The sequence below is a fragment of the Pogona vitticeps genome, chromosome 5 (genome assembly GCF_051106095.1).
Source record: "Pogona vitticeps strain Pit_001003342236 chromosome 5, PviZW2.1, whole genome shotgun sequence".
NCBI classification, from domain to species: Eukaryota; Metazoa; Chordata; class Lepidosauria; order Squamata; family Agamidae; genus Pogona; species Pogona vitticeps.
This window is the reverse complement of record NC_135787.1, coordinates 33806135-33878223: the sequence shown is the minus strand read 5'-3', so window position 1 is coordinate 33878223 and position 72089 is coordinate 33806135. Positions and strand designations below refer to the sequence as shown.

Below are 72089 nucleotides of genomic sequence, written 5' to 3'. Positions count from 1 at the left end.
GGGCTGAAACCCAAATGATCTCTCTGGCAGATCTTTAAATATTATCTGCTAGCCCATGAGCAGGGAGACAACCAGCAGTGACTTTCCAATCTCTGTATAGTTGGAAAATAAGGGCTGTCCCTTCTTTATTTGAATGCTTGAGCTGAAATGTATAATTGATACAGTAGCTCAGGTCACATACTGTACAGACCTGTGTCTGTCTGTGATCCTTGTGGACCCTCCCAGCTCTAACATGCTATAATTCAAAACAGCAGACATAAATATTCAGGCTCTGGGTGTTTCCAGCTGAGGCTTCTATCATGCCACCACACTGCCTGATGTGCAGAACTTTGAACACCATGAACTTTAATCTACAACTCTCTCAAGTTGTTCCACCTTCCATTTCTTATCACAGAAAACCAGAAGAAAAACAGAATAGCTGAATAACGCCTTTTGGTTAGAAATGTTAGCAACCGTCCATCTAGAAACAACCTGGCATGTTAATAACATTTTTGTTTATATATTTCTTGGGTTTATAGCAACCACTAAAGCTGTAGACAGAAGAGAAACGTAGGAACTTAAATTGAAACTTTATTTCTAGAAATCTATTGTGAATCCTACTGGCTTGGGCAGGGTCAGTGGCTGCTCCTTCCTCCATTGCTTGCTCCATAAAAGACACTGGTGACTGCAGCACAACGTGTTTCATAAAAAGGTTTGGGGAGAACCTCCTAACCAACAGTAACAAGTGTTGGACTAATTTCCTTTACTGCCCCCAGTACAGAGTCAAAGTCCACACAGTTCTCACTCTCTTTTCCTCTGGTTTCCTTCACCACAGAAAGAGATGCCCCAGGATTTTTCGCTTGCACCAGCCTGGTGGGCTTGATATTTGGGGCTCATAGGAGGGATGAATGATACACCCATGCTGAAGGCAGTGGCAGCTGCACTCTCTCCCTGGTCTCATCTCAGTTTGTTACTTCCTGGCTTTGGTGAGCCCAGTGGCACTGCCTCTGCCAGTGTCACAGCTGGGTTGCTGATGGGTCCCCCAGAGTAGACTATTCCTTATAGTACTTTTGCTCCTGAAACTTGTGTTCTTCCCAGTACAAGGGCTTTGGAGGACCTGGGGGCTCAGGTGTTTATCTATCTCATCCTGAGGGAGCCTCAATCGTACAAGCACCACTGTCCAAGGCCCATCCTTGTAAATGTAGTCCCATTTACAAGGAGGCAGGAGTGGCTCCTCAGGAAGCTCTGCCTCCACCTGGTCACATTCAGGGGATTCCTCTAGGGCAGTGGTTCTTAACCTTTGTTACTCAGGTGTTTTTGTACTGCAACTCCCAGAAACCCCAGCCAGCAGAGCTGATGGTGAAGGCTTTTGGGAATTGCAGTCCAAAAACATCTGAGTAACAAAGGTTAAGAACCAGTGCTCTAGGGCAGTGGTTCTTAACCTTTGTTACTCAGGTGTTTTTGAACTGCAACACCCAGAAACCGCAGCCAGCACAGCTGATGGTGAAGGCTTCTGGGAGTTGCAGTTCAAAAACATCTGAGTAACAAAGGTTAAAAACCAGTGCTCTAGGACATCTCCTCAGGGGACTTCCTCAACTTCCCCCTCCTCTATCACCATGTCAGGGAGTAGGTCCTCAGATTGTACACGCTGCTCCACTATATCTCACAAACTACTCCTCTTCCTCTAGCACATATCTTATATCACTTAGGTTCCAGGCATCCCTGGGCTCCTCTAGGGGTTGCTCCATTGGGCTTCCCACACGAGCACCTCTCTTGAGGACTTCCAGTTCAGAATTTGGCAGGCCCCAAGGCCAAGTGAGACAGCCTGCCGACATGGGCACTCATGCCATTAGTCTCCTCCTTAAATCTATATACATTAAATTGGAGGCAACTATAGCAAAGGTATGTAGCCACAACCAGAGGGATGGGAAGTTAAAAATTCAAAATAAAACTATACCAGAGAAGAGGAAGACAACTGAAGCAATGTGTATAGTACAAATTGGTTCATATGCCTTTAGACTTCCCTTTGCATCTTTATTCATATAAAGGGGAGTGGGGAGATACAAATCCAACTAAAACCCCAAGCATTGGGGTAGTGGCCACGATAAACCACTCCTTGAACATATTATGTCTCTTTAAAACCCAATTAAGGTCTCCTCAAATCAGAAGCATCTTGACAACACATAACAAAACAAAGTTTGCATGGGAGGATTACACTGTTGGATGCACAGAGTTGCAATACAGTTGTGTGATTTTGCTGAGGCTCGTTTCTGACATTATTGAACTTCATGCTTCTTCACAGAAGTAGACTTAGTGGTTATTCCTGCAGTAGAATTATTGTATACATGACTTGAATTTCTTATTTACTGAAAACATTCACATAACAACTGGCAAAACTCCTGGAGTAGCTTACATATAAACTACTGTTTTAATCACTGGACAGGTTTATGGATATATAATAAAAGTAACTGTCGCGTCCACCCAGGTCATGAATACTAATATGATATCTGCATAGACCAATGTGAGTGCTGGAGAAGCAGAGTCACAAGATATAAGAGACTCAGCAGGAGGAGGGGGAGGGAGATTGAGAGGGCGATTGAGAGTTTTTTATGAGGATTGAGAGTTTTGGCAGGAGAGTGGTGGTGGAGAGTGGATGAAGGAGGATGTTTGTTTAAGAGTTAACAGTATTGCTTGATCTATCATCATCTGTAACAATAAACAATTTCTATTTGGTTCTTTTAAAATGACACATTGCCTGGACCTCAATCATTAATAATGGATAATGTTGATGTAATCAACTGGTGGCAGCTGAAGGACACGTAGCATGAGCTCTTAGTTTGGTGAAACAAGCAGGGGCCACATGGGGATTCTGACAGTAACGATGTCCTATTGATTCAATTCTGATATATATTGATCCTTTCCAAAGTTTTCTAAGTACTGTATAAAGTACTTAGATATGGTTTACCAATCCCTCCTTATAATGGCACTTTGGGAATATGCAGCTTGCCTAAGGCTACACAAGTGGTAGGCCAAGTAACCTCATCAGCCACACATGGTTCAAGTGATTTTGACTAGCTCTTGTCCTGAAAGGAACAGGGAATATTCTATCTCCTGCACCCTGGTTCTGCACCTGGGTGCTCCTAACTTCTGGATAGCTCAGTGGTTTAAGTCTCTGGCTGTAGACCTAGAGGTTGGGAGTTTGATTCCCCACTATGCCTCCTTGACAGGGGCTGGATTTTATGACCCATAGGATCCCTTCCAGCTCTGGAGTTCTAATGTGATGGTGGTTATCCAGATTTAGACAATGAGCATCTTATTTCAGATGATGATTTGTGCCAGTTTGCCTAATTGCAATTCTCTGTCCTGAGAACAATACAATCAAAATTTAAACTTTAAATGGATTTGCAATATATTCATGAGTACAAAAATGACATCTTATGTCAAAACATATGGTGAGGAACTGGTTAACTCTTCGAGAAGAATATTTTGGAGCTTTAAGAAGGAATAGTTTTTGCCAGACATCAACTGTTAAATAGACATGCATCAGACAAAATGTTTTGCAATGGAAATGTTCCTGCTTAAGGGACACAGAAACAAAAAGCACAAGGAAAGGAAGATAGCTCAGTCTCTCTTCCTTTAATTAGATAAGTATGCAGTAGAGCCATCGCTGATTAATTCTGGGCCGAGGGCAAGAATATAAAATTGTGCCATGATCTTTAGTCTCTTCTGCAGAATTTTTTGCTTTCCATGTGCAGAAAGTGAAGATAGAGGAAAGGTGCTAGCCACACTCCTCTGGGGATAGTAGATGCATCTATGTCTGGGTTTAAAAAATTCATTTCTGTCTGCTTGTCCACGTGTTATTGCATCACATGAACACAGCTGAATGGATTGTCACCAAATTTGAGGGTAGGTATAGGATTTTCTGACTAATAAAACAGACTATGTAACATACAACAAACCACTTGGGGACCCCTGGGAACACAGAGACCATATTTTGAATTTTATCCTGTTTGTCTTTGGGGAGAGTAACAGCTCAGTGGGTAGAGTGCTCTGCTTATGCCTTGCTGATCTCCAGCTTGCAGTCATGCAAGCCAGAGATTGTCCTGATGCTTTAACTTGCATTCTGCTCATGTAAGCAATTGCTGGATTCATTGCATGAGTGGCAGAGAAACAGGGACCATGCATAGACAGAATGCATTTACAGGCAACAACCTTTGCCTGTAAATCCGTAAAACACCAGGATTGCTTTTTACCAAATTTGGAGGGTATCCTTGCAGTGATCTGGCTTAAAACATACACAAAAATCATTTTGGAAGTCCTTTGGGACATCTTAATTATTTTTTCTTGACTACGCACAGTTCTGCGGTGCATCATTTTAAAGAGTTCAATATGCTGAGTTCAGAAATATACTTTATATTTTTTACATTATGCTGTAACTTTGTAGATTGTGATGGTAGTGGTGGGATAATCGAAATATTCATTAACTAGGAGCCATACCGGCTGCAAGATTATGGGAGCTGTACTCCGTGGACCACCTCAATGAGTAGTAAAATAAAGATGGCAAGACCACTGCAAAAGAAAAAAAGAGGTGCTTAGAGAAGAGAGAGGGCACTGGGGTAAGGATATAGCTCACCCCATTACAAGCTAGGCAAAGTTAGGTCCATTTGGCTAGCATTGTGTGTGAATGTGTGTGCATTTATTTGCTGTATCCCTCAGCTTGTCTTGCTTTTCTTACAGCTATGGTAGGCAGCATCCAGCCCATGTTTTCCAGTGCTTGTATTAGTATACTGTATTATAACACAGTTATGGAGAGAAGACAATGGTTATTGTTGAACTGTGAGATAATTTTCACTTACAGAACGTAACAACAACAAAAAAATGGATGCTTTTATCAACTAAAATCTATGTTTCTTCTAATCAACCTTGTGCTGATAGTGTATATAATTATGTAAACAATTTGGGCTTGGATTCTAACAAAACGCCTTCACAGATTTACAGAGTCAATGGAGCAAGATTTAGGTTCACTGTCTCTTAGCCTGTCTTTCTTTGTTTAGTTGGTTATCTCTGTCATCTATCCCCATTATTTCAACATTACTACCTAGCTTAGAGTGAAACAAATAAATTAAGGTCTGAATTGTAATCTGAGTAGTCCTAACTAGAACAGACTCATTGAATCAATGGGGTCTACAGAAGTTTTTTTTTTTTTAACCATTCGGCAATAGATATATTCTAATTTGGTTTACCGTTAGGATTTTGGCCATGACTATTAAGCATTAGATTATGCCACAATGGATGAAGACATCACTATACAGTGAGAATAGCCTGACATCGGGAGGAAACCATGAGGTAGTAGACACAGAGCTTAGAGGAATTACTTTTTTGCACAGTTCCCAGAATCTCTTATCTGGGAGATTTTGGGATTTGTGCAAGTAACTCTTCCAACTTCTGAACTGGGGGTATCTTTTCAGTTTTGGAATGAGGAACAGAATGTAGGTGAACCAGCTCACCACTGGAGTCTGAAATAGCTATATGGCCACAGTGATGGGTATCAAGAGGGAAATAGCCAAAATGCTATATTATAAGAATTGCAGCAACATTTCTACTCCAACACTGCAGGGTTGCTTGGCTGATTTTAGCTGAATTACAAATAAGAGAAAATGTGAGGGTGCAACTGTATGGGGAAATAAATCCCAGGTATTTTCTTTTCTTTTCTATTGCCCTGTGTTTTTAAAAATTGGTCCCTATTGCTTCTACTCTCTTGCTTTACTGTTGCTGTTCACACCAATAGGATAAAGAATCCTGTTTTGAGAGTCCATACTACACTTCTCCAACCACTTCTATTTACATTAGAATTACAGTTCTGCCCTTATTACTGCCTTTCATGATCTTCTCTTCCTCACTCCTCCTTCTCCCATCTCTCTGTCAGCTGCTCTGTCAGGAGTCATTTTGGAGGAATTAATCTTGTCCCTGAGTCACACCAAAAGACATGGCAACTCCAACTGCATTAAGAAATAAAATGAACTGATGCAGCCAAATAAAAAGCCAGCTAGGGTGTCTCATTGCTGAAATGTCTATGGGATCCAATGCTAATTTGGAAATGAAATGTTTAAGAAGATTTTTTAAAAAGATTTTTGTAAGTAGTCAACATCCGCCATGCTCTTGAAACAGGAATGTCTCACAGTGGCTCCTATACATTTGTCACTGTGAGACACACCCCAAATGAGGCAGTCACATATGAGAGGAAATGGGGTGAAAGTTTGCTTCTTTAATCAATCCAAAATAAAGAACCCTGCACTTACCAGTTTAAAATGAACTGACTGATTAACCCACTGATGACGGAAAAAGAGGATGCTATGGAGTATATTGGGTAGTCACCAAAAATGCATCAATTTCAAGTAAGGTAACAATGATGCAAAAATTAGAGTATCGTATTTCACTGTGTAGCCACACCCTGAGATGGGGAAAATGCATTTTGGTGGGTATGGAGACCACAGAGGTGGAAGTTACCACAGTGTTCTCTTGAGAACTAAAGACAAAAGTACTGCTTGGGGAATTACAGATCAAAATCGGTGCATGTATGGTCAATGTGTGGCCATGCATTCCACCTTACAGGGATAATCTGTTTATGGGTTCAGCTAGTGCTGAGATATGTGGTTGTGGTGGGCCCCTTAGTTTTGTACAGTGAGATAAGAAGGACATGGCAAAAGAATCAAGAATCATATCTCAATGGTTTGGGCCACCAGTTAGGTGTCCAATTTTAATGAGAGTTGGTTTAGAGCCAAAGGAAGCTGAATATTCAGCAAGGGAAGCTAGATGAAGACACCTATGAGCTAGGCTGAAAAAAAGAGGGTTACATAAACTTTAATTCGAAGTTTACTATTTGGGTAGTACAGTGTTTTTCCATTTGTAAGACACCCCCATTTATAAGCCCCCCTACTTTTCTAACTCAAAAATTAAGAAAACTTAGCTTTGGGTATTCAGCCTCTGGGCTCAGAATGCTCTGACATTATGAGTCCCTGTTGCATCTGAGCCTACAGGCTCCACCTCCAATGGGGTCTGTTCCAATTGGTTGGTTCAGCATCAGCTGACGTCAGTTCCATAAGGCTCATGATTGAAGGAAGCCTGTTTACAGAGGCAAGGTATGGGCCATTTTGTTCTCTTCTCAGTTTACTTCTGTGTATAAGATGCCCCTCAATTTTTAGTGTAATGATTTTAGGAAAAAGTAGTGTCTTATGCACAAAAAATACGGTAAACACAAAACTTCACTAGTTAGTTTTAAAGTGTGTTTCTTTCTTCAATTTTACTTTAATTTAGACTTTAATTTTGATTCAGTTCAGTTCAGCGAAACTTTACAACCCCAGTCAGTAGTACCATGATAGCTACAGTACAGGTACAAGGGTTGGGACACAGAGATGGTGCCCCCTCCCTAAAATCACTTAGTGGATTGTACTTGAAAAAAGTATTTTAGCTCCAGACCTTCCAGCTCATGAGTTTGTATGTTTCTTTTTTTAGCTTCTAATTTGATGCAATTCATTCTACATAACGGTTTACTTTAAGATTACCAAGTATGAGAAGCACATATGCCAGAAACATGTAAATAGTTATTTTAAAAATAAAGTTCTGAGTTGAGAATGAGGGAGCACTGAAGGGATTCCTCACACCAGATGCTTTTTATGCTGGAGTCAGATCTGGATAGGTGCTGTTATGGGGAAAAGGCAGGCAGAGAGGCTGATTTTGAAAAAGATGAAGTGATATAGCCAGCTTTTAGACCAAGGAAGGGTGGGTCACTCCCCTCCATTTGTGGGGAGGCTTTAAAGTGGTCAGTCCTGTGGCTGCCTGGGCAAAGCACCATTTCAAAAGTGTAGCATCTAAAAGTTTGTTTGGTATATTCCTTCCAAGTAGATGTGCCTATTATTTGGGAGCTGGTAAAGTGTTTGAGAATGACCAGGTATGCTTCCAAACTCAGCATGTTGATTTACAGTATCTGCAGCAGGAAGCATTCTTTGTGTGGGCTTCATCCTGATTTACAAAGGGAATTATTATTAGACCATGACAATTATACACTTCAGACAAGGCATTCAGGATTTCCACACCCATACAATTACTACCTTTTACAATAGAAAAACTAGCTTCTCAATAAAGTGCAGAAAAGAATTGCCAGGTTGTTGCTATGTCTAGATCTCTTCAGCAAGCTCTATGTAGGGAAATTCCTGAGGATAAATAACATTCTTTAACTTGTTTATCTGCATAGCAGAGGTCAAGTTATTTCACATTGCAGGCATTCTGGGATCAAACTTTTAGTTTCCTAGGGATATGTTAGAAGTACAGTAGAAGAACTTGGGATGTTGTTTTAGAAAGAAACCTGCTGTGTTACTCATTACTTTGCTTGAGCAGCAGGTCTTTTGCGTTAGTGCAGCCCTGAAAAATTGTTTGTTACATTGCTCATTCTGACCATGTCAACATCACTGTTACCACTGCGCCACTGAAAAATGCAGGGAAATGTCATCCTGTTCCCTCCACATAATCCCTCAAGTATTTTTCCATCTCTAGTAATAAAATTACAAATATAGTTATTAACCAAATAGTTATTAACCAATTAAACTGCAAATACTGTAATTTGCTATGCCTTCATGATATTTAAAAGCTGCTGCCTGAGATAAGGAAGGAATGTCTACATCTGTCCATTAGCTACTCTCAGCAGCTTGTCATATATTTCACTTAGAAAAGTCATGTGCTCCTAGATGGATGGTTGTTAATTTATTTGCAAAAGAGACAGTTAGTGCTGCATTCCAGAATTCTATGATTTTCTAATTCTCCAGGAAAATGGAACCTGATATCTTAAAAATACTTGTGATCCATTACAATAATCCTCCAAATCCTTATTGCTGGTGGAGCAAAACATACATGGCTGAGCTACCTTACCCTGCAAACATCAGGCATCGCAAGAAGGTATTGATAGCAAAGCAAAATACATGAATTTACTGCACATATGTGCCTCACAGCCTTTACAATGCCTGAAATCCTGTTACTTAGTGTAGTGAGTCACACTATAGTAGGCCCATTAAATAAATGGGTATTTGGTGAGTCCTCCATAAGTTCCAGTGATTCAAATGGGCCTATGCTAGCAGCAGACTATTTTATAGCATAATAAGTCACAAATGGAGTATGCCTATTTGAATAAGTGGAAATTATGGAGAAGTCAATTAAACAAATCCCCACTAATTCAGTAGGCCTACTGTAGCACAACTTACTATGCTACCCAAAAGGATTTCAACCAGTGTATTCATTCCTACTACATTTACACAGGAGTTAATTCCATTGAACTTATTGGGAGTGTGACTTAATACTCCCAGTGTGCAGAAGTATTGGAAAACTGCTATCGTATCTCGCTTCACTCAAGGCTAAGTCCTTTCAGGTTTTCCTCACAGGGTTTGATTTCCAGTACCCAGATCAACCTTGTTGCCCTTCTTTGAACTTGTTGCAGTTTATCAGCATCCTTCTTAAAGTGCAGAACTGGACACAGTACTCAAGATGAGGCCTAACCAGTACCAAATAGAGGGTACTAGTATTTCATCACATTTGGAGACTATACTTCTGTTAACGCAGCCTAAAATAGCATTGGCCTTTTTTTTTCCAGCCACATCACACTGTTGGCTCACATTCAGCTTGTAAGAGTTGGCATAGGAAGTTGGTCAATATGAATGAAGGCTCAAATGGCAGCATGGATTAGTTTTGTGTGGTTAAAACCAAACAGGTTAAGTGTGGTGCATTGCTTAGAATGTTGGACTAGGGAGACCCAGATTAAAATCCCCACTCAGCCATGATGTTCTGAGGATGCCCTTGGGCTAGTTGCTGCCTCTCAGTGTAACCTTGTTCAGAAAAATATATTTACGTACTATATTTCCCCTGAATGGCACAACCCTCTGAGGAAGGTTAGGCTGAGAAGTTCTTTTCATAGGTCTGGTTCCTTGACTTATGGAACGGAGGGGTAGCATTTGCACTTTATGTGGTTTTTGAGAAGGAGCAAGAAGCTGGCCACGACTGAGATGAGCTGGCATGGTTACATTGGCTGCTGGGGGCATTGTTAAGCACCAGTCAATTCGTTTTGCCAGTGAATTGTTAGGGGCCATTTAGGGTAGACCAGGAGATGGCAATTTCCCTCTCTGGATAAAAAAAAATGGGAAAGCTTATCTCATTATACCCCCAAGGGAATTTTTATATCTTCTATATCTATAGCCTTTTAAATTCAGTGCTATCAGAAATATGTTCAGATAGCTTGAGGAATTTTGAAGGGAGACTCATGAGCTCCACCATTCAGTTTCTCCAAAGTCCAATTTATCTCAAATGGATCAGAAAAAAATGGTACAACAGAACTTGCAACTAGCCACAGTTGGTATAATTAAAAGAAAATTCACTATTCATTTTTTTGTATTTGTTCCTATGCTTCCTTTTTCTGAATATAATTACACTCCCATTGTTTCTGACTGATCTATTCCATGTCATGCTCGGGATGCAATTGATTTTCTTCTGCAACTATATTTGTGGGTGAGGGGATTTGTTTTGTCCTTGAAAATGTTGTCATAAGGTGACTACTGCACACACTTACCAACATAAAGCATAAGCCAACTGCATGTGACCCAATACGTATTTCTGTTCTATAGCATACATGTACCTAGAATAATCTCAGTTGACAAAATACAGAAATTAGTGTAGATGCAGTGCAGGTTGTCCAACATCTGTTCTTCAACAGTTGTTTTTCTATCAGCATTTAAAGCAGGTTTGCATTTTCTTCCAGTAACCTATGCTCTGTCAGTACAGTACATTAATCCATGAGATTGTTGCAAGAGAGTGTGCACTTTGTTGCCCTAGATATTTAAAACTCTTACCAGTTATTCCTGACATTTTTGCCTATATTTCTCAAATATTAAAATTTTCCTGTAGGAAAATTATCAACACATATATCGAAGTAGCAGAGATGGACATTTTCTTCCACAAGGGATTTATTACTCTTTTGGCATGTGAATATTTATCCTTGCTTACCTTCAAGAGGATAACTATCATCTCTATTGTAGCCAATCTTATACCAAACCTTATGACACACTTTAACCACTGAAGTTTGCTTGTTCCACTCAAGAAATTGTAGTCTCAAAATATCATGTTGTTTCTATGACTATAATATTCCCTTATTAAAATCAAAAGAGGAAATTCTTGTATTCATCAAACACAATAGTCGTTTCCTAGTAATTATTCAGTCATACAATATGCTGGCTGGCCACACAATCCTCAACCTCTGTTAGCCAAACTATAGAGTTTGAGTCACAGGTAGCATGACAAAAAGATGAGTTCTCTCATAAAATGAATTCATTTCATGCCAGAAATAACTGTGATAAGGAAAGGGTCAGCCTGTACTATTTACCATTCTGAGATGGTAGCAAATAATTATTTTGTTTTAGAACTGGTAAGACCTCTTGCTAGAAAGTGGTGGATAAATCTAAGGAATAATCAATCTTTTGAGATAATTAAGGAATCTACATATTAGCATATTTTTATATTCATCATAGAAATCATGAGGGTCAATACTATGTTCTAGAAGTGTTCCCATGCTCGACTACTATGGAAGACTTGTAATGATCCGAGCAGCTGTAATGGAGACTGTAATCATTTCAGTAGTCTTATTAATCCAAATTTCAAGCCCTCCAGCTGTGTTTTCTGGCAACTCCTCTTTCACTTTTGAAGTCAAGAGGATAAAACCTTTTTTAATCCAAGGACTACACAGAATGAAAGGCATCAATCCTGTATATATTTGGGAGTAATGAGCTAATCAGAGGTAAAAGCATTCCTTCTTTTGTTAGGAATAGACTTCTTTTCTTAGTTCTGATCGGAGGAAATACCCCCGTTGCTGAACTGCATGGGTAGGAAGAGTTTATGTGTGAAAAAGACTTTTTCTCCCTGTCTGGTAATTAGAGATAAGCGCCTTCATTTGCCTGGGAGAAAGAGCATGGTCCAGTGAAGAAGGCAGTGCACAGCTTCTATCTCATTCATCCTGCAAAGAAACACGACTTCTCTGGTTTCTATGGCAGTCCGCCAGAGCCATGATAACCCCTCCCCCACCCCCATGGGTAGTAGGTTGTGCTTGGCTTGATGAGCAGAAGGTTTTACTAAATTCACATAGGGTTTTTTTTTGTGGGCAAAAGCTTCTGCAAAATAATGACCAAAATATCATATATGATGAATTGTAAAACTGTATGATAATACTGAGAGTTCAGCATATTTTAGGATACCATATTGCTGCTCTGTGCCATCAAGTTACATCTGAATTACAGTGACCTTAACAGGATTTTCAAGGTAGGAGATATTTGAGGAGGTAGTTTTACCAGTGCCACCCCCCCCATCCACTTAGTTTCATTGATGAATGAGGATTTGAATACAGGAGCCTTGATCCATTGCTCTATCCACTACACCATGTTGGCTCTTACAATACTATGTATTCTAGGAAAACCTACAGAGGAAAGGCATTATAGGCTATTACTTAATGTGGTCCTGCTACTATGTAAGAAAAGTCAGACTGGTTTTTTTACAAAGTATTACCAAATAGCTAGTATACAATGCTGTCAAAATCAATAGGCTTTAATAATGTTCCACTTCAGATGGACCACAGTGTTGCTACCTAAACATCTTGAATGTCTTGTTTTGCTCTTTATGCCCAAACATGCTAATTAGGAATATAAGAAACAGTTTTACAGTAAGTCAGACTATTCAGCTATCTTAGTAAGTACTGTAGTATAGGCAACTCTGATAGTGGCTGTTTAGGCCTTAACATGAGTCCTTCTCATCACTTCTTATCTGATTATTTTAATTAGAGATGCCAAGGACTAAGTCTGGGATCTTCTGTATGTGCTCTATCATTCAAATGCATGACGAGACTGTTAGCTAATTATGCTCTCCAAATCAAAGGCTTTCCCCCAAAACATTCACAGCATGGTCCAATGGAATTATATCAATTTTTGCTGGAAGAACCTTGCTTTAATAGTTGGAGTGGGGATTTGTGAAAATGGTCCCATTCACATGGTACAACCAGAGTCTGGAAAATTTATGTTTTTGAACTGCAGATCCCAGAATCCCCTAGCTGGAGGTTCTGGGAGCTGGAGTGCAAACAAATTAATTTTTCCAAGTTCTGTGTATAACACAGAAAAAAGGCTTCTATGCTGCTGTGAGTGCATATGAATGCAGCTAAACATGCTCAGTCATGAAAAAGAAAGTATGCCCCCCTCTTTGAATTCTATGGTTTTATGTACCGGGGCATAATAAAAATCATCTCGTCCTTATCAGGTCTGAAAATTAGGTAGATACAACCTCAGATGAACAACAGCACGTGACATATGCATTACAGTGTGTCATGATTTATTTTACAAAAATAAAGCAAAAATGGAGAAGCCATGTGTGAAAAATTAAATATATCCTTACTGCTTCCATAGGAATCAAGAGGCCAAGTAGCAGCCAAATGCTGCTCACCAAATGTGACCACCTCTATAAAAGCCGAAGTTTTAGCAGCTTGCTGGTCTGGAGCATTCAGGTGTGAGTTAACACAGTGCCAAGGAGGAAACACATCAGCAATGATTGTAGAGAAGCAATTGTTGCAGCTCATCTATCTGGGAAGGGTTATAAGGCCATATCCAAATTATTTAAAGTCCGTCATTCTACAGTGAGGAAGATTATTCACAGGTGAAAAACATTCAAGACAGTTGCCAGTGTCCCCAGGAGTGAATGTCCAAGCAAATTCACCCCAAGATCAGACTGTGCAATGCTTAGAGAAATTGCAAAAAAAAACAGTTACAGTTCAGACTCTACAGGCCTCAGTCAGCATGCGAAATGTTAAAGATTATGACAGTACAATTAGAAAAAGACTGAACATGTATGGTTGTGTGTTTTGTTTTGTTTTTAAGAGTTGCCAGGAGAAAGGATGTGGTGATGGCATCTGGGCTAGATGCCTTTAAAAGGGGATTGGACAGATTCCTGAAGTAAAAAGTCCATCACAGGTTACAAGCCATGATGGAGATGTATAATCTTCAGGCTTAAAAGGAAGGTACCTCCAAATGCCAGATGCAGGGGAGGGGTGTGACAAACCCAGACCTACTGGGTTATGTCACACAGTTACACTAAGCTGCCACCAACCATTCCCTATAAAAAGTCACACAGACCAGGGATGGATTTTTAAACAATAAAAAGAATAAGGTTTATTTTAAATACACACAGGGAAAAATAAACAATCAGGTGAATAGGATAAAGTAACGTGGCTTATTCTCACTCATACAAGCATACAGTTTGGTTCACCCAGAACCCTTAACTTGAAGCACAGACCCTGAACCTATCAGTTCTGGCTAACCAACAGACACCTGAACCTATCAGGTTGGTACTCTGACACACAGAAGTACCCTGTCTGACACACAGACTCCCACAACAGCTTCTTCTTCCCAGCTGCTGCTTCGTCACAACCCAGTGTCTCTCAGCATCTCCTCTCACCACACAGGTTTCACATTTATATACAGTACAGCCCCTCCTCCTGATGTCCCGCCTTCCACTCCCCATAGGATGGAACTTTCCCTCCAAACCCATGACAGACAGGTAACATCAGTGCTGTATGTAACACCTCCCCTCTTTATAAGTTGTTTTGTAGGGGGAAAGCTAACGTGCTTTTCACCAAAAAACAACCTGTATAAAATACACAACAACAGTTATACATACCATATTATACTTACTTATACTTACATTCTAAGTTAAACCATATGTAACAAGGGGTATCAGGAGACAGGTATCTAGTTGTCTCATGTGCTCCCAGAGGCACCTGGTGGGCCCACTGTGAGATACAGGAAGCTGGACTAGATGTGCCCTTGACCTGATCTAGCAGGGCTCTTCGTATGTTCTTATGAAAGTCTCTTCCTTCTAAAAAGAACATGGCAGCATGACTTGGATTTGCCAAGTTACATGTGGACAAATCACAAGACTTCTGAAACAATGTCCTTTGGACAGATGAGACCACAGTGGAGATGTTTGCACAGTGCCATGTTTGATGAAGACCTCTTACTGTAGGTCTCTTAGGCATCCTTCAGTCTCGAGAGACTATGGTAACATGCTCTGTATCGAGGACTTGGAACAGCATCTAGTGTGGCTGAAAAGGCCAATTCGAGAGTGACAATCCCTTCCACACTGAAGACAAATACAAGCTGTCCCCTGTCCAGCTCCCTGATTTTGCTGCTTCCAGGACTGCCTCTTTTCCTCAGCCTGCTGGATAAGGGTATCTTCAAATTGGGAGAGGCCATGATGCACTGCCTGCCTCCAGGCTGAACGGTCAGATGTCAAGGTTTCCCATCTGTTGAGGTCTATTCCTAAGGCCTTCAGACCCCGCTTGCTGATGTCCTTGTATCGCAGCTGTGGTCTCCCTCTGGGGCGATTTCCCTGCACTAATTCTCCACACCTGGAGATCTTTTGGAATCAGCCATTCTCATGACATACCCAAGCCAATATAGATGTCGCTGTTTCAGTAATGTATACATGCTGGAAATTCCAGCTCACTCTAGGACTACTCTATTTGTAAATTTGTCCTGCCAGGTGATACCAAAAATACGTTGGAGACAACGCATATGGAACATGTTCAGCTTCCTCTCCTGCCATGCACAAAGTGTCCAGGACTCACTGCAATACAGGAGTGTGCTCAGGACACAGGCTCTATAGACCTGGATCTTGGTATATGCCATCAACTTCTTATTCAGCCATACTCTCTTTGTGAGTCTTGAGAACATGGTAGCTGCTTTCCCAATGCGCTTATCCAGCTCGACATCTAGGGAGAGAGTGTCAGAGATTGTTGAGCCAAGGTACACAAAGTCATGAACAACCTCCAATTATTGCATGGAGATGCTAATAGAGGGAGGTGAGTTCACGCCCTGGCCCATGACTTGTGTTTTCTTCAGGCTGATTGTTAGTCCAAAGTCTTGGCAGGCCTTGCTAAAACGATTCATGAGGTTGGAGGTCCTCAGCAGAGTGGGCAACAATGGCTGCATCATCGGCGAAGAGGAAGTCCTGCATGTATTTCAGTTGGACTTTGGTCTTTGCTCTCAGTCTAGAGAGATTAAAGAGCTTTCCATCTGATCTAGTTCGGAGATAGACACCTTCTGTTGCAGTTCCAAAGGCGTGCTTCATCATGACAGCAAAAAAGATCCCAAACAGGGTCAGCATGAGGACACAGCCCTGTTTCACTCCGCTTCGGATGTCAAAGGGATCTGATGTTGAGCCATCAAAAACTACGGTGCCCTTCGTTCCCTCATGAAAGGAACTGATGATGTTGAGGAGTCGAGGTGGGCATCCAATCTTGGGAAGTATTTTAAAAAGGTCATCCCTGCTAACCAGATCAAAGGCCTTTCTGAGATCTATGAAGGCCACAAAAAGTGGCTGTTATTGTTCCCTCCATTTCTCCTGCAACTGTCAGAGGGAGAATACCATGTCAGTGGTGGATCTATTAGCTCGGAATCCACACTGTGATTCTGGATAGACTCTGTCTGCAAGCACCTGGAGTTTCTTCAGTACAACATGGGCAAGCAGCTTCCCTACAACACTGAGAAGAGAGATGCCAAGGTAGTTATTGCAGTCGCCCCTGTCTCCTTTGTTCTTGTACAATGTGACAATGTTTGCATCCTTCATGTCCTGTGGTACTCCGCCTTTCCTCCAGCAAAGACAAAAGACTTCATACAGTTCGGTGGTGATGATCTCTTTACAGCACTTCAGCAGTTCAACAGGGATGTTATCCTTTCCAGGTGCCTTGCCAGAGGCGAGGGAATCCAAGGCCGCTTTTATTTCTGCTGAAGTTTGTTCGCTGTCCAACTCTTCCAAGACAGGCAGACACTCAATGTTATTCAGTGCTTCTTTGGTTACTACATTCTCTCTGGAATATAGCTCAGAGTAGTGCTGCACCCAGTGGTCCATCTGCTGTGCTGGATGATCACACCTGTAGCAGACTTCAGGGGAGCAGATTTCTTCTGTATAGGACCTAAAGCCTGCTTGATACCATCATACATTCCCTTGATGTTACCTGTATCCGCTGCTATCTGTATCTGAGAGCAGAGCTGAAGCCAATAATCGTTGGAACATCTCCTGGCCACCTGTTGGACTTAGCTACGAGCAGCTCGAAGAACCTTCAAGTTGTACTCACTAGGACAGGCTTTGTATGCTGCTAGAGCTCTCCTCTTATCCTTGATGGCTGGTTTCAGCTCCTCTGAATGGGCTTCGAACCAGTCTGCCGCATTTTTGGTCTTTTTGCCAAATATGGACAAGTGGTCTTATAGACAGCGTTCTTGAAGTGTTCCCATTGTTCAGGTGCATTTGCATTAGCTGGGCCTGGAAGGCTTTCCTCAAATGCTTGGGCAAATTCCTCCTCTTTTCTTTGATCGCGAGTCTTGCTGATGTCAATACGTGGTCTTCCTTCCTTTTTCATGTGATACAATCTCTTTGTTCGCAGTTTTACTCTACTGCACACCAGGGAGTGATCAGCATCGCAATCAGCACTCTGGTAACTGTGTGTAACTCTAATACTAGGAAGGCTAGAATGTCTAGTGAGGATCGAATCAAGCTGATGCCAATGCTTGGATCTTGGATGTCTCCAGGAAACTCTGTGTTGAAGCTTCATATTAAAGAATGTGTTGCTGACACAAAGACCATAATAACAGCAAAACTCCAGCAAGTGTTGGCCATTTTCGTTCATCTTCCCAATGCCAAAACGGCCTAGACAAGTGGGCCAAGAATTGTGATCAGCACCAACTCTACCATTAAAGTCTTCAAGAATGAACAGTGGCTCTCTCTCAGGGACTTTTTTGATAGTAGCTGCCAGATCATCGTAGAATTTGTCTTTCACTTCTGTTGTGGACGACAGTGTTGGTGCTTATGGACTAACGAGGGTGACCAGTCCTGCTGACGAGTGGAGCTGCAGAGACAAGATTCTTTCACTCCCCACAGTAGGTGGAACAATGGATCTCAGCAGAGTATTTCTGACCGCAAAGCCAACACCATGTTCCTTGGTCTCATTTAATGATTTTCCCTGGCAGAAGAATGAGAAGTTTTTTTCTTTGACAGATCCCGAGTCTGGCAATCTTGACTTTTGCAGGGCAACAATGTCCATCTGCAGTCTACTCAATTCCATGTCGATGACAGCTGTCTTGCGCACATCGTCTATTTCCTGCAGGTCATCAGAAAAGCTGTTGTCAGGAAAGCCTGGGGCCACTGTCCGAACATTCCAGGTACCCAACTTTAGGGCAGAGGTTTTCTTATGATAGTTGCATGGTGCACAGTTATCGATCTGCTTGTCGGCTTTCACACTAAATCCCACACAACCCATGAGGTTAACAGACGATAGCATGGCAGCATCTGGTGTCATGCTCTACGCCAATCGAGCAAAGACTTAAAACCAGTAACTGCTACTTCCCGTGTTGTTTCGACACTGTATGCGAAGCTGGAGTGTCCTCTCTAGAGCACGAAGCCTGGGTAAGATAATATGGAGGATAGGCTGTTACCCAAGCAGCAAATCCCCCCCTCACAGCATATCAGCACAAACACCTCAAGCACAGTGATGAAGGGGTGATTTGGGCTTGTTTTAGCAGTCACAGGGCACCTTGCAGTCATTGAGTTGACAATGAATTCCTATGTATATTCCTATGTCCTGTCTAAGGCAAAGGCTGCTTTTCGAACTTACTTCGCTAACCGGATAAGCGAAGCGTCCAACCAGTAGGCAGAGTTATTCCGTATAGTGTGCGACCTATCTGGAACTGGTCTGGATGATAGGCCTCCCCCTAGTTTTTACCTGACCAGTTTGCAGCCTTTTAAAAATCTAAAGTGGAGACCATCCGACGGGACCTCTCTCCTTTTTTGAACACAGTGAGTCGAGCTGAGATGTCCAGCGCTCTGTCTTGCCCGGTGATTTTGGACACCTTTCAGCCTGTTATGCCTGACACTGTCTCCAGGGCGCTTGACCGCTGTCGTGCCACCACCTCCTCTTTGGACCCTTGCCCGGCCTGGCTAATCAAAGCAGCCAGGCCGTTAACAACGGAGTGGGCCACGGCTATAATAAATGGGTCTCTCCTTGAGGGCAGATTTCCATCTGCCCTGAAGGACACACTCATTAGGCCCATTAGGAAGAAACCTAGTTTGGCGGCGGACGAAATTGGCAATTATAGGCCCGTCGCCAATGTTTCTTTCATGAGCAAAGTGGTCGAGAGGGTGGTGGCTGACCAGCTTCAGGCACATCTTCATGAACCAGATGCCCTGGATCCATTTCAGTTGGGCTTCAGGCCATGCCACAGTACAGAGATGGCATTGGTCGCCCTGTACGATGACTTGTTGAGGGAGGCCGACAGGGGTAAAATATCTTTGTTGGTCCTCCTCGACATCTCGGTGGCCTTCGATACTGTTGACCACGGTATCCTCCTGGGGAGGCTCTCTGAGTTGGATATCGGTGGCTGACTCTGGCCTGGTTCCGTTCCTTCTTGGAGGACTGCCCCCAGAGAGTGCAGCTTGGGGAGAGTATTTCTGCCCCGTGGAGTCTCAAATGTGGGGTTCCACAGGGGTCGACTATTTCCCCAATGCTGTTTAACATCTATATGAGGCCGCTGGGTGGGGTCATCAGGGGGTGTGGAACATTGTGTCATCAATATGCTGATGACACCCAGCTCTACATCTCTTTTTCACGAACTGCAGGTGATGCCGTTCTGTCCCTCCAGCACTGCCTGGGGGCCATGCTGCAATGGATGCAGGAGAATGGGCTGAGGCTGAACCCGGACAAGACGGAAGTTCTGAGGGTGGGTGGCCCTTTGGATGGTGGCTTGGGGAACTCCCTCATGTTTGGGGGGGGTGGCCCTGGCCACGAAGAGTGGGGTCCGCAGCCTAGGGGCACACCTGGATCCGACGCTCACCATGGAAACGCAGGTGGTGTCGGTAGTCCACATCGCCTTTTTCCACCTTTGGCGGATTGCCTGGCTGCGACCTTACCTAGACACGGGGGCACTCACTACCTTAGTACATGCGCTCGTAATCTCTAGATTAGACTATTGTAACGCTGTAACGGAGTTCTTCTGAGCCCGACTTGACATCTGATTTAGGGACCAGAACAGGGTAACTACGCCAGGGACTACGCGAGGGTTCAATGACGCCTAACTCAAGCATTTCCTCAATTTCCTTATTTATAGTATCTCGGAGGTGATATGGCCATGTCCTATCCCCCATACGGGCTACTTGTCCCTTAGGGGTATTGATTTCATGATATATGAGATCAGTCATGCCCAGTTTCGCGGAGAATACATGATTAAAATCTTCTTCTAGCTCTCGTAAATCCCTTTGTTGATTTACATCCAAAGACTCGTCTATCTCTAGGTGTAAGTCAGTCCTTAAACACATCCGGGCTTCTGGGCCAAATTCTTCCTCAACTTCTCCCCACAAAGCTTCCCTTTCCATTCCTTAAGCAGATTGACGTGAAAAATCCCTTTCTTCTTTGTCTTATCCTGCATGTATATTTCATAATCTACGGGCCCGACCTTGCGCACCATCTCATAGGGACCCTGCCATGTGGCAAACAACTTGGCCTGTTCAGAGTGCATTAATAGCAATACTTTTTGCCCTGGTGTGAACTCCCTGATTTTCACTTTTTTATCATCTCTCCTTTTCTGTCCTTCTTGAGCTCCCATCAGATTATCCTTAGCTATATCAAGAACAGTCCTCAGGTGTTCCCGCATCTCTATCACGTGTTGAACCGTCAATTGAGCTTCATCGGGTCCCTTTTCCCACTTCTCGCGGAACAAGTCTAGTATGCCCCTAGGATTCCACCTGTACATCAGCTCAAAAGGCGAGAACCCTGTAGAAGCCTGTGGTACTTCTCTAATGGCAAACATGAGTGGAGCCACCAGTAAATGCCACCTCCTGGGTTTTTCCATCACTAGCTTACGTAACATTCCCTTTAGTGTTTTATTAAAGCGCTCTACTAAGCCGTTAGTTTGCGGGTGATAAACGGCTGTATGGATGGGTTTTACCTCTAACAAGCGCCACAACTCTTTCAGAGTGATACTCATGAAATTAGACCCCTGGTCGGTCAGAATCTCTTTAGGAAACCCCAGCCTCGAGAATACTTGCATTAACTCACGCACAATTACTTTGGCAGTAGTGGACCGCAATGGGATAGCTTCAGGATAGCGGGTTGCATAATCTATCAAAACCAGAATGTGAGTGTGCCCCCCCTGCAGATTTTACCAAAGGCCCTACTATATCTAGGCCAATCCGTTGAAACGGATGGTCCATCAAAGGCATGGGTATCATTTCCGCTCCTGACTGAGGCCTTCTTTGAGCTTTCTGGCACTGTGGGCAGGTCTCGCAATAATTTCGAATGTCTCTTTCAATATCAGGCCACCAAAACCTTTGCTTAATGCCCGCACTCATTTTTTCCTCTGCCAGATGTCCAGCTAGGGGGATATCATGGGCCAATTCCATCACCTTGCCTCGCCATTTGGAGGGTACCGCAAGCTTCCGATTCCCCTCCCTATCCACCCAATATAACAACCCCTGTTCCAATTCCCATCCACATTGATCCCTTACTATAGTCCCAGCTGGTTGTGCCGCAAGCAATGGCTCTCGTAGGGACGCGTCGTCCTGCTGCATGGCCCTGGTCTGCTCTCTCGTAGTGCGCTGCAAAAAATTGGTCTGATCCTCAGCAGGAGAACATTCCCCTTGCAACCCCTCCCTGATTTTTTCTACATCACGTGTCCCAACTCAATCTCTCCCCAATAGCATCTCCCGTGAGAGTCCCGGGACCACACCAATGGTCATTTTCCTTTCCTCTTTCCCCATGCAGACATTAGCCCACATAGTCTGGTAGTTTTTTAGGTCTCCAGGAATGCAACGGACCGTCAGTCCAGTGTTCGTTTTTTCTCCAGGCAAATCCCGTACTAGAGTTTTGCCACATCCCGTATCAATCAGAGCCTTTTTCTTTTCGCCGTTCACCCAAGCCTCAACCTCCCATCGCTCGGATGACACAGCCTGGGAAGGAGGGGGTTTGTCCCCGGGTCCCACCCATGAACAATCTGTCCCTGGGCAATTTTTTCTTACGTGTCCGGGGACCCCACATCCAAAGCAAATGGGGCACTCCTCTTTTCCCTCTCGCCAGCCCGTTCCGGGAGTGTAGATAGGGCGCCCGTCCTTGCCCTCACGGCATCCCGTCCCGGGAGCATAGATCCGTTGATCTACTGTAATAGGTCTTACGGGCTTCGGGCTGAAAGGCTCAAACATCTTTCCCTTCGATTTATTAACTCCGCTCGCCTCCCCACTCAACCGCGCAGTGGGAGCCGAAGTAGAAAGTAAAACTTCTACGCCGTGTGGTTTCGTTCTCTCCACCCAAGGGGCGGTCCCGTCTTTCGTAGCTTCCTCCGTCATGCTATAATCCTCCAATAGAGAGACCGCCTTCTCCAGCGTCTTCGGGTTGTTCCGCTGCAGCCAATGTTTCGCGCCTTGTCCCAACGACTGCACCAACTGCTCCGTGACCACCAAATCTACTATACGTTCTCCGTCTTTTCCCGCCGGCTTCAACCACCTCACCGCGTTGGCTCGCATCCGCTGGGCCACCGTGCGGGGATGGGAGCCTGGTTTCCATTTTAACTCTCTTAATCTCTTACGATACGTCTCTTCGGTTAAGTTCAATGTGCGCAATATGGCTTCCTTAACAACCTCATACTGGGTAGCCTCTTGGGTACTCAAAGTGTCCACCACCTCCTGCAGTAAACCGGTGAGACATGGGATCAGGACAAGAGTCCACTGATCCTTAGGCCATCCCGCTGCCAACGCCACCCGCTCGAAAGTGTGCAAATATGCCTCCGGATCGTCCGAACTGGTCATTTTTTGCATACGAATGGGAGCGGGCCCTGCCACCCAACTGCCTTTTACACTAACAGCATTCTTATGACTTTTCTCTTCCTCGCTCCCTTGCGTCCGCATTTGCCTTGCCATCAGCGTTTGTTGTTCCATCAAGTTCTCAATAAGTTTAGCTTGTCTTTCCATGACCTCTCGCAATTTATACAACTCCTCCTTTCCCGCCTGAGGCTCTACCCCGGCCCCACGTTGGGCGCCAGTGTAACGGAGTTCTTCTGAGCCCGGGGGAGCCATCGTCGTGAAGACGGGAAAGAGACAAGGAGGCTCTTCATCGGTTTCAACATCAACTAGTTTATTAGTCGCACAAGTTAATTCCACAGGATCAAACGGGTCCTGTAAATAACTGTCATTTAACAAATGATAACGTTTAGGTCTAGGACCCCACATTCCCGTCACCTGACCTAAAAGGGTGCCGGCCCAAATTTCTCTTGATCCGTCATGGGACAGAGGGGGGCACTCCTCACTGCACACACCGTGCCGCAACATGGATGCCTTGCCCAGTCTCCCTCAGGAGGTTTCTTCTGGAATTCAGGACCAGGCTGAATCACCCTCCGTCCCCCACCTGGTAGGTTACGGGGATATACCGACACAGTCCATTCCAGCGGCTCTATCCACTTCCCCCGTACCCCCGATGCAATCGGATCCGGAAGCAAACCTCTTCTGGTCGCTAGATTGGGGAAACCTTCAGCAAGCTGTGGAGATGCTCCGATCCCAAGCGTAGGCTCTGTCTGGACCTCTCGGTCTCTGGTCCTCTCCGGGTTGACATCCGTCCAAAGGTTGAAAACGCGTGTGCTATCTGTCCCTTTTATCTCCTCCCACAAGATGAGATCCAGCTCCTCCCCCTCCTCATCTACCAGGCACACCTCCTCTGGTTTTGTCACGATCGGCTCCGCCTGCTCTATCTCCACCAATATTCCCTCTCTACACCCACTTTCCTCTGTCGCTTCTCTTGTCGCTGAGGATGGCGCACTCTCAACTCTTCCTTCACAAACGCGCTCTACGTGGGGCTCCCTTTGAAGCTGATGCGGAAACTTCAGGTGGTGCAGAATGCGGCGGCCAGACTCCTTACTGGAGTGAAAAAATACCAACATATCTCTCCTACTCTGGCCATGCTGCACTGGCTCCCCATCCGTCTCTGCATTGACTTCAAAGTGTTAATGCTTACATATAAGGCCCTAAACGGTTTAGGACCCCGATACTTGGCAGAACACCTGCTCCCACCTAGATCTACTCGGATCACTCACACAAGCCAGGAGGTGAGGCTGAGGAGCCTAACGCTGAGGGAGGCCCAGAAGGAAAGGACACAAAACCGGGCCTTCTCAGCGGTGGCTCCTCGCCTCTGGAATAACCTTCCTCCGGTTATTCGTGCGGCCCCTACGCTGGGCACTTTTAAGAGTCAACTAAAAACATGGTTGTATGTTCAGGCCTTCCCTCCTGTCAATATTTAATTCTTTCTTTATTTTTTCTTTCATTTATTATTTGTTTTATTATTGTATGTGTTATGGACTGTTTGTAAAATTCTTATGTTTTATCATATACACTTTATTGGAAGCCGCCCAGAGTGGTCGACCAGACCAAATGGGCGGGATATAAATCAAATAAATAAATAAATAAATAAAATATACCAAAGTATTCTAGAGTCAAATGTGAGGACGTTTTACCAACATACAGCAGGACAATGATCCCAAACACACCAGCAAAACTACAACATAATAGCTGGAAAAGAAAAGAATAAAGTAGTTGCAATGGTCCAGTCAAAGTTCAGACTTCAACCCAATTGAAATGCTGTGGCAGGATCTTAAAGCTGTGGATAAACAAATGCCTGCAAACCTCAATGAACTGAAACAACCTTGCAAAGAAGAGTGAGCCAACATTCTTCCACAACTATGTGAGAGACTGATAAAAAAAAAATGATTACTTCAAGTTATTGCTGCTAAAGGTGGGTTTAACAAGCTATTGAATCATAAAGTGTACTTTTCATGCATGGCTTCTCCATATAGGCTTTGTTTTTGTAAACTAAATCGTGACACAGTGTAATATGTCATGTGGTGTTGTTCATCTGAGATTGTATTTACCTAATTTTCAGACCTGCTAATGACCAGATGACTTTTATGTCCTGATACATAAAACCATAGAATTCAAAGAGGGTGTACTTTCTTTTCCACATGACTGTTGCTAAAATCCATGTCCTATAAAGGAGCCTTCTGCTAACTCTCATGCTGCTGCTCCTTCTCCTTGATGTTGTCTCTTGTTTATGCATGTGAACAACAAGGAAATGGAGCAATAGCATCCTTCATTCACCTTTTCTTCTGAGCTGTAATGGGAAGAGGGAGTGGGGGAAATTGCAGCTGCAACACTGGGCAAGAAATTGAGGACTCCAGGCTGGGAAATTTACTCCTTGGACCATATGTCCTAGAATACTCTAACCACCAAAACCATGCTATCTGGAAAATTCTGGAAGCTGTAGCCCAGAAAGTGAGCTTTTGAAGCTCTAGAGTAGACCCATTCAGGAAAGGGAGCCCACTGAGTGCATTTTGCCTAAGGGCTACAGGAAAACCTAGAGCCAATGTTACCACAGATTGCTGTTGTTATTACGTGCTGTGAAATCGCCTCCAACTTATGCCAACCAAACGAACAAGTGATTTCCAAAATGCCCTGTCCTCAACACTCCTACTTATCTCTTGTAAGCTCATGCCTGAGGCTTCCTTTTTGGCGTCAATCCATCTCATATTTAGTCTTTCTGTTTTCCTTTTGCTTTCAACCTTTTTGAGCACTATTGTCTTTTTCAGATAATGTTGTCTTCTCATGATGTGCCCGAAGTAGGACAGCCTCAGTTTCAACATTTGTGCCTCCAAAGATAGTTCAGATTTTATTTCAACTGCTGCCCACTTGTTCATATTTCTGGCATCCCAGGGTATTCCCCAGGACCTCCTCCAGCACTATATTTCACATCAATCTGTCCTGGTTTCACACCTATACAGAATGATCAGGAATACAAGAGTGCGGATGACCTTGTTCCTCAGTAACACATGCTTACATTTGATTATGTTTTTAAATTCTTTCATTGCTGCCCGAGTATCAGTCTTCTGATTTCTTATCTGCAATCTCCATTTGGATTGATGATTAAACGAAATCTTTAACAATTTCAATTTCTTCATTATCCATATTAAAGTTGTGTAGGTCTTCTGTAGTCATGCCTCGCTTTATAATTGCCCCATATAACGACAAATCTGCTTAACGATGCCTTTTTTGTGATCGCAAAAGCGATTGCAAAACAATGCTTCCTATGGGCAAAATCCGCTGTGTGATGATTAGTTCCCTGCTTCGGGAACCGATTTTTTGCATTACGATGATCAGCAAACAGCGATCGTTGGGTTCCAAAATGGACACCGGCTGAAGAAAATGCCCCCCCCCGTTGTTTTCTAGGACGGATTCCTCACTAGACAGGCAGCAAAAATGGCCGCTGTATGGAGGATCTTCGCTAGACGGTGAGTTTTCAGCCCATTGGAATGCATTAGCCGGGTTTTAATGCGTTTCAATGGGTTTTTTATTTTTGCTTTATGATGTTTTAGCTCTACAGCGATTTCGCTGGAACGAATTAACATCATTAAGCGAGGCACCACTGTATATGCTCTGCATACAGACTGAACAGATAAAAAAAATAAAAAGCACAATTGTCTGACATCATTGCCTATAGGAAACCATTCTGCTTCTCCATATTCTGTCCTACCAGTAGCTTCTTTTCCACAGTACAGGTTATGCATCAGGATAATAAATTGCTGAGGTTTACCCAGTACTTTCAGAACAGTCCATACCTTCTCATGATCCACACAGTCCAAGACTTTGCTATAGTCTATAAAGCACAGAATAATCATCTTTGTTTGTTTGTTTGTTTATTTGTTTGTTTATTTGATTTATATCCCGCCCATTTGGTCTATACGACCGCTCTAGGTGGCTTGTAAAACTCTTTGGTGCATTCTAATAGCCAGTAGGTAGGTAGGTAGGTAGGAAGGGAGGGAGGTTTGTATCTTATATCGTAGGATTTCATCTCAGGTTGCAAAACTGTTTAAAATAAAACATGATGTCTTATGTTTTAAAACATAAGACAGTTTAAACAATTAAAATCAACCAACACAAAATTAAAACACTCAGACATTAAAAACATAGCACTAAAACCTGTACATGCCACAATCAACTACCAAAGGTTCTCACAAATAATTATGTCTTGACTTGGCACTGAAATGATCCCAGTGTCAGCACCAATTGAACCTTGAAGGGGACAGCATTCCACATTTGGGGTGCTATAGTAGAAAAAGCTCTCCCATATGACTCCACAAACTATTCTCAATGGTGGGACACAGAAGAGGGCCTCCCCAGCAGATCTTAGTGATATGGCAGTTTTATATAGGGAGAGGCGCTCCTTCAAATATTCAGGTTCCAAGCGGTGCTTATAATGGGACAATTTCAAATAGATCACCAGTGGAGTTTCTGATTTCCTGCTGCTTAATAACAGCAACAGCAAAAAAGGCTAACTCTTCTCTCCGCTGTCTCTAAATCAGACTCTGCAGTTACTCATATATACGTTTCAATTTGTATATGCATTCTACTTAAGGAGCTCTGTCATCCCTAGCCGTTATTGCTTCAGACTCTGTCAAAAGTCGTTGGTGCTCCAGCAAAAAACAATGTCGATCCCATAAGCCTAAAATCGGCCCATGCCTGACCCAGATAACAGAAGAAAGGGGCCTTGTTGTCATCTCTCATGCTCCTTCCCCAATACAAGAGGAAGTGGGACATATTATGCTGAGATACACAGTACCTTGTAAATTAGGGTTATAAGTGTCAGGGGATGATCCATCCACACATTCTGTTTGGCTCCCATATCTAAAATTAAGATTATACATGGTTGCTTTAAGAATTTATCATGTAACACCATACCATATTTTCTATAAAGCCAGCATACACATGGAAGGTCAGAAACCTGTAATAAAACATTATAGTTTACAGATTGCCATGGCCTTCATTTCTCTCAGAGGCTTGTTAGCCTCTTTTCTACTTGCACAAATATATATAACCATGACTGTCCCTCAGGATTCCATGACTCTCTATTTTTAAAAAACCATTTTTAAAAGAACTAAAATTTCCAGGACAAGTCTTTCAGACACACAGGAAACTGAAGGGGCAAAAAATACATTTAAGAGTTTGAAAGCAGTTACAATTCTTACCCTTCCTTTTCACTAAATGAGAATACACACTTTTCGTAAGTAACACTACAACTATTAAGTTCCATTCAAGATTTGAATAAAATTTCACTATAATAAAAGAAGCTGTCTTGTTACAGACTGAATTCATTACAATATGTTTAGAAACATAATTGCATATCCAGAGAGCAAACATCCTTGAGTTGATGGTTGTCAATCGTAATCCTTGAGTTACACTGACTAATACAGGTAGTATTCATCTCCAGTCCCCTTGCACCCACGGAAACTGATGCTGCAGGACCCAAAAGAGAGTCTGTAGCAGTAAATTAACATGACTGCAGTGATACAGGGCAGGGGGCAGTGTTAAACTGGTTCTGTCATTCCAACAATAGTTGATGAAAACTGCATTATTACAGAAACATTAAAAAAAAGAAGAAGCCAGAAATGAGTGTGGGGGAAGGAATGGAAGTTTTGCCAACCTACTGTCTTAAAGTAGGGTGGATCTGTTTATTTTGAAAATTGTAATGGTCATTTGTACTGCTGTTTTAAAAATATGAATAATATTTGCAGTATAGAAACCACATACACACACACACACACACACACACAGAGCGAGGACTAAATCTAATTGCTAGTACAGTCTAATACAGTCCCAATTTTGACCAGTCTCTTCCCCTCCCTTTCATGTGACCTGTGTCCTTACATTGGTTTGGGCTCTGCATAGTCTGGACCAGAAAGAAAGCATGATAGCAGCACATCATTTGATCTTCTATTCTTTGAATGAAATATTGAAACTAACCAGTGTGGGACTGTCCCTGCCCACAGGGCTGGGAAGGAAGCTCCAACTGTTTTCCTGGGGGTCTTCGGTCTCTTCTGCCTCCTCATGGCAGTAGTCCCAGGCTTTCATTCTATAGGAACATCCTCCACTACCATCACTCCAAAGAGTAGAAAGTAAAGATGCAAAGAGTGAAGTTGAATGGACAACACTATCTGGAGATCAGCCTAGAAGCCCTTTAACAAGAGCAACAACAAAAGAGAGGCAGCTGCAGTGAAGTGAAATGAACCGTGGCCTGGCAGTAATGTCGCTTATTCCCCCTCCCAACTCTTCCACTAGACTTGGAATCTGCAAAGAGTGGCTGACCCAGGTGACCCTGAAACTACAGGGCAAGATGCCAGCCTGTTAGTGCTTGCAATCCCTTTCCCTCTCCACAGGCAGAAAAGCATAGGAGCCTTTGGATGTGTGGTGCAGGCAGCATCAGCAACAGAAGGAGCCAGGACTACCCACCACTGCAGATTGTGACAGAGAAAGCCGGGACAGCTAAGGAGGGTGCAGCAATCAGATAGGAATACTGCAGAGGCACTCTCCCAAAGGAAGGAGCAAAGGGAATATAGTGTTTGAACGGGATTCTAGCAACAATCCCATGCCACCTCATCAACCTAGCCCAATCTGGGGGGAGAATCCCAGAGAGAGTCTTCATTGTTACAGAGACCCTATGATCAATGGTTGTTGTGGGTTTTTTGGGCTCTTTGGCTGTGTTCTGAAGGTTGTTCTTCCTAACGTTTCGCCAGTCTCTGTGGCTGGCATCTTCAGAGGATCCTCTGAAGATGCCGGCCACAGAGACTGATGAAACGTTAGGAAGAACAACCTTCAGAACACGGCCAAAGAGCCCGAAAAAACCACAACAACCATTAGATCCTGGCCATGAAAGCCTTCACGAATACCCTATGATCACTTACAGCCCCCATTCCATCCTGTATACCACCACTAGAAGGTCAGATAGAACAGCCTGTGACAGGCTGTAGTCAAATTCAATGGTTCTGGAACTGATTTAAGAGGTGCTAGACTAGTTGTTCTGGAAGAGCCAGCAACTGAGATCCTACTTCCAACAGCCTTGCAAATATGCCTCCTTTCCCCCTCTCGTCATTCTACCATATTTTTTGCTCCATAAGACGCACCTCTCCATAAGACGCACCAAATTTTTAGGCAAAGAAAAAAGGAAAAAATAATCTGGGAATTTCGCTCCATACGACGCATACACCTTTTCCCCAATGTTTTTTTTTTGGGGGGGAAGTGTGTCTTGTGGTGCGACAAATATGGTAATTCAGATAGTAGTCTAGCTGTGCTTCTTCCACCAGTTCAAAGCCAGGAAAGAGGGAGGCAATGAGGTGGGTAGGCTCAGGAGGAAAGCTCCACAGGGATAGATCAACGTGCTCACCCAGTACATTGCCTTGAGTTCAAGCATGAAAGACAGCTCTGATGTGAAGTTAATTCCCCTAGCTCAAGCTTCCTTGGCAAAGAAGGGCTTGGCAGTTATCTTGGTCTGTCAGCAGTAGAGCACATTCTATGCATGCAGAAGATTGCATGAACAGTCCCAGGAATTTCCAGGTAGGGATGCAAAAGAATCCTGCTTGAAACCTGGGGAAACTGATGTTAGTCAGTGCTGACAATATTGAGCTAAATAAACCAAAGTTCTGATTCAGTATAACACAGCTCCCTGTGGTCTTTGAGACTGCTGCATAAGATACGTTCTGAGAAAAGCCCAATGGTAGACTTCATTGGATTAAAATTCTAAAGCATCATGGATGATCTCATCAGGATGCAAGAGGAAGAAGGGAAGGGGCACAAAGGTAACAAATGCACTGCAGTTGAGTAGGAAAATTTGGAGGATGAAGAAATAAATCTGAACAATGAACAGAATGAAGATTCAGAAGAAAACAGGTAAACATAGGATTGAGATATATTAAGAAAAAAAATGGAGAAAAGAGGAGGAAGAGAATGATGTTATTTTGTTGAGAGCAGTCATATGTGGATTAGGAAATCAGGGGAGAGAAGTAAAAGTAAAATAAACACCTGAATAGTAAGCAGAGCAGGTACACAAACCAACTAGTCAGTCATCGACACTATTATTGTGTTTCTTTTTAACGTAGTAAAATGTTTAAGTATGACTATATTTGCATAAATTATATATTAGCATATGCAACTTTTTTGCAAAAATTGTATTTTTATTAGTAGCCACTCACCAAATTGCTAGTTCCAATTAGAGCAATTGCACAAGATCAGTCATAATTTAAGTGTTGTCTTACCATAATTCATGGCAACTGCACATCATTTTAAACTAGTTTACATCACTAGAGATCAGGAATTCCTGCATGCATTACTTGAAAGTAAGCAAAAGGAATAATGGGTGGGTAGTGGGAAGTGATGATTCCACATGGAATCATTCTGAATTAGGAATCATGATGTTTTCTGCAAAATTACTGTTCAAACTTTTGATGTTCTATATTCTGAGACTGTGAAGTACTTTTCCACATTATTTTTCTATAGAAATGTTTTTCGGAAATGGCACATATTCCCCCTCTGCTTGCTCCTGAGCCATATCAGGGGACACTTGCAACTCTTCTCCCTCGCATCCTCAGCATACTGGCATTCAGCAAACACATCCCCCAAACCTTCTTGTGGCTCTTTCCTAGCTAAGAACCCTACCCCATCTTGGGGATTTCTGAGACAGTTCAGTTGGGGTTTCAGCTGTTTCGCCCTGAGCCTTGTGAAGGTAACATTTTTCTTGGCTCTCAGGTGTCTTCTCCCCCTTCTTTCCCTCTCACTCTGGGGTAGGGGACTCCTCTGGGTTACAAACCATTAAAGGATAAGCAGAGGCAGGACTAGGAAGGGAGGGAGGGGGTTGTGGGATGAAATGTGATCCTCAATGCAACCAGAATGAATGGTGTGTTAGAGATCATCATGTGTTCTGACCAATTATCTTCAATGAGCTAAATTAAGTACGGAGTCAAAAAACAAAACACAGTGTTAACTTGTAATAACTTTCAAAAAGGTTTATTAACTACAGACTTTAGTATTTCAGTAGTAAAGGTCAAAATGTAGCATTTGAGATCAAAACAAAAAAGGCATTTTTCTTACATATTCTAGGTAGGTTTCTTTATCTTTGAAGAATGTTCAAAGCTGGATGGCATGGATGCAAGTGTGGATGGAGAGAGAGTAATCAGATAGCATGTGCTCATGCAATCTCTGTCTTGGAAAAGGGCCTTTCTTCAAAGAAGGCGGCCACAAGAGAGAGGAGGAGCAGTAAGTGACAAATGCACAATAGCGCCCCAATAGCAGGGTAGAACTGATTGGCAGAATCACCCACTGCATACTGGGACACAATTGATCTGCATACTCCAACATGGTGAACTCCTGAATCAATCCACAGTAACAGTATGAGTACTGATTGCAATTTCAGATGTAATGCAGTGAATCAACTGCAGCAAAACCAAATCATTCTGATTCAGCTCTTCAATGGAGTAGCACACAGACACCATTGTCCCCAGTACTGATGTCTCCCATTCTCTGGTATACTACCTCCCTCTGCAGCAAGATTCTGTATAAAGCTCTCCAGATAAAGTTTCCAGGAATGTTTGCAAATACAATCTTCCTAACCCTCATAATGTATAACATGTCATGCCAGGAGCCCTTCTTCATGGTAGTTCAGACAACAAACCAAGAAGCCAAACCTTTCTTGAAAATGCTACTAGCGTAGCCAATTGTTCACTTTCGATAGTCTTTTCCTTCTTATATTAATTCTTGTTCCAAAAAACACATTAGGGCTTATTTTATTTATTTATTTAATTTATTTAACTTATATACCGCCCCATAGCGCTACAAGCACTCTCCGGGCGGTTTACAATTTACCCAAGCTGGGTACTCATTTTACCGACCTCGGAAGGATGGAAGGCTGAGTCAACCTTGAGCCGGCTACCTGGGATTTGAACCCCAGGTCGTGAGCACAGTTATAGCTGCAGTACAGCGTTTTAACCACTGCGCCACGAGGCTCTATTTTCAGGGGATGCTTTATTTTTTTCATGTACAACAATCTACATTTATTCAAATACAGTCACGTCATCTTCTTCTAGTTGCTGCACAATGGTGGAGGGTGGGGTTTCACTTAGCTGGGGCTTATTTTGAGGGTAGGGCTTATATTACAACCATCCTGAAAACTCATACCAGGGCTTATTTTCAGGTTAGGCCTTATTTTCGGAGAAAGGGTACCAGGTTGGTAGTGGATGTGGTTAAACACCCTTGGACGCACAGGTGGGAAAGACTGAAGGTACCCAGAGAGGAAGCAAATCATAGAAGAGCAGCAATTCCCCTAAACCTTCATACTGGGGAGAAGCCGAGGCGAAGGAGTGGAGGAGGTGATTAAGGGGAGAGAGAAAATGGAGCAACAAAGAAGGGAAATGAGTGAATGGCGTGTGTGGAAGAGGAGACCAAAGCCAAGAGAGCCTGGGAAATCGTGGAACCTGGGGGGAGAACAAAGTGGGAGGAATTTTTGGGAGAGGTATCTGCCTGTATCAGCAGGGACAATAATAAAGGACTGTATACCAGCTGAGCAACTGGGCCCGTGGAATTCGAGTTTTGGGAGCCCTCTCAAGAAGAGTGGAAAGCCGTTCTAGCCCAGGTGGAGGGAAAGGAGAAAGACTATGTTCCAGTTGAAGTCAATTGTTTATTCTATAGTTCTAAAATAAATGTTCAACCGTTGCAACCACAATTGGTGTCCATGTTCAAAGATGTGGGAATACGAGAGGAGGGAAGACAACTTGAGATCCAACCCTCACCCTCGCAATCAGTCTGTCCAAAACCAATTCATCTTCCCTGACAAAGTGAAGCACAGATGGGCAGAACTCAAGCTGCTCTACCTTAAGGGCAACCAACTTACACTTATTGCAACTGCAGTTTTCTCAAGTCTACATTTTCAGGCAGATGAACATAGTGCAGATGTTACAGGAACTCTTTCTTCATCCATTTTTCTTCATGTTATGTTGGTAGTAACACAATACTCCTGACTGCACCCCTTTAATGTTCACAAAAACACCCCAGTTGACTTAGAGGCTGTCCACACTGACATATAAATTGATATATAGATCACTCTTGATAAGGTTTGGATTGGACCAAATTATGGTGTCCAAACATGCTTCCCAACTTTGGGTCCGCAGACTTTCTTGAACTAAAACTCCCAGACTTTTCACAAGCTGTGCTGACCAGAATTTCTGGGAGCTGTAATCCAAGGACATCTGGTGACCCAAGCATTGTTTTAGATCGACCCATCTTTCCCATTTTAAGAACTGTCTCATACCTTTTCGAATTCATCAAGGATTTTTACTATTTTGGTGTGCTGTGATAAGCTAGAGCAAAGCCTGTCCCCGATGAGTGTGCTTGTCTGGAACTGACTAATAAGAGCCCTGCAGCTCCCTCCTTCCAATGTCAATTTCTGGTACCCTGAAGTGTTTTACCAGTTGCTTCGGGATTCTAAAAATTGAACACTACCCCTGATCACCTGTATATAGTCAGGGGAAGTGGGGGAATTTTTTTTTTACATCTGGTAAATTGTCATTAAAGTGATGCATCAGTTGTTAAACTAAAAAAATGTTCTCCTTTGCCCGTCTTGTGTATTGCCAATCGAGAAATTACATGTAGCTTTTACTTCTTCCCCTCTGCAACTGCTAAGAGTCCTTCCTTGAAAGGGCATCTGCAGTGCAGATCTATTTCTAACCTGCTAGGGCAAAACCTTAGACACTTAAAACTGAACCAACACACACACACACCTGCCTCGAAGGCACCTCCATGGCTGCAGGCAACTTCTTGATCAGCAATACACAAACAGAGAAAACAACAACCCTATTTTCTTAAATTAACAGAAGAGAGGCATTGCTTCATCAATGATCTAGAAGATGTAAGAAAATTAATTTCACTTCCTCTGATCCTCTGCAGATGATCAGAAGCATTTAATTGACAGCAGAAACCACAGTGCTGTTCCGATGGGAGAAGCATGCCAAACAGCACATCCCTCCTCCCTTGAACTCAACCAATGCTTTGAAGTCTAGACAGGCACTTATATCGCTCACAAGCTTGTAGGGCCTGTGATTTTAGTTTTAGATCTGGCAGCTGGTAATTTCACTTCCAACCAAGTGCCTCAGTTTCTCTCAGCAGTAGCTGCTCCTGCTAATACTATGTGCTTAAAGCAGAGCACACAATTGCAGTCCAACAAAGAGCCAAAAACACACAAAAATTCCTAACAGATTAGGCAATTAATCATCCTCAAGCAATCAAACACACTCTCACCCTACTTTGTTGCTTCTACCAGTGTCACATAAAATGCCACTGTTGAGTCACTCTCTTCAAAAGCCACTGCTCATAAGCTCCCACAGTCTCCGAGTTGTGGTCTTACAACATCTGAAAGGCCACAGTAGCCCACCTCTGCCTTAAATATATACTAGCCACAAAGGTCTCCAACACTATCACTTTGTAAGGCTACTAGGAAGTGAGCTTTTTAGCAAGTGATAATGGAGGGCTTCTGCACCTGTAGCCAAAAATATTGGGTGAAGGAGGGGGTGCAGGTTTAGTAAGAAATCCTGGTGTAATCTGTTATAACCAGGTGTGCCTTGTGGCATCTAAGGACTTTCTTTTGCAGTCATGAAATGTACATTTGTTATTGTTAGAGAGATTAGCATTTTATTTCTTCGTGAAGAGGCATTAGCTTTGGGTCCTTCCAGATAGCTTGACTGCAGCTCCTTGAGTGGTTCTGATTCAGGTTTTTATCACATTTTTGCCTTGCCTCATTCACGGCAGTTTACAGCTGCTTCATCTAAGATTATGCTTCTCTCTCACACACACATATACACCTTTTTCCACATCTTTCTTTTTCTGACTGTGGAGAATCTGTTAGGAAAGAAAAAAAAGGCAGAATAACAGCACACCTTCACACCACTGGGGAAAATGAGGAACCTTCTGTCTAGAAATGTCCATAAAGTAAATCTGCATATTATTTTGATCGGGAGCACTGTGGTAAAATTGTTGGTTGCAAATGGGAGACAGCATAACCTAAACCTCTCATAAAATTCCATTCGAAGCAGAACAGGCTTGTCTAGAAATACCTTGAGTTGCCTTCAGGGCCTGAACCATTGTGCCTATGAAGCATAATGCTTAATTGCTATTAACTTTTCTACATTGCCCAGCGATAGCTCTTCAGAGTTGGGGAGTAAATTTCAAACAAATGCTGCCTGGGGAGGAGTTTGAAAACATAAAACCCCCACAAGGGTTTGCAGACTGCCTCTGAACTCACCTCAAGAGCCTTACCTGGTACTAACAACTGCCAGAAGACTTCAAGAGACTAATATAAAATATGTATGAACTATTCACAATATCTTGGTGCACAGCCTGAAGGAGACAAGTTATCATCAAAAGCTAGCTGTCTGCTTGATTTTTTTAAATGGTCTAATAAAAGTATAACCTACTCTTGCATTTAAATTGTTTTTTGGCGGGTCCACGAGGCCTTTTTCTAATTTTTTTTTCTAAAAGACGAAGGCTTGATGATGACCATGCGCCACCTTCTCCAATGGGAAAAAGAGAGAGATAAACGTCCCAGCAACTCTCTTTCCCGGGATAACTGGTCTTCCGCCCTCCCGATTTTATAATTAAGATGAGGCCGCCGGAAGGTGCAGCAACGCTAACGAAGACGCGAAGCCACGCCAAAACCTCCACTCCATCCCACGCCGAGCTCAAGCGCGCCCATATTTGTAGTATTCTGAGGCGGCGCGCGACATTCCTGGCTGGGGACCACGTGAGGGCGAAAGATTGGAGGCGATAAGAGCGCGTGAGAGGCTCTCCTTTCGTTTCCCTCCTTCCCGCCTTCTCAGACGAAGCTTTCCTCAAGGTGGAAGGCAGCCGTTGGGCGGCAGCGTGCGCCTATTTCTCATTCGCTCTCGGGTGCACGAGCGAGCTCGGGTGACGTGTCCCTGCTTGGGACCAATCGGAGAGCGGCAAAGGAGACACAGAATGCGCCCCGCCTCCGCCTCCCTTCCCCGCCCCGTGGGCGGAGCGGTTCTTTTCGGGCAGGCGCTGGCTGGGTAGTGATGGCGGACGATGGGGATGGGAGGCTAAGGACTGAACAAGGAGCTGGCGGGGGCGCGGGTAGCCGCGGCCGCGGCGGTCCCGCCACCAGCCCGGAGGAGACCGTGGCTGCCGCCGCCGCCGCCACGGCGGGCAGCTGGCTCGGGAGCAGCTGGCTCGACCTGCTGATGAGCTTGACGTTTCTGGCGGCGGCGGCGTTCCTGGCCTATCAGCTCTACAAGCGCTGGGGCAAGCGGAGCGGCGCCGGGGGCGCGGCGCCGCCGAGTCCGGCCGAGGCCCTGCCCCGCATGAAGCGGCGGGACTTCACGTTGGAGCAGCTGCGCGAGTATGACGGCGCGCGCACGGCCCGCATCCTCCTGGCCGTCAACGGCAAAGTCTTCGACGTGACCAAAGGCAGCAAGTTCTACGGGCCCGGTGAGGAGGGCGACGCCTCGGGTGGGCGGAGGGGTGGGAGTCAGGAACGGGGGGGCGGTGGGTCTCTTCGAGGGGCGAAAGGGAGAGGGGTGACGGCTGCCCGTTCGCTGGAGGCCGTGGGGGGGGGTTGCTGTAGAGGCGCCGCATGGTCTGTCAGGCAACGCCTCCCCTCCGAGCCACACTGCTTGGGAAGAGTGGGGGGCAAGCGAAGGCATCTCGCGGGCTTGGCCCACCCACAGGTGCCCACTAAGGTCAGAAGGCGCCCTTCTCGGAAGGTCTGGTGTCAAGCCGTCTGGTGTCAATCTCCAGTGACTCGAGTACTGGTCCACGTCACCCTCTTCTCCAGTTCTTAAGCTCCTCTCCTTTCGTGTAAGTGCTTAGCTACCGTAGTTTCAGGGGGCTGCTCGGAGCCAAAAAAAACTTTCCTGCCTGTTGCAGCCATCCCGAATCGGGTCTTTTTCCTTTCGTTTTGTGAATCTGCACCTTGACTTGTCTGAAATCGGGTCCAGATTCTTCTGGCCAAGGAAGCTGGTTGGTTGTGGTGGCTTTTCTTTCATGCAGAATTACCCTGAGCCCTACTGCCCGAAGAAGGCGGCATAGAAAAGCCATAGAATAAATAAATAAACTGCCCTTGTGCGATGCGATTTTTCCTAAGGCTTGCCACTGTATGTGGCACAGTCCTGGATAGAAGTGGGTAGAGGAGTAGCTTTGATCTTGTGCTAGTCCTTTGATTTCTACTTGGACAAAGGTCTAATTCTAAGAATGTTTTTACTTGGAGATAAGTCCTGCCAAGGTCAGTGGATGTTAGTTTGAGAATTAAAATCTCTGCCTTTACTTAAATATGTTACACCGAAGTGTAATAGGAGCATAGAAGTTGTCATGGAAGTATACAGGATGAATTTAAGGAAGCACAAGTGTAAGAAGCAATCTGAAATTAATCTAGGGTTGTTTTATGGTCATGTATAATGATTAAGATACTATGTCTCCAGACTTTTATCATGATGACCGTCTTTATTTTGTAGCCTCCCATTAAATTAAAATGATATTTAAATAAATTATATGAATCTTAGCCACTTTGCATATGTTTTTAGACAGTGCATGTATGAATTGTCATCATCATCTTCTATATGAAAGAATGATAAATGTCTGTTAAGGCAGTGCTTGCCATCTGCAGCTTTTATGAAGCTTTGTGTCGGAAGTAATTATTTTTATAAATCTTTCCATTAACATGGGTACATTTTAGTGAGCTTTTTAGTCTTTGGTCTAACTGATTGATTAAAACTTGCAGGGCTTTTTATTTTAAATCATTTATTATTGTTGCCAGAATACAGATATTAGTGGATTGAAACTGGTGGTTTGGGTGTGGATACCTACTGTATTTATTGTACTATTAGACTCTGCTCAGATGGATGCATTAATTCCTGATTTGCTGGGATTATCTGGGTGCTAAAATAGGAGTTTATATTATTTACTGGTCTTTGACAGTAATAAAGTATTCAGTTCAGAGTTTATATTATGTTTTGTGACATGCCAGACTTTGAAACTAATCATTTCCTTTATAATACAGTAATAATTCCCTCTACAGAGCCAGTAGGCTGATAGTCACAATAAAGGATTTGTATGAGAGTGTTGCTTATCATCAGCAATGCCAAAAAGACCACCAAGTTCCAAAACAACATTACACAATAGTCCAAGTCACACAGATCCCCAAATTGAGGAAACTAACTTAATTTGCCTACCAAGGGTGTATTGTGATTTTCCTTGAAGGAAAATTTCTAAGTTTTTTGAAACGTAAGTACAGTAATGCATCTTCCCTTATCACTTTGTAAACTAAGGACCCTGAACCTGTGGCTTGTCAGAAGTTGTTTGACTGCAACTCCTATCATTCTTCACTGATGACTGGGATTGATAGGACTTGTAGTCCAGTAGTATTCCTCACCCTAGCTGTAACTTGTGGTTTGAAAACTAACAAAAGCAACCCTAGAAAAGTATTTCCAAGAATTTCTAGCATTGCAGCAGTATATCAAAGAGAAAGGCTCTCCAGCAGTAACTTCAAAATTGGAAAATAGGGCTGATCAGGTCTGTTATTTCTGTTGTCCATAAGTTCTATTATCAGATACATACGGTATATCTGACAACACAAATGCATTTGTAGAACTGGAGATCTTTCCTGATACTACTACTAGACTGAGTGCTAGGGGTAAGAAAAAGATTAGCTTAAATAATCTATAATGAAACCTTTGGAATTCCATAGTGTTGAGACTCCAATCCAAGAACTGTTCCCATCTGTTTATAAAATTTAATATGTATATGAATACATTTCCTTGTAATAAAAAGAAAAATTTGTAATCTCTGTATGCATATTGATTCTATAATGAGAGCTTTAAGGTATAACACATTTTAAATTAAAATTATTTTCATGTAGGGTTTTTCTAAACAAAAAGCATTCTAATAATACAAATTATTAATTCAAATTATCTTTTAAGTATGTCATGTATGTGTGTTTTTTTTTTTTTTTTTTGGATTTAAAAAATTGCCCATTAGCTTGTTCAATATTTACATGTATACAGAGTTCCAGCTGTGAAAGCTGCTGAGGCAATATAATAGGACGCTGGTCCTGTGTAACCAAACATGTGACCAGCACCTCCTCAAATAGGAGTGCAGTTTCTGCAGTAGGTGTTCCATGTACATAAATATTGAATAAGATACAAACAATTGATTTTAATTTGTTCTGATAAGCAAGTTGTCATTCAATCCATGTTGAGGAGCCCAGCACATAAGGGCATGGTGAAACAGAATTTGTGTGTTTTCAGTCGTGCTGATTTTAGTGACATTCCTGCTTGTGATTAGTGTGCTATCAAAATAAGTGGACTGAAAAATGGCTAGCCTTAGTTGGATTGTGTCCTCTACAGTACTTGTAATTCTTTTTTTTTTTTATATGCTGCCTTTCTCCCAATAAGGGGTCTTAGGACAGCTCACAGTATTAAAAGGAGTAGAATTAAAAAAAATAGCAAGTTAAAGGTTAAAAAACAACTAAACTATATGCTATTTAAAATACAATTGAATAATTTAATCAGGTAAACATTAAAAATTATCCGAAAATGCAGGAATGATATCTGAAATGATAACAGATATTCTATACTCTTCACTGCCCAGATGATTTTCTTTTTATAACTGGTTTGATACATCAGAATTTCATTTTAGATCAGCTTGTGAACATGTCACCTGCCCCACATAATTTATTATGCAGTCAAGCAAAGAAAATATGGGAAATTTGTGGTTAAATTTTTTAGGGAGTCTGCCTCATTTAAATCCTGTTGCTTAGAACAGTAAGTCACAGCTAGAGTAGGCTCATTGAATCAGTGGGGATTTGGTAAGTCAGCTCCTCCATAAGATCCATAGAGTCAGTGGACCTACTCTAGATGTGACTTCCTACAATAAACAACAGTACTTCAGCCACCATTTTATAATGAAGTATTTGGATATTTATATTGTTACAGCAAAAATAGGGCTCTGGCTTGAGAGAGACATACATGGGAAATGATACAGATAGCTAGTGTCAAACTGGAAAAATTTTCAGTGTCTGGAACTGAAGAACACCTTCCTTCCCCCTTCTTATCAGTCCTGTGCTAGATTGCCTGAGATTAAAGTTTAGAGTTGCACAAGTTTTCGCTGAACTGTCCAGAAGACTAGGTTGAGTTGGAGTGGTGAAAGGCAAAAAGACTGAAAAGAACAGTTGTGTGTAGCACTTAAGTTTCTAGGCTGGAAGCATTGCAAGTACTTCACACTCTGAATCATTTGGAAGCTTATTTGCTTTGCTCTTTATGGATCAAACTCCATAAAGAGAGTTGTATATTGTATATTTGAAGCAAATTCTGTTTTGTAAGCTCCTTTGCCTTAAATGGAGACATGGCTATACATTGTTTTTGAATAAATGAAATATGTGGATACTTCTGTTTTTGTGTCTTTATGATTTTATGAGTTGTTTTCTTGCAAATGCCATCTAATGCTAATATGCATATTTGTTGGTGATAACATGGCAACCCCTGCCCCCCAAATTCCTCAGTGCTTTAATTTTTTAAAGAGAAAAAATATTTTATTTTAATAAGATGTTTCATAATATTGTTTTATAACAGTGAATGGATGTCAATACAGTATTAGGCAAGGTTGACAGTTCAGATTTGTCTTAATCAGCAAAGCCATTTCTATTCTTAAGAAAGGCTTACAATGGAATCCTGATCAAATGTACCCCAACTGTTGAATGTTTTTTGAGAGATTATTCCCTACAAAATGTGGGAGTATGTATACATCTTATTGTTTCATAAACAGGAGGCAGGGTAAAGTACAGAAGTACATAATAATACAACATCAAGTTGCAAATTGGCTTTTTAGCTATGCAGGTCAAAAGCAAAACCGAACATAAAACTATGCATAATGATTGTTTTGCTTTCAGCAAACATACAGAGCTGTATTTTATTTTATTTTTTTTCTCAGGCATTGGAAGTTTTAATCTTTACAACAGCCCTGTGAGTCTAACCACTACATACCCAGGTTCTCCAGTTCAGTTTTTAAACTTACTCAGGCACTATACTCTTTCTATAAAGGAGTTAAAGTAAATATATGAGGGAAGGGAGAGGACTGACCCCACCCCTTCAGGTCGGATGTGTAAATACTGGATTTGAAGAGGACAACTGTATTTCTACCCATGAACCCTATTTTGCACAATTTCAGATTTTGACAGAGATGCAACTATTCTGTGAGCAAATACAGTGGTGCCTCGCTTAACGAGTGCCCCGTTTAACGAAAAAATCGCATAGCGATGGCTTTGTTGCCATCGCTTTTGCGATCGCACAATGATCTTGCCTATGGGGAAAAATCGCTTTGCGATTTTTCCCCATAGGCACCATTTTCCCCCAGCTGAGCGGCGGGAGCTTTGAAGCCCCGCTGCTCAGCTGGGGGAATATGTCGGCAGTGGGCTGCGGCCTTGGAAGGACCCCGAAGCCACCGTCCCCTGCCGACAATTCCCTTCTGAGCTCCGGGGACAGGCTGGGGGGTGGACCGGGAAGCTTGAAGCCTCTCCGCGCCACCTACCCCGGCCGTTCCCGGACTTCCAGAAGTCCGGGAACAGCCTGGGTAAGCAGCGCGGGAAGGCTTCAAGCTTCCCGATCCACCCCCCAGCCTGTCCCCGCCGCTTAAAGCCTCCTTGCACCGCCTACCCAGCCCGTTCTCGGACACCTAGGTGTCCGAGAATGGGCTGGGTAGGCGGCGGGGGAGGCTACCGGCATCGGGGACAGGCTGGGGGGTGGACCGGGGAGCTTGAAGCCTCTCCGCGCCGCCTACCCAGGTCGTTCCCGGACTTCTGGAAGTCCGGGAACAACCTGGGTAAGCAGCGCTGGGAGGCTTCAAGCTCCCCGGTCCACCCCCCAGCCTGTTCTCCGATGCCGGTAGCCTCCCCCGCCGCCTACCCAGCCCGTTCTCTGAGACCTAGGTGTCCGAGAACGGGCTGGGTAGGCGGCGCAAGGAGGCTTTAAGCGGCGGGGGCAGGCTGGGGGGTGGATCGGGAAGCTTGAAGCCTCCCAGCGCTGCTTACCCAGGACTTCCAGAAGTCCGGGAACGACCTGGGTAGGCGGCGCGGAGAGGCTTCAAGCTCCCCGATCCACCCCCCAGCCTGTCTCCGCCGCTTAAAGGGTAACCACAGCGGCTACCCCAGCCATGGCCGGACTCTAGGGAGTCCAGCCATGGCTGAGGTAGCCACCATGGGTCAGATCCAAGCCGTGGGGGGGGAGGGAAAAAACCGGACAATCCGTTCCAGTTGGAACGGATTAACCGGTTTTCAATGCATTTCTATGGGAAATGGTGCTTCCCATAACGATGTTTTCACATAACGTTTTTTTTCTGGAACCAATTAACATCGTTATGCGAGGCACCACTGTATGAAGAGATGTAGCCACTTGGTTGGAGTGCCTGTCTAGGGCTAATGTTTGTGTTTTCATACCTTAAAGTAGGAAATTCATGACAAGCTGAGGGAAAGATTTACACATTTTTGATTGGCATAATTACCAACTATTATTTGTAACTATCATTGACACTTCCCTTTTGTAGAGTTCTGTGGCAAATGCAGAGAGCTCAAAGAAAGGAATGGGTATTTTTATTGTCTTCACACTGGACTTTTGTAAACGTGATGGTCCTAGTTTTATCTTAGGTAGAAACCAAAAGCTATCTGGGCAGCTGAGTGAGTTGAGTGTCTGGCGCAGAGTCAAATGTTGAGAGTTGAATCCTCACTGAGCTTTCTGGAATAAAAGCCAGCCTGAATAGCCTTGAGCAAGCTGCACACTTGCAGAACACCACCAGAAGGAATGGTAAACCACTTATGAGTACTCTGTACCTTGCTGTATACTCGAAAATCCTAGAAGGGATCACTGTAAGTCATAATCAGGTTAATTGTTAGTTATGCGTATTAAAAACCAGAAAAAAAGGGAGAGAAGACACTGTTCTGCCAGTTACTTTTTCTGAACTGTAGAAAACTCAGTCTTAAATAACATAGAAGACATCTAAAGTTTAGAATGTCTGAGTAAGGTTGAAAGGGGAGATTTGAATTTATTTCAGCCTGGATGCATGAGAATAGGTTAAAGGGGTCATTTCAGTGGTATTTGTACCTATTAATGCTACACAGGAGTATCACCAAATAGATTACTTATATGCCACCAAGTTGTTTCTCATTTATAACAGTTTTCAGAGGTTTTCTGAGTATTTAGAAATAGTTTACCAGTCCCTCCTTCTGGGGGTTGCTCTGGATCTGTCGCCGTTGATTTCTTCTACTCCAGATTCTTTTATAGTACATTGGCTCATTTGTGGTGTTTCAAGCTTTACTTGTATTTTTATATGCATTTACATTTAATATTGACTATAAGTGTATTTGGACTGCCTTCCAGGTAACGAGGTGGAGAATTTCCAGAACATGTTTGGCAGGATAGTGTGTAGTATTATTTTAGTTTTGATATTGTTCCAAATGTGCAGGTCCAGAGATTTTGGATCTCTCCCCAGGTAAATTTTCTTGTTTGTGCCATGGTAAACTTTACAGATGGTTCAAGGCCCATCTCATTGTTAAACTGTGAGCTTTACCTGAAGACTGTCAGTGCCACTCTGGCTGCTGTGGCCACATAAGCAACTATTTGTGGCATTGCATACACACACAGCCAGTGTTCAGAATGTGTAACTGAATGTTTGTTGCTGATAAGCCCACTTATTCTTCTAGCTAACAATGAGATACTTGGTAGAGTCTTGAAGATTTTCACAGCTTTTAATTGGATGTTGGCAACCTTAAGCACTGGGTAACCAGAATAGACAGTTGTTCTGCTCCCTTTCAGTATAATTGACAGAAGACTTGTGTATTTTTCACAACTCGGTAGAATTTAATTCTTACATTGAGTGTTCTGTTTTTTAGAAACTCTCATCCTTTCTCTTGGATAATATAATATCACCTTGTTTTGTTTGCTAGAAGAACAATAAAAATGAGGGTGAATTTTGTTGAAATTGATATTTCAGACTGTTGTGCAGATCTTTCCAGGTACTCCAACACAGGAAGATACAGCTGTAGAACAGGTATAGAACACAATCTTAAATATTAAAACTGCCAAGCTGTAAGGGACCCTATGGGTCATTAAGGCCAGCCTTCGTCAAGGAGGCACAGTGGGGAATCAAACTTCCAACCCCTAGCTCCACAGTCAGATACATAAACCACTGAGCTATATCCAGCACAGTACACTTACATCTGAAAACAAAGTAAGGAGATGTCTGATTGTAAATACTTACTGAATTACACGAACCTTTCAGTTGTGTCTCTTCCTAATATGCTAGCATTTCAATGAGAACAAATATTTTGGAGTAATTTTTCAATATCGTTATGAACTACACATGTATGTTTACTGGACAGATATTGTTCTATCCTCTGTGCTTAATTCCTGAACAAATTGCTTTTTAAGATTATATGTGGTTTTGTGCTTGTGTAGAAATTATTGGGGATTGCAAAAGATCAGTTAACTGTGCTGTTGCTCAAGAAAATCCATTGAAAAGGTTTATGATCTGTGTATGGACCCCTGAACACCTGGGTCTCTAAATTTTGTCTTTGTGCAAATTAATAATTTTATTTTGTCCTTTTGAATACTTGATAAAGTAAGCTTACTTTTATGCAGACATTCTGTGTTTTCTTAGAATCTGTTTAGCTTTTGAGATTGCAGATATGCCACTTTAAATATATTAATACACCCCAAGACAAATCTTCATTCAATACTTTCTGTAAGAGCCAATTATACTATTTGTGCATTTTTCAATTCCACATTTAACATATATTTGTCGTATGCTGATTAGTCCATTAAAGTGATACCTAGAATACCAATCAACATTTTTCTATGATGATCTTAATATGCTGTAACTTCAGCATAAGAACATAATTCTGAATTTCTGTATATTGCATTTTAGTAGCCAAATAGTGATTGCCAGCCTGTTATGTAATGTGAAGATTCCACTTAAGCTGTATCCAAAGATTCTGTTGACAAATGTTTGTGTTGCCATATTTTTGATACAGTGGTTTGTAAAAACTTCCTTTATATATATGTGTGTCCAGTTTCTTTAACTCAATTTATTTTTTATCATTAAATTTTTTTTATATATATATCACAAGTCTACTTGGCATATGAGTTAGTGACTTGCTTTGCTAATTTGGATTTTGAACAGTGATTTGTACATGAAAGTTCATATTCATATTGCTTTAGTCAAATTCTAGGTTAGCTAATACTTTGTGCAGGAAGAAGCATACAGTTTTATACTTAATCCTGAGTAGAGATGTTGTATCTGACACAATGCCATACTTTAAAGATAATTGCAGGAAGCCATTGTTGATCGGTGGTTAGCATTTCTCATATATTGATGAGAAATATTAAGTTTTTCTGGGATAAAAGCAAAAATAGTAACTTTACTTCCAAATATTGATTGAACATTATTGATTTGAATGTGAGTAGATTAGATGTTTATCAGCAACTAATACCTGTAGGTATATAGTTGGCTGGATAACTCAGTAGTTTAGGCATCTGGCTGCAGAGCCAGAGTTTGGGAGTTTGATTCCCCACTGTGTTTCCAGCCTTGGGAAAGCTGCATAGTCCCAGGGCATCCCTAGAAGAAGGGAATGGTAAACTTCTGACTATTTTCTAGCTGGAAAATCCTGAAAAGGATCACCACAATTCAGAATTGACTTGATGGCACATGATTATTATTACTAGAGGTAGGCAAGAGATAGGGGATGTTGTTGCTTTTAGAGTAGGAGTGTGTGATTTGTGGCCCATCATATGTTATTGACTGCATCTCATACCATTAATCATTATTAGCTGGGACCAATTAGAATTGTACTTCTGCCAATATCTAGAGGATCACAGGTTGCCCACCCATTGTTTAGAAAGACGATTGATATGTTCTGAAAGGCTGAGAATAATTAAAAGACTATGTAATTAAAAGACTAAAAGTATTCTCTTTTTCCTATTTCCAGAGGGTCCTTATGGAATATTTGCTGGAAGAGATGCCTCAAGGGGACTAGCAACTTTCTGTCTAGATAAAGATGCACTCAGAGATGAATATGATGACCTATCAGACTTAAATGCTGTACAAATGGAAAGTGTTAGAGAATGGGAGATGCAATTTAAAGGTAATATTCTACTTTAAAAGTCCCTTTGTATCAAAAGGAAAAAAGTCAAACATGGCTGGGTTGCTTTTAAGGATGTTTCTAAAGCATCCAGAACTTTGTTACATTGCTAGTGACTTTCAGTTTCAAATTGTCATTATGATTGTGTATACAGAGGTACCTCACTAGACAACGACCCCGCTGTATGACGAATCAGCAGGACGGTGACTTTCTGCGATCGTTATAGCGATTTGCAAAACAGTCATTCCTATGGGGGAATTTCGCTGGACGTCGATTAGGTCTGTGCTTCGCAAACCGTTTATTTGCAAGACGACAATCTTTACAGCTGATCGCCAGGTTCCTAAAATGGCTGCCCTGTGTTTTCCGGACCCATGCTTCGCAGGGCAGCCATTTTAACAGCTAATCAGTGCTTGGAAAATGGCTTCCCCTGTGGGCGATCTTCGCTGGACGATGAGGTAGTTTCCCTATTGGAACACATTAAATGGGTTTCAATGCATTCCAATGGGGAATTGTTTTTTGCATAACGATGATTTCGCTTAATAGCGATTTTCCCAGAATGGATTATCATCATGCGGGGCACCACTGTATATAATAATTAAACATTCTTAAATATGAGATGTTTCTGTGTATGGTGAGGAACACATTTAGTGCAAGGATTTCCATAGAGTAACTGATTAAATAAATAAATAGTTAAATAAATAGTTAATAAATGTTAAAGTTTTATGTGTACTTTTTGCTTTCCTGGCTTAAATGAAAATTTGATTTTCTCCAAATGGAGCCAGTTATTATCAGTGTACATCACTTCTGCTTTAATGCATCATGTTGAAAAATGGCACGGAATATTTTTCAAACATGTGACATTACTTGGCTTTCCAGTTGCAATAATCATGGCCAGAATTGGGACTACTGCTGGTGGTTTTCTGGCAGTAAAGGCCCTTGTCATGCTCTCAAAGGTTCCAAAAGCTTCCCCAGGTCAGAAGGGATCCCAAGAACCTGCGTGTAAAATAGGAAACCTAATGAGTGACAGAAGCCCATGGCTGATGACATATTCAGCTTGTGTGGGCATAACTTTACCCAAGAGGATTTTGGGCACTGTGTAGTTCTATGTGGAATCTGCAGTAATGTGATGGAAAGATTAAAACATCCTGTCCTGGTGATTACAGATTAATTGGGATGGGCACATATTGTTTCTGCCTGTAGTGACAGCAGTCAACATATCACAGGACCAGTAGTCTTTCCATTGCAAAAACATTCTCTCCAGTATAGGAAAATTCATAAATTCATTGTATTAAAAAAAAAACAGCCAGGTATCTCTGATATCATTTTATGATGGATATTAAGTTAAACTTTATTCTGTGCACAGACAGTCATGTACAGAACAGCATTTATTGCTACGTGCAATACAGCAGTCTAATTTCTAATATTTACATGTCTTTTCCAGAAAAGTACGACTACGTAGGTAGACTTCTGAAGCCAGGAGAGGAACCGTCAGAATATACAGATGAGGAAGATACCAAGGATCACACAAAGCAGGATTGAACTTTGTAAATCACCAAAGTCAGGGGCCTTTGGGACTGCAATTTCTTATTCCCCATCACAGAATGCCCTGTATCCTTGGGTGCAATTAATCTGCTGCAGAAAACAACATGATGGGTTTTGTACAACAGCAGCCTCCTTAATGAAGATTTTTGTGCTGCCAAACATTTTTGTTGTTGCAGTTAAACTGTAATGTCTGGAAAGGCTTCATTAACGAAGTGGGGCCAGAGATCTAAAATGAAAAGAAAGCTATTCCTTTTTAGCATGTTGAAGCCTTTGAAGAGTTCGTTATTTACAAGCTTAAGTGTTTCATATGTAATTTTTACTCCTTTGGCACTAAATGCAAAACCTAGTTATTTTAAGGAATCCCAAGTAAATTTGGCTGCTGAAACATGTGAGAATACTGAAAACTAGTTTCTTGGCCATTGGTTTCCGTGACAAAAACTTGTCCAGTTCTCTGCAGATTACACAGTATAATATAGATTCTTCTGAAGAATAAAGGAATTCTTTCTGCAGAAACTATTATCTGAAACTGCCTTCTATGCTTTTCTTTCCCCTCAATCAAATCAGAATAATTGTGCCTTATTTCACTTAGAGACTTGAATTGTTTTAAGGGAAAGCCCCAAATGTGACATGGGTCACTAAACTGGTTAGAACATTCAGTTGACTGGAAAACATTGATGTCATTCTGTATATAGAATGTAAAGGAATACTCAGTGTTACTGCCATATATATATATATATGTTAATATACATGAACTTAATTAGCAGTGTAATGGCCAAATGCATTCCCTATTGCTTTTTAAATAAGTCCGACTCTTCCCTTTTCCATCCCCATGGAGCTTCTTAAAATTGAGGAGTATCACATATCTTTGTAAAGAGAGGGGTGTGCATGGGTGCTTGAATACAAGGAATGGAAGGATGGTTCCTGCAGATACTGTAAATATGATTACCATTTTAATAAAGCATGTAAAGTACCAAATGTGCTGTCAGACTTTATATAGATGCTGTTAAGCTAGTATTGGTGGCCAGGACACTGTATGAAAGAAATGAAATCTTTGAGATATTAAATATTTTTGCACTGCTATTAAATAAAGCTTTACCCAGTTTTCCCCCCATTTAGTCATCATATGTAATCCACAACAAAATGTGACTTTGGGTACAGTTTGAACACGTAATGAGAGACAGCAAGTGACATATAACAGTGGTGCATATCTATGGGTGGAAATGCTTTGGTTATCAATTTTTGCTGAAGCTTGCCATGCCTGCTCACCACCTTAACTGCACAGCTTTGGTCATTGCTAATATAGTAAGTAAACCCAAAAACAAACTTTCTTGAAATTATCTGCTATAAACCAGCCAGTAAACACAACGCTATGCCATATATGTCCATCATTAACAAGGACAATGATGCAACAAGACAGCAGTGTGTCCAGCATAAAGAAATTCAGCTAATTGTGATCTTCATTATGATGTCTGTAACAAATAGCATATTCTTGTCCAAAATGACCAAACAATTCTGGCCCATGCTCAGGTTGGCTTGTGAGTAGATTATTCATTTGTTGTCTACCAAGAGTTTTCTATACCTGCTATGTCCTTTTATGTGAACATACTGTTATCCTTAGTAATTTAAAAATCTCTAGGCCTCCATTGTTGAGCCACAGTTGCAATTCCTCCACTCAAATTTTATTCAATGACTGAAATTATGCAGTATGTTTTGAGAAGTGAACAACTTGTGTTCCTAATTTTTTTAAATAAAGTGTTCTGTAGATACATGAGTAGTGTGCTGTATTTCTCATTTTAACTTTTCAAGTAAGCTGTGTTGGAAGAAAACTTCAGTTTCCTGATCAGTTTTTTTTAAAGGCCTTTAAGGAGCACCTCCTCTGATGGTAACAAAACGCTTGTGCTGAGGGAAGAACAGAATTGGGAAATCTTTATCCCTGGCCTTAATGTTATAGTTCTGCTATGAAATTTCTGCTGCTGTTTCCTATTGCTGTTTTCATTAAAAACTTAACTTTTGGTGCTGTGGTACAAAGTCACAGAAGTAGCTACAAGATTTTTTAAAAAGATCATCTGTACAAAATCTTTTTGCCTATATTCTTTTGGCACCTTTAGTAAACAGTAGAATGAATGGCACCATTGTCTTCCATAGACTAGCTGGCCCATTCTAAAGGATGGATAATCTTTACTTATAAGTAAGGTATTGCGTATGAAGCAGTGGCTTGAAGATAAAAGATGGGTTCTTAGAATATGTATTTATATAGTATGTTGGTCCTCCAACCCACCCAGAGCTGCAGATCCTTGTACTGCATGGAATATTCATCCTTTGTGTGGGCTGCTGGAGGTAGTCTGTAGGCTGAAAGGTTTATATGTATAACCTGCAAACTGCATGTGACCCTAGCCAGTTTGTTAAAAGTTATGCATACTTAGTGTGTTCTTAAGAACAGTCAAGTTGATGTAAGGAGATAGTAAAATCTCAGGGATTGATTTGGACTTTTTAAAATAGAGAGAAAAATGGCACACCTATTTCATTTGCAATAAGCACGAAAAAGAGAGGTTACTTACCTGTAACCATGGTTCTTCAAGTGGTCATTCTGTGAATTCACACAAAAGGGTTAGGTCAGCGCCAGCGTGGGTCCCTCCGGAATGTTCTCGAGCTCTGTAGGAAAAGAAATATACTTTAATACTGCCTATACTGCACATGCTCCGCCCGCCCAAGTTCCATTTATCCACCACAGAAATAGTAAGCATGAGCTATACATATATACAGTGACGGAAGTGGGGAGGTCAGGCAGGATTGTGTGAATTCACAGAATGACCACTTGAAGAACCATGGTTACAGGTAAGTAACCTCTCTTTCTTCATCATGGTCTTCTGTGAATGCACACAAAAGGACTAGCAAGCTAACTCACCGGAAGGAGGGCCGTCACTGAAGGGCGGACGCCAGCACAGCTCTTCCGAATTTTGTCTCTCAGCCCTCAGGTCTAATTTGTAGTGGGTGATAAAGGTAGATGCTTGAGACCAAGTGGCAGTCCTGCAGATGTCAGGCAGATTGATGCCACGTAGGAGGGCTGTAGAAGAGGCAACTGCTCTGGTGGAATGAGCACGTAACCCCTCGGGCGGCGACTTCTGTTGGAGTTCATAGGCCAAGGATATTGCAGAGACAAGCCATCTCGAGAGTGATGAGGGTGACGCAGGGAGACCCTCCTTTTGTCCAAAATAACACAGAGTTTGGGAGATGACCTAAATTCTTTAGTCCTCAAAACATAAAAAGCGAGTGCTCTTCTGACATCCAAGGTGTGGAGCATGCGCTCCATGTCATTGGTAGGCTGAGAAAACAATGTAGGCAGTATAAGAGGTTGATTCAAGTGAAAGTCTGAGGCCACTTTAGGAAGAAATGAGATATCAGTGTGTAACACCGCTTTGTCCTGAAAAAACTGAGGAAGGGCTGATCAGCTCGAAGAGCGGCCAACTCACTGGCCCTGCGGGCTAAAGTTATAGCGACCAAAAACAAAACCTTGATTGACAGTAACTTAAGATCGCACGTTGCCATTGGTTCAAAGGGTGGACGCATCAGGGAGTGCAGCACCAGATGAAGTGACCATTGCACTGGCCGTCTAACGGGGTCATAAATGTACAAGTCCTTTGAGGAAGGCTTTAACGGTAGGGTGAGAGAACAATCAAGAAGCAGGAGATCCTTGAGGTTGGAAGGAAACAATAGCTGCAATATAAACCTTCAAAGTCGAAACTGACAAGTTAAAATCAAACAGGTAACGCAGAAACTGTAACAAGGTAGAAAGGGTAAGTGGATGTGAGGCAAGACCTTTAGATTCGGTAAACTTGAGAAAACCTCCATTTATAACCATACAACTGAGAAGTTGACTCCCTTCTAGACTTATCTAAAACTTCCTCAATCTCGGGGATATCCTCCACGCAGTGAGGTGTATCGTCCTGAGGTCCGGGTGAAACACCTTGCCGGCGTCCTGAGTGAGCTGAGCGGGAAAGGTGGAAATGTCACCAAGTCGACCGCCATTGATGCCAAGGTCGGAACCCACGACTGACGAGGCCAGAACGGTGCCACTAGAATTGCCTCTGCAGATTCCTGTCGAAGTTTGACCAGCGTCCTCTGCACCAGGGGAAACGGTGGGAACAGGTGGAGAAGACCCATAGTCCATGGTATCATGAAGGCGTCTCCCATGGAACCGTGTCCCCGACCTGCCCTGGAGGTGTAAAGTGGGCATTTCCTGTTGGTCCGAGTGGCAAAAATGTCCATGAGAGGAGTGCCCCAACGATGGCACAAATCGTCGAACACCTTGGCATTCAGCTCCCACTCATGCATCTGATTCATGCGACGACAATTCGTCGGCTAGCACATTGTCCTCTGTCGACACATGAACTGCCACCGGAAAAATGTGATGACGGTAACACCACTCCCATAGCGTCACTGTTAGAAACAGGAGTGAGTGAGAGTGTGTGCCCCCTTGCTTGTTTATATGGTCGTGGTATTGTCCGTGACTATTTGTACCCCACGACCATGTACTAGGGGGAAAAAAGCTTTGAGCGCTTTGAAGACAGCCAGAATCTCCAAGTGGTTGATGTGGAGAATTTGCTCTTGTGTTGACCACCGGGCATGTATGCGATGTTGGCCGCAATGCGCCCCCCAACCTGTGGGACTTGGTGGGTCCGTGGTGACTTGGACAGTCAAGCGAAGAGGGCGAAACGGACGTCCTATTTGGAGGTGCAGAACAAAACTCCACCATTGTAGCTGCTGTGCCAACTCTGGTGTGACCCGAAGACGCCTCTCCTGATTATGCCGAAGAGGGTCGAAGAGGGAAAGGAGCCACACCTGCAGAGACCTGCGTTTGAATCGAGCATGAGCCAAGCCTGGAGTTGTCAACGCCATAAAACCGAGGAGATGCTGAGCATGGCGCGTGGACACTGTAGCTCCCGCCCTGAACTTCCTTACAGCTTTCAGAATTTTTTGAATCCGCTCTTGTGGAAGGAAGATGCGGCCTCTGACAGCATCTATTGTGGCCCCAATGTAATCTACAACTCTTGAGGGGGTCGAATGGGATTTTTTGTAATTTATTTTGAGACCTAGATTCTGAAGGACATGTAGGATAAACGTTGTGTCTTTCAGGGGTCTGCGCCTGGATCGAGAGACCACCAACCAGTCATCGATGTAAGGAAAAACATGGACACCATTTAACCTCAGGTAAGCAGCAACAGATGCCATGCACTTGGTAAACGTCCGGGGGGCCATCGCAAGACCGAATGGAAGCTCCAGGTACTGATAAATGACATCCTGAAAGATAAACCTGAGGAGTTTGCAATGTGAGGGATGGATCGTTGTATGAAAATATGCGTCCAGGTCTATAACCACGAACCAATCTTTTCTTCTTAACAGGTGGATTATAGACTCCAGCATCACCATTCGGAACTGGCGTGGTCGAAGATAAGTATTTAGGATCCTTAGGTCCATGATGGGTCTTCTTCCTCCGTCTTTTTTGGGAACGGCGAAGTACCTTGAGTAGAAACCATTCAAAATGTTTCTTTTTGGCACTCTGGATAGCTTATTTTTTCAACAGTGAGTTAACCTCCTCCTCTAGGGCAGGGTCGAATGAAGTGTGTTCTACCTGACCTAGAGGAGGATATTCTATAAATTCTAGCCGGTAGCCGGAGTGGATGATGTCTAGAACCCACGAGTCTCTTGTGATGGTAGACCAATTTTGAATGAATGGTTGTAGTCTTGTGATGGGAGTGAGGAGTGGCAGAATTGCTGTTGAGTCAAAGATATTTGTGTTTCTTGGCAGGAGGCTTGTATGACTGACGTCGCTGGGAAGTCTGAGCACGGTAAGTAGAGTTTGAGGAAGTACCCTGCGAAGATCTAGCTTGAGATGGACCCTTGAATTGCCTGTATTGCTGGGAAGGTTGATTATATTGGCCAGAGGGCTTCTTCCATTGATACCTATTGAACCTGGGCTGAGGCTGAATGTAATAAGATTTAGCCATCTTCTTGGCCTTGTGCAGCTCTTCAAGATGACCATCGGTCTTTTCATTGAAAAAACCCCGAAGCATCAAAGGGTAAGTCCTCTACCTTGGTCTTCACATCATCCAAAATATTCGCAGACCGAAGCCAGGCATGCCTGCAAAGAGTAACAGCTGACACAAGAATCCTGGCAGCCGCCTCTACCGAATGTCTAGTGGCGATTCTCTGGTGTTCAGAAACAGTTTGGGCCTCCTCATAGGTGTTAAGGTACCCTTGCCTAACATCTTCAGGCAACAACTTTAAACCTGGAAGAATCTTCAACCATAGCTGCTTTTGGTACACACCTAGCACAGTCTGGTAGTTAGCCACTCGAAGGATGAAGGAAATAAGGGAGTAAAGTCGCCTTCCTATCATTTCCAGTTTCTTCCCTTCCTTGTTAGTTGGGATAACATGAGCCCTTCCAGTGGGCTTGGTACAACTAGTCTCAACTATTAGGGAATTCGGAATTGGATGCTTCAGGAGAAATTTAGCATCGTCACCATTGATCTTGTACATGTTTTCAGTGCGTCTAGGTAATGGTACTGCAACTGAAGGATGGTCCCAAAGTTCCTTAATAAGTCCCAACAAAGCCGGCAAATAAGATGGGCTAGGAGGTGGGGAGCGCTCTTTATTAATATCCCCAAAATAAGATCCTCCTGTGGAGGTGGAGGCTCATCCACACGTAACTTGAGGGTTTTTGCTAACCTTGACAGCATTTGCGAGTATGAAGAAAAGTCTTCAGATGGCGAGGAATCATGCGGATCACCAGTATCAGATTCAACTGTTTCTCCCATCGGCAACTCATCAGACTTTGGCTGTTGAGGCTGGCCACCATCAGAATCAGAGGCTGCAGAAGAAAAGGGTGCCTCATCTTCAGAAGAAACAGCATGGGTCCTATGTTGACGTCGAGGCTTGACGTCCAGAGTAATCGGAGTAGCATGCTATGTAGGCGGCAGTGCTGTCAATGTCAAAGCTGCATTAACAGGACGCTCCACCGCTTGAACTCCTCTCGGGGGTGCTTCGGGAAGTTTGTTGGCATCCTCCCGGTGTCAACGTTGATACTTTCGTGACGGGGTCGAGGCAGACACATACACATATTTATCGTGACAACTTTGACGTCGGTCTGACGATGTCGAAGAGGAAGTAGAGGAATCCCTCTGCTGACGTCGTCTGTGCCTTCTGTGCCTCGACCCCGAGGTAGATGAGTCCTCTGAAGAAGACCTGCAACAACGCTGAGAACGACAATGTTTCCCTCTATCATCTCGATGGGGTGATCGACATCGATCGCTAGAAAGATGCTTCCTCTTTTCCACTCTTTTGCGCAGTGGCGATGGATGAGAGGGAGCCGGAAACGCTGAATGAGCCAAGGATGCCCGCCCGGTGGAAACAGGGCTTAAAGGGTCTGACCCCAAGCTAGCTGTAACATGAACGAGCTGGCTAGGCGTCAGAGAGGGAACGTCAAGGGGTAAAATTGGCTCTGTTTGTCTAGGAGGAAGCGAAGGGGCTGCCTCCAACATGGAATCCTTGTCTCTCGATGAGTCTTCCAAAATTGGTGAAGGGAGAGATGAGGAGATGGGAGCAAGATGCTAGGTAGAATCTTTAGTTTTGGTTGATTGCTTGGTTTTTGCTTGTTTCACAGGCTTCGAGATTGCAGTAGCCTTAGAAGAAGATGATTTTTTTCAGATTTTTTAGATGGTTTGGCAGCAGATGCCTCAGAAGGAGCAGCTGAGGGTAGGTGTTGGAGAATATCCTCAGCCCGGGGAGTAGAAGCGGGAGAAGGGAGCTCCATAGCGGATGGTTTGGAGGCTGAGAGAGCAGAGTCCCACAAGTGTAACTTCAGACGTTGCTGTCTTGCCTTCAGAGCGGCTTTAGTAAAAGCGCTGCAATGCTTGCAATTCTGGGATGAATGCGATTTCCCCAAGCAAAAAAGACAGGTGTTGTGTCCGTCGTGGTAGGGAATTTTCCCAGAGCAAACCACGCACCGGCTAAAGGGCCCTGAGCGTGGGGGGGCATAGGCAAAAAAACAAGCAGCGAGGCTCAGCCAGTAAAAATGGCAGGAAAAGGTAGAACCCGAACTAGAGCAAGGGGAAAGGAGCCGAAGCAGCCAAAACAAGTCCGAAAGGCAAAAAGAGTAGTCAAACGCACGCCAAGATCAAAAAAGTCCAATAAAATCGAGAGAAAAACTCACAGTAATAAGGAAATTATCAGAGCTAAGCCAAAAGGAACCACTTCGCACGGCGGAGAAATGGAACTGAGGCTTGGGCGGGCGGGGCATGCGCAGTATAGGCAGTATTAAACTGTTTCTTTTCCTACAGAGCTCGAGAACATTCCGGAGGGACCCACGCTGGCACTGACCTAACCCTTTTGTGTGCATTCACAGAAGACCACGATGAAGAACCAAACATTATTTCACCTGTACAGATTTTTTTAAAAAAGTTAAAATGCTTTGGTTAAAAGCTATTGCTTTGTTCATTTTTAAACTATATAATCCGTCTAAATTAAATATGCTCATTTTTGTGTTACGTGTCTGCCACAAAAAGTATACGTCTATCTTTGCCAATTGTTGCATGTTCTTATGCAGTGCATTTCTTCAAAGCATAACATTACCACTTTCCTTTCAGCATTGGACTGGAGGAATTCAACAAGTTGACTAGAGTAGTTCTTTGGACCAATCAGCAAAGATAATATTTTATCTAGTACGATTGCTTGTTTTCACCATTGTCTGTATATACATTCTCGTTTTGCATGCATTGGGAATGGAGGAAAAGGTTGAAGTATGTGGGTGAAAACATGGTTTTTTTCTGAGACAAGTGACTGTTAATAATACGTGAAATTTGAACATGCAAAAAGTATTTGTCTATATTAGAAATTCTTAGAGCAACTCTAATTTAGAGCCAGGTCAACATAAACCTGTTTTTCAGACAGGATGTAGGCATGAGGCTGAGCATAAGAATGGTTAACTAGTTTTAGTTTCTGGTTAATGGTGCGATATAATTCATACATTTTGGCTGAGATCCTATTGCTCAGCATAGCAAGTTGCACTGTTGTTGTTTAGTCGTGTCCGACTCTTTGTGACCCCATGGACCAGAGCATGCCAGGCCCTCCTGTCTTCCACTGCCTCCCAGAGTTGGATCAAATTCATGTTGGTAGCTTCGATGACGCTGTCCAACCATCTCATCCTCTGTCGTCCCCTTCTCCTCCTGCCTTCACACTTTCCTAACATCAGCATCTTTTTCAGGGAGTCTTCTCATGAGATGGCCAAAGTATTGGCGCCTCAGCTTCAAGATCTGTCCTTTCAGTGAGCACTCAGGCTTGATTTCCTTTAGAATGGGTAGAATGGATGCACTAGAGTAGGCCCACTGAATCAGTGATGATTTGGTGAGTCAATTCCATAAGTTTCAAAGTTGCAGCGATTCAAGTGGGCTTATTATTATGTGACTTACTACACTAAGCAACAGGATTTCAGCCAATATTTACCAATTTCAATATTGTTTTGTAAGTGGGGGGTGCTCCACTTGCACAACACTGCATGGGAAATTCCCTGTTCTGAAATGGCTGTTTGCAACTGTCATTGTTCACAGGACTTGAACAGTCTATGTCTTGGGTGTACTGCAAATCTCTACCAATGAAGACCTTTTCCAACTTTAAAAGGAGCTCTTGCAACTTTATTGTTTTATTTTTTACAGGTACTATTATCACTAGCTTGCACACTTTGTGTGCTTCACAGACTGCATGTTTCATTTTCCTTCCTCTTTGGCTCCTTGTCAACCAACCTTTGAACAGCTGACTTCTGTTGCAATTCTGCACATGTAATTTGATGATTCAGGCAGGAACCCAAACTGAATTCCCCATTCCTGGGAAATGGTGCCTGTTAACTATCTACATATCTTACAACAGTTAAAGACTCAGGAACTGTGGGCTGAAAATGTGCAAAGTCTATAAAGGGTATCATAGAGGTATACAGATTATTCTGTTGCAAGTTCTGCACCTCTGTGTTACATGACAAGTGGGAGAAAACCAAAGCCTTGTCTCCTGTCTAAAGAAACTTCTGTAAGTAGTGACTTTGAGTGGAAAATTTGTTCTGTGTATATGCATATGCATACTGATGATCTTTCATGACTTGTGAGTTGAATAATGGATACAGTGGTGCCCCGTATAGCGAGGTTAATCCGTTCCGGATTAACCTTCGCTATACGAAAACATCGCTGTGCGGGGCAGGAAAACCTATTGGAATGCATTAAACTTAGTTTAATGCGTTCCAATAAGTGTGTAAACTTACCCCCTCCAGCGATGTTTTCGCTCCGGCGGCCATTTTGGAGCCGCCGATCAGCTGATCGGCGGCTCCAAAATGGCCGCCGGATGACCCAAAATGGCCCCTATCAGCGTTTTCGCGCCCTCCCCTTGCTTAGGGAGGTCGCGAAAACGCTGCGGGGGGGGGCATTTCGGGCCATCTGCGGCCTAAGCAAGGGGAGGGCGCGAAAACGCTGATAGGGGCCATTTCGGGTCATGCGGCGGCCATTTTGGAGCCGCCGATCAGCTGTTCGGCGGCTCCAAAATGGCCGCCGGAGCCCCAATCGTCGCAAAGCGAGTGCGGCGATTGGGGCTGATCCGTATAGCAATCCCCAAAAAGGGATCGCTATACGGATTTTTCGTTAAACGGTGCACTCGTTAAGCGAGGCACCACTGTACATACATTGCATTATATGCAAATACAGCATATGGGGTGAAGTGAAATGTATTAGTCCTTTAAAAAAACTAAATACCCAGTGTGGTGTAGTGGATGGAGTGATAGTCGAGACCAGGATTACAATCCCCACTCAGCCATGGGAACTCACTGAGGGAGTGGAACTGGTAAAACCACTCTTTTAAACATCACACTTACCGTATCTGCCAGTGTATAAGGCGACTGGGCGTATAAGACCCCCCCCCCCAACATTCCCACTCAGAATGTAGTTTGTTATATACTTGCTGTATAAATTCCCCCCTTCTGCATGCGTGATTCTGCTTTGGCTGCATCATAGGGAGAGTTCCTTTTGCCCCTTTTGGTTCCTTTTCGGAGAGAGCCAGGGTTTGCTGGAAGAAGGAACAGCAGAGAGGCGGCAGCCATTTTGGAGAGGCGGCAGCCATGTGGTCGTATCTCAAAATGGCTGCTGCCTCTCTGCTATTCCCCACAGTCAGCTGTTTGGCGCTAGAGTCAGGCTGTTCCCAGGCTAGGAGCTGCTCTCCTCAGTCTTACTACCAGGTAAGTGACTTCGCTGGGAGAGAAGGAGGGTTTGCTGGACATGCACCCGGTGTACAAGATGACCCCCCCCCCACTTGGAGGCATGTTTTTCAGGGCCAAAAAGTCATCTTGTACGCCAGCAAATACGGTACATTGAAAGCCCTATTAAGATCACTATACATCATTTCCAACTTGACAGCACTTAAAAGCTGTGGCGTTTGGCCTTGTGGCCCCTGCTTGTCTTTCCCTCACAAAGGCTCACGTCACATTTTCTTCTCGCTGCCACCAATGGATTACCTCAATCCACAATATAAATGCCGTTTGTCAGAACACTTGAGAACAGAAACTGAACTTATTTATTGAATTGCAGCAGATTGAATAATAATACAAGTTTCTCAGATATACATTGTACATAAGCAATTCATTAACAGTTCTCTCAGTACATATTTTCTCTTGCTGTATTACCACCTTCTCTACTTATTTTCCTCAACAGCTCTATCTATCTCAGTATCTGTTCCCTCTCTGACTAACCAGCCTTATCTGACTCCTCCTCCCACCAAGCCTCATGTAGCTGCTGACTCCGCCTCTCCAGTCCTTTCATAGATTCATGCAAATCAGCCCATGAATATGAATGGCATGAGTGACTTGGACAATTGTCACATTCCTCCCCCCTAAGAAAAAGTTTGTTTCGTGAGGGAAAACCTTACAGTTTACCCTTATTAACAACAGAACATACCGGGAACATTACATACAAAACACCATCATAATAATATGCTTACCAGTTATGTCCTAAATCATATACCATATTTCAACATATAACATTATATTTACCATATACTTATACATACCTTATGCTAGTTTTCTGTCTTACTATGTGTACTAGACCAAACTTACTACTTTAAACATTTACAACAATCAATAAACATTTATTTTACTCACATTAAGCCAAATTACATCACCTCTACATTAATAATGCTACTCACCATTATTATCTTCCATCTCTATACACCTTAGTTCATCAGCATTCAATGAGACATTGCATTTTATAACTAGTGCACAAAAGAACATTTAATATAACATTACACTCTTTTATTCACCCATTAGTCATTTAGCCTTCAAGACCAGGCGTCAGCAACTATATTCTGAGTCCTCCTTACGCTGCGTATCTCAACGTCAAAGTCCTGTAGGTTTAGCGTCCATTTTGAAAGCTTATTGTCATTGGAATTCATAGTCTGTAGCCACAACAAAGGGAAATGGTTGATGCAAAGGACGAATTTCCTTCCCCAAATGTAGGGCTTCAATTTAAACAACGTCCAAACAATCAAAAGGCACACCCCTTCTATGGCAAACAAATGTCTCTCACCAGGTCGGAATCTCCTGCTGATCAGAGTCACTGGGGGTAGATTTCTGCTGTCATCCGCTTGGCACAGCACGGCTCCCAGACCCACACTTGACAGATCGGTTTACACAATTAACTCCTGGTCTAAGTCCGGTGCAACAATGTCAGATCTTGAAGTCCGTGCTCTCTTTTGATGACTGACAGTCATTGGGCACTCTGACATCCACTGGATGTCCTCGGCTTGCCTCTTCTGTTCTCTTACTGAATAGTGGCTTAATTTTCTCAGCTGTGCGAAGGTTATGTGGTTTCTTCAACTTCTCCAGCACAGCTATGACTGCATTCTTCCTTGAGATCTTATTGCTTATGCCTTCCTCCTCACCAACAGATTCACCCACAGGTACATTTGTTGTGAAGTTCTCCATATGTGGGGGACCACGATCATGGATCACCTCCAAATTCACAGCCATGTTTCTTTTAAGTGTAATCTCAAACACTTGGTGTATTTTAGATTTTCATCATCTGGTTCTGTAGCTTTAATATTTGGTTTCTTAGGTAGAGGGTTGCATTGCAAGGTTTTAAGGGCTTTCGCAGTTGCAGAGCGACTATACTCCTCAACCCTCCAGTTCTGCTGCAACAAATCTACAGTTTCTGACTCTGCTAACTGCAATTCACCCCCGTCTATGGGTCTCAGCCTCACCACTTTGTCCTTAGGACAGAATGCTCTTTCTTGGGCCTCATACAAGCCTTTCTCCTTTCCATGAGTACCCCCCAAGCTTGGCATTGTTACTTCTAAGGACATCTCCCTATATTTTACAGGGACAGTTAGCTGCTTGAGATGTCCATCTGCACTCCTATGAGGTGTTGATAAAACTTCCCTATATAACAGGTGTTTATCAACGATGAACCCCTCTGGGTGTTCAGGAGATAACGGGAAGGGAGATACTTCAGCTTTCTCTATACCCAGAATCAGGGTGGTATCTTCCTACGGTTCTAAAATAAAGGAAATACTACTAGAATTTTTCAATATGACCACAGCCATTTCTACTATCTCAGGGTTTTCATCTAAACTGAGACATCGTTCAGGATTTTCAGGGGTCAGTGGTGTGGTAAAAGCGTTCCTTAGAACTGCCTTTACACGAGACAGAGAGGGATTCAGAATGATTAGTCCCTAATGCTAGCAAAACCGGGTCCTGTAATTTTGCCCTAGGCGACTTCTCACTCCTTCACCCAAGTCTGTCTCGATTTTAAATAAACAATCTGGAAGGTCTGCTCTTCCTCTTTTTACTTTAGGACCCTCTTTTAGTAATATGGTAATGTGGCCAGATCAAAACAATCTTAGTCAAAAATATCCAATTTACTACTGTAGCATGGTCTAAACAAGGAGACAGCTTACAGACAATTTGTCTTTTTATATTTTATTACAAAAGATAACATTTCAACAAGCTTACTTTAACGTCATTTAGTATTTCCAAAATAACCCCCAGCCTTAGCCACCAGTTATTTCCTCTATAAAGTGAAAATAATAAAATGTCTATCTAGATCTTAAATAAGCATTCTTACTCAGTCTTCTGATTAAAGTTCTGCCAGACGCATCTCTCTCCATGTGTCGTCTCTGGCTGTCGTGAAAGCAAACTCTTCCCCCATCTCTCTTCTCCGTCCTTCCCCTTCTCTCTTCGCCCATCTTCCTTAAATTAAGAAATTATGTCCTTGTCCATCGGAGTTGAGATAAGATAAGGGTCAGCTTGCTCTTCTTAACTTTTTTTCTTTAGCTGGAGAAGAACTGACCTTGTACATTTTTCTCTAATTAGCACCTGGACACAAGCAGATTTCTAGCTTTTTCGTTGCAGCTCTGAACTAAATCCTATGAAATACAACTCTATTCTATTTTCATAATCAAATTCATGACACGCCCCCCCTTAAATATACAAAATACAGAACTATTAGAGTTCTTATTTTTATAGTAACTTAATATTTGATTATGAAAGGTTAACGAGACTATATTTAAAGTATTAAATTCATAACAGTAATATATCTTTTCTTATGGCTAAATACATCTCTATGAAAAATACAGAAAAAGAAAACAAGTTAATTAATTTTAAACAGAAATTCAAGGTAACCATATTACATCAGCATACCATTTTCAACGATCTGTTACATTACGTTCGATTTTTCTCCCCACATTGTTACAATTAGAATTGTTTGCAGATCTGTTTCTATACATTTTTAAACTATTTACATGATACATAACTGGTTTTTTGGATGAATTTAACATTTTCACAAGATAATTCACATTTCCCACTTTTTGTATGATTTCCCCTGGACCTTCCCAGACTACTTCCAATTTTGAAGGTCTGAGCGGGTTTAGTACAAGTACCATATCACCCACTTCAAACTCTTGGTGACGGGCCTTCTTGTCATGATAGTATTTTTGTTTTGTACAATCAGTCCGTTTCCCTGTTCTTTGACAGTAATTACAGGTACTAATGTAGTCCTTGACGTTTTTGGAAATGCCGGGCCAATAAAAATGCTGCGAAATCCTACTTAAAGTTTTTTTAATTCCAAGATGTCCGCTACTTGGACTATCATGGGCCATTTGTAGAATTTTTTCCCTGTACTCTCTTGGAATGACTAGTTGTTGTACTGGTTCCACCTGATCATTTGATTTGGGAAAATATTCTCGGTACAATAGTCCATTTTGTCCCCACAAAAAGGTTACTTTTTGTTGTACCGGTTGTACCGCGTAACTGTCGGCTTGAGACCTCAAAGAATCCAATGTAGGGTCTTCCATCTGTTTTCGTTTGAATTCCTCTGATCCCATTGGTACTAGTAAATCCTCTGGTTCAGTTTTTATCTCAGTTGTACTATCCGTTTCATCTGCAAGGGGTTGATGTTGCGTTACATGTCCATCTGATTGCTCCTCAGAGTTATCTTCAGTTGGGACTTGCTCTATTGCTTTGCTTCGCGCACGTGTCACTGCTTGTATGGAAGCTGATTTTAAAGTGTGTTGGTGGTTAAGAAATGCTAGATCGTTTCCCAATAAAAAATCAGGTTTGCCTTCATGCACTAATAGATATTTTGCACCTTTCCAATTCTTGTAGCTAATTTGCACATACACGAGTGGTACGAAACGCTCGATTACTTCTCCTGATCCATATGTTTTCACTGGACATCTCAGGTTATTCAAGATTAGTCCTGGATCCACAAACTGTTTGTTAATTGATGAGATATCGGCAGCGGTATCCCTAGAGGCATTTATGGTCAAATCTCCCGTAGAAAAATGTAGGGTTACCGGTTCTGAGAAACTTTTCAGTGACCAATATAACTGTTCTTCCGGTAGGATGCTACTGGGCTCTATAACTGAAAATTTCTCCCCTGAGGATGTCTGCTGGTTTACTGTTGTAGAGACTTGAGCTACTTGTAAGCCCATTATCCTTGGCACAATCCTTGGCTCCGTTGCTTGTATTTCACTGGTTTCAGAAAAATTTGGATTGACTCCTCCTTGTCTCTGGGGTGGCACATCCCTTAGTTGATTAATTACATGTGGTTCTGTTGGTTGTTCTGGTATTTCTAGCGATGTTGCACTGAGATAATTGACTTTTGGGGTAGTTGATTTGAATTTCCGTTGGGTCGGTATGGGTGCCTTCTCGAATTTTCTTGGTGCTGGTAAGGGTGTCTGCTGAAATCTCCGTGGGGCAGGTAACGGGGTTTTGCCAACTGGCTTCTCCTCTTGACTAGTTGATCCCGCCAGTCGTGGACAATCCCTTTTTAAATGGGCTCCTCCGCATTGAAAGCAAGTCAAGGGTGACCTAGTCTGGCTAGGGCCCATGCTTCTTCGCTCTCCAACAAAAGACTGTCTTGGTTCAGGAACCACTGTCTTCTTGGATTCGTATTGACTCTGCCTTCTAAGCACTTCTGGAATAGGCCTTCCTCTGGTAATAGGTTCACTCTTCTTGAAGGAAATTAATTCATCGGTTTTGAGCGCCAACGTTTGGAGGTCTGTGCAATTTTTCTCCAATAAGCTACTCTTTAACTCTGGTGGTACTAAATTTAGAAAATGTTCTATATACAGTAGCATTCTTAAGTCCTTGAATGTATTGACCTTGGCAGCCTCTAACCAACGGTCGCCTAACACCTCTATTTGATCAGCAAGGGCAGAATAACTCATTTGAGGGGTCTTCCTCAATTTTCTAAACTGTTGCCTTAGCAGTTCTGGTGTAAAACCTTCTCTTTGGTAAACCAAAATTTTAAACTGTTCCCAAGTTAAATTTTGGTTGGAACTTCTTGCTAAAATGGTGGCTAACTCCCCGGAAACTTGTGATCGTAGAAGTTTTAAATATAATTGTGTTGGCACGTTCAGATCAGCACACGAAGATTCAAAAAGTGATAAAAATGAAAAAATGTCATCGCCCTCTTGGTAATATGGTAGGTTTCTTCTGTCAATGTTAGATATTGAGTCTCTGGCTTGTTGTTTCTCAGCAATTTGCTTCTCTAAAATCTGTAGTTTCATTTCGTGGTATCTTCTTACTTGAAGTTCATTAGCGGTGTGTGCATTCACCCATTGTTTCTGGCAAGCTAATAAATCAGCCATCACTTCAGCTAACTTATTCTCTAGAGTTGACCGGTCTGCAGCATTGCCACTAATGTCAGCCTCTGCTCCAGCTGTTCCCCTCTGTGTGGTTATTTCTTCATTAGGAATTTTTTCTTGGGCAGGCAGGCCCGTTTGAACTGCTTCTACTATTTCTTCTTCCTCCTCTGGAAGTCCTGCTTCCCGTAATTTGGACCATGTGTCATCTGGATCATTTGCCAAAACTCTCAGGACAGCGTCTTCTCTTTGGTGAGTCAACAATCTGTCCGTTTGCAATCCACCTGGTAACTGGAAAGAAGCAGCTCTTTCAGCCCCAAATTGATCATCTGTGTGTTTTAAAATTCCTCTTCCTATGACTGACTTCTGGACATCCACAAGAATCTTCTCTGTTAGCAGGTCCTGCTGTATAGGAACTTGTTCCGCCCCAGTGTACTGCTGTGCCCTTCTTGGCATTACTTTAGGTTTAACTACTTCTTGATTTGCTTCCAAAATCTCCTTATCCACTGATACTTCAGGCAGTGAAAACCGACTGCTAAAAGCCATTTTTCCTTTTTTTCTCTCTCTCTCTCCCTGCAGCCTTGGCCGAAGCACGGGAGGAGCAATAAAACAATTAAACTGTCAGCTTTGACTGATCCTACTTTCCCTCCAGGAAATCCTTTTGGCTCTGGCTTGGGGTAGGAAATTTTCCTTTTTTAACTTTATTTAATCACTTTTAAATTACTTTTATTATCCTGGCTGCTCCTTATAGACTCCTGCTACACTCAAAACAATTTTGCCACTCTGTCACCTGAGTGAAACGAGCTGGCACTTTTTAAACAGCACAATGCTTGTTCCTTAGAACTCTTAAGCCACTGGCAGAATCTCTCCTTGCATTACTTTAGCCTGAGCTTTCTGCATAGGAGTCTTCTCCAGTCACAATAATTTACAACCTTCCCTGCTTTGCTCTAAAGCTCACGCCAGAGAAGTTTCTCTTGTCCTTTATTTAGCAGTGTGTATCTGCTTACTCACACATCTGCCTTCATAAAACAATTACCAGCGCTAATTCAGCCCTTGAGCAAAGCGCAAACCAAATCCCATCTGCCACTATACTGTAAACACGGCACGTAAGGCTCAGATCCCAAGATGCCACCATGTGGTAAACACGGCACGTGAATAATATCCCACCTGCCACCATGTGGTAAAAGCGTTCCTTAGAACTGCCTTTACACGAGACAGAGAGGTATTCAGAATGATTAGTCCCTAATGCTAGCAAAACCGGGTCCTGTAATTTTGCCCTAGGCGACTTCTCACTCCTTCACCCAAGTCTGTCTCGATTTTAAATAAACAATCTGGAAGGTCTGCTCTTCCTCTTTTTACTTTAGGACCCTCTTTTAGTAATATGGTAATGTGGCCAGATCAAAACAATCTTAGTCAAAAATATCCAATTTACTACTGTAGCATGGTCTAACCAAGGAGACAGCTTACAGACAATTTGTCTTTTTATATTTTATTACAAAAGATAACATTTCAACAAGCTTACTTTAACGTCATTTAGTATTTCCAAAATAACCCCCAGCCTTAGCCACCAGTTATTTCCTCTATAAAGTGAAAATAATAAAATGTCTATCTAGATCTTAAATAAGCATTCTTACTCAGTCTTCTGATTAAAGTTCTGCCAGACGCATCTCTCTCCATGTGTCGTCTCTGGCTGTCGTGAAAGCAAACTCTTCCCCCATCTCTCTTCTCCGTCCTTCCCCTTCTCTCTTCGCCCATCTTCCTTAAATTAAGAAATTATGTCCTTGTCCATCGGAGTTGAGATAAGATAAGGGTCAGCTTGCTCTTCTTAACTTTTTTTCTTTAGCTGGAGAAGAACTGACCTTGTACATTTTTCTCTAATTAGCACCTGGACACAAGCAGATTTCTAGCTTTTTCGTTGCAGCTCTGAACTAAATCCTATGAAATACAACTCTATTCTATTTTCATAATCAAATTCATGACAAGTGGAATTTCCTTAACTTGTGCAAAGCATTGATTTAAGGTAGGGTCTTCCTTTTGTTCTTTGATGAAAGATATATTCTTAGGGTTTCACAGAATAACCTGATCAGCTTTCTCTCTCACTTCTCTTATTTCGGGAAGATTTCCATCATTTCCCTCAGTGGCTTCAATTTGCCTTCCCTGAGAGCGAGTTGTCACAAAAACACTCTGCACGTGCTCAGCTAAATACAGATCTATTAAACACTGGGGGGGAATTTGATCGAATATGGCCACCTTCCAAACGCCTGACCATCCCTTATATCTCATTGGTATTTTTGTCATGGGCAGCACCACTATTTCAGAAACAATCCCTTTAATAGAAATATTTTCATGGTCTAACATATTTTCCTTAGGGACTATATCAGGGTGACATACTTTAACTTGTAAACAAGAATCTTTGAGTGCTAGATACTTATTATTAACATAAATAACATCACCTGAGCTATGTAGAAGATTCTGATTACATTCTATCAGAAAGCACTGAACAACCCTGGCCTCAGGGGGATCTTGGCTCTCTCACCCTTCTGTTACTTGTGTTGCTATGGCAACAGCTCCACAGCTAGCTTGAACTGCAGTATTGGCTGTTCCATTATGCTGTACACAAAGCAGCTTCTTAGGTAGACTAGATTTTCCACTTTTATGCTGGCTACCATCTCTAATCTTTTGAGTCTCACAATGAGCCCAAAAATGACCTTTTCCTCTATACGCATAACATTATTTACTTGCTCTGGGTTCAAAATAAAGGGCCTTGTTAACCTTTCCCTCAGAGTTATTATGTTTCAGTTGACTCTGCTTTCTGTATGAGGGCTTGTCTCTAAAATGGCTTCCAGTAGCTTGGGGACTTCTGAGGTAATCTCTACTGGGTGGGGCCCCTCTCCTCCTGTCATCCAACACTTTTCTACCAATTTTTACCTCAGAAAATCGAGAATCTCTAATCTCACTGATGGAATCAGCGTATTCAGATGCCTGTAATACATTTTTAGGATTTTTGTCCTTGACTAGATAACACAATTCTCCTGGCAACACTGAATAAAATTATTCTAAGCCAACCACATTTTTCATTTGGTCTAGAGAAATGACATTTTCACATTCCATCCACTTGTCCAAACATTGATTCAATTTAGCCCCCACTTGGGCATAAGATTCTTCAAGCTTTTTAGCAAGGGAACGAGATTTTCTTCTAAGGTGTTCTGCGGTTATACCAAATCTAGAATATACCATTATTCTATATGCCTCAAAATCTCTAGCTTGCTCCAGAGGCATCTAAGAATAAAACTCAGCTAAATCTCCACTTATTTGTGATCTCAAAACTATCATCCTTCCATCATCCTTAATTTCAAAGTCCCGGCACACTCTCTCAAATGAAATCAGGAAAGATTCAGGGAAATCTCCTTTCCCATATTGGGGAAATTTCTTTAGATCGATTTTTGAGAGATTTCCCTCACTATAGTTATTATTATTCTGAGCAGCAATTTCCAGTCTTTTCACCTCTATTTGAAATTCCATTTGTCTTTTTTCTTGCTCAGCTTTCACTTTTTCTCTAATTTATAATTCCATGGCTTTTTTCTAATTTCAAATTCCATGGCTTTTTCTCTGAGTCTATATTCCTGTTCTAGTTTCCATTTCTCCAGATATAGGGAGCTTTGAATAATTTCCCTTGAGGGTTCCTCAGGTATTTGAGGGTCTCCATTTCCAATCCCATCAACCTCTTGAGGATCAATTTCCTCCATTACTGGCTTTTTAGTTCTTTTGGGTGGCATAAGTATGTACTTCCTTGATAAGAGGGACTACTGTATTTCCATTGCTGAGTTAGTCAGGCCTCTTTTTAAAACACTATTACAGTGGGGTCTTGACTTAAGAACGGCTTGAGTTAAGAACATTTTGACTTAAGAACCACTCTCATAGGAAAATATTGACTTGACTTACATACTTAGATTTGAGTTAAGAACTGAAAAAAACCATGTGGGAGGCAGGGAAAGTGCAAAATTTGAACTTTCAGTTAACTGTTGGCCAGTGAAAAGGGTGCCTGTCTGCTTCCTCACTCCTCCCAGCATTTAGAGAGTGGATTGGGAGTCTTCAGACTGCCTGGTACTGCCTGGACTGTATTTTCCCTGCCTTCCCTGAACCTTTCTTGACCTAAGAAAAAAAACAAAATATCCCCCTCTAGTGGTCGAAGGCAGAATAGCAGCTTCCCATTAGTTTCTATGGACGGAAAAGAACAGATACGGATCAAATGGTTTTCAATGCATTCCTATGGGAAATGCAGATTTGACCTGAGAACTTTTTGACTTGAGAACCGCCTTCCAATACGGATTAAGTTCTCAAGTCAAGACCCCACTGTACTGCTGCTTTATTTTCCTGGTATTTTTCTGGGGTACTATGTAGCTCTCACTTGGCAGCTAAAGATCGCTACACTTTTTCTGGCATCACACAAGCCACGATGTTTCCTCGTCTGAGACAACCTTTTTGTCTCCAGACACAAAACAAATATATTCAAGTCTTTGCTTTTTATTTTCCTATCACCTCAGGTCTGCTCTGACCCTGGCTTCACTTTTTATCCACCAGTGCTCCCTTATCTCTCAGAATCTTAAGATTTCAAGCTAGCCCACTGGGTCACTGAAGTATCGTATTTGCCAGCGTACAAGATGATTGGGCCTATAAGACGACCCCCCAACATTTCCACTCAAAATATAGAGTGGATGGCTCTGCTGCGCCGCCACCGCCGGCTGCCCAGGGCTCTGCCCGGACCCGCCCTGGACATTCATGGCCAGCAGCAAGGAGGGGAAGCGGCCGGGTGGGTGGCAGCGGAGGAGGAGGGGAAGGGGAAGCAGCTCTCTGGCGGCACATGGGCAAGCAGGCAGCTGGCTCAGCTGCGAGGAGGGGAAGCAGTTGGGCAGGCGGCGGTAGCAGCGGAGGAGGAGGAAGAGGGGAAGTGGCTATCCGGCAGTGCGCAGACGAGCAGGCAGCTAGCTCAGCTGCAAGGAGGGCGAGGAGGGGAAGCAGCCAGGTGGGCAGCAGCAGCGGCAGAGGAAGAGGGGAAGCAGCTATCCAGCGGCATGCAGGTGAGCAGGCAGCTGGCTCAGTGGCGCTGGGCAGCCCAGCGGTGGGCTCTGGCTGCTCAGGCATGGCCAGCTCTGCTTCCCTCCCTCCGTCCGGACTGCCCACCTGCCTGCCTGCCTTCCTCCCCTGTGTCACGTTCCCGGGGGTTACAACAGCCGAAGTCCGATAAACCAGTCCAGGGTCAAGAATACCAAGAATGCAAAGCCAATGTCCATAAATCAACTCACAGAAGGAAGTCCAGCGTCAAAGTCCAGAGTCCGATACACAGCGTAGTCCAGGGGCAGAGTCCAGAGTTCAGAATCAGGAACACGGTTCAAGAAGCGTGGATGCAAGCCAAGGTTTTGACTCTTTGCTTCCACAGAATTTCTGGCTTCACTGGGAGCTGTTTTATAGTAAAACAGCTCCTTGAGCTGCTGGAAAGCTTTCTATCCTGCTAATACTCAGGACTAGATGAACGTAGGTTTCTGTGGACAGCCTTTGAGCGATCCTCTGATCTTCTTGTTCTAAGTTTTTCCCGAAGCCTGGCCCGAAGCTTGTCTGCTGTGGAAGGAGAATCTGGAAGCGGTTCAGGTGTTTCTGATCTCACAGCATTCTCTTCAGCCTCAGTTAACCCTTCTGGTTCCAGGTCTTCGGATGCACTCATGACACCCTGCCAGAGTGGCCCCACGTCACTCACTCAGCGGCGACTCCTTCCTGGCCCAACTGAAGTGCACCCGGTGTACAAGACGACCCCCCCCCACTTGGAGGCATGTTCTTGAGGCCAAAAAAGTCATCTTGTACACCGGCAAATACGATAACAATTTTTTCCCTTTAGAGTTGGTTCCCTATCTTTAGTTCCCCCAGATCTGTGTTTAGAAGTCACACCACTAAGCTTTTCCACAAAAGCTCTACCAGGTCACCCACTTCTTCACAAAGAAGCAGGCGTTTCCTCCCAAGAAGCAGGCGTCTTTTAATTTCGTGGCTGCTGTCACCATCTGCAGTGATCATGGAGCCCAAGAAAGTAAAATCTCTCACTGCCTCCATATCTTCCCCTTCTGTTTCCCAGGTGGTGATGGGACCAGTGGCCATAATCCTTTTTTGATGTTTAGCTTCAGACCATTTTGCGCTCTCCTCTTTCACCCTCATTAAGAGGTTCTTTAATTCCTCCTCACTTTCTGCCATCAGAGTAGTATCATCTGCA

General features: G+C 42.9%; 2 protein-coding genes across 2 annotated transcripts; one reads left to right on the top strand and one right to left on the bottom strand.

The window, feature by feature from the left end:
* Window positions 1-21771: 21771 nt before the first annotated feature.
* LOC140707593 (uncharacterized) lies at window positions 21772-36835 on the bottom strand. Its single transcript, XM_078376653.1, has 2 exons — window positions 36408-36835; window positions 21772-35832 (listed from the first exon to the last, which is right to left on the bottom strand). Exon 2 carries the CDS (start codon window positions 23407-23409, stop codon window positions 21772-21774), a length of 1638 nt encoding a protein of 545 aa, XP_078232779.1. The 5' UTR covers window positions 23410-35832; window positions 36408-36835.
* A 143-nt stretch (window positions 36836-36978) lies between these two features.
* PGRMC2 (progesterone receptor membrane component 2) lies at window positions 36979-50438 on the top strand. Its single transcript, XM_073001658.2, has 3 exons — window positions 36979-37437; window positions 46976-47131; window positions 48570-50438. Exons 1-3 carry the CDS (start codon window positions 37026-37028, stop codon window positions 48665-48667), a joined length of 666 nt encoding a protein of 221 aa, XP_072857759.2. The 5' UTR covers window positions 36979-37025; the 3' UTR covers window positions 48668-50438.
* The last annotated feature ends 21651 nt before the right edge of the window (window positions 50439-72089 follow it).

What these genes read in the sequence shown, in the direction of transcription:
- LOC140707593 (XM_078376653.1), bottom strand. Translation starts at nt 23,409, where the DNA reads ATGTTGCGGCACGGTGTGTGCAGTGAGGAGTGCCCCCCTCTGTCCCAT.
- PGRMC2 (XM_073001658.2), top strand. Translation starts at nt 37,026, where the DNA reads ATGGCGGACGATGGGGATGGGAGGCTAAGGACTGAACAAGGAGCTGGC. An exon ending in CAGCAAGTTCTACGGGCCCG is followed by an intron (nt 37,438 to 46,975) that starts GTGAGGAGGGCG and finishes TCCTATTTCCAG; the next exon opens with AGGGTCCTTATGGAATATTT. An exon ending in ATGGGAGATGCAATTTAAAG is followed by an intron (nt 47,132 to 48,569) that starts GTAATATTCTAC and finishes TGTCTTTTCCAG; the next exon opens with AAAAGTACGACTACGTAGGT.